Raw genomic sequence first — 71,663 nt, 5'->3', positions numbered from 1 at the left:
AGTTACCAAAGGCATACTTCACAAAGCTAGAGAAAATAACTCTATGCTTTGTTTGTAACCAGAAAGGAGCCTGAATAGCCAAAGCAATCTTAAGCGAAAAGAACAAATCCAGAGGCATCACATTACCAGACTTCAAACTATACTACAAGGCTATCGTAACCAAAACAGTATGGTATTAGTATAAAAATAGAGACATAGACCAATCAAACAGAAGAGAGAACTCACATACAAAACCATCTAACTACAACCAACTGATCTTTTACAAAGCAGACAACAATGTACATTGGGAAAAAGAAGGCCTATTCAATAAATGGTGCTAGGAAAACTGGATAGCCACATGTAGAAGAATGAAACAGGACCCCTACCTCTCACCACTCACAAAAATTAATTCAAGATGGATAAAAGACTTAGATCTAAGGCATGAAACCCTAAGAATTCTAGAGGAAAATGTAGGAAAATCTCTTCTAGATATTGGCCCAGGCAATGAATTTATGACTAAGACCCCAATGTCAATCATGGCAACAACAAAAATTAAGAAATGAGATTTGATTAAACTAAAAACCTTCTGCACAGCTAAGAAAACAATCAACAGAGCAAATAAACAACTTACAGAATGGGAGAAAATATTCACAAGCTACACATCCAATAAAGGGCTAATAACCAGAATTTACAAAGAACTCAAGCAAATCAGCAAGAAAAAACAACCCTATTAAAAAGTGGACAAAATAGTCAGGTGGGGGGCGGGGGGGAGGTAAACCCATAGCTAATGGAAACGGGGTACACTGTATGGGGGAAGGACACACTTGTAGCCCTGGCTTGAGCGAGGCAAATGCATTTCATGTAACCAAAATGTTTGTACCCCCGTAATATCCTGAATTGAAAAAATAATAATAAGAGAAGGATGCAACAATATGTCTAGGAGAAGAATAATTTAATTATTATAAGAAGAACTATAAAGAACTATAGCTATTATATAAATAATAAATGTTAATATTTTTAAAAAGTGGGCAAAAGACATGAACAGAAGCTTCTCAAAAGAAGAAAGACAAATGGCCAATAAACATATGGAAAAATGTTCAATGTCACTAATCATCAGGGAAATGCAAATTAAAACCACAATGAAATATCACCTTACCCCATTTTGAATGGCTTTTATTAAAAAGCCCAAAAACAACAGATGCTAGTGTGGATGCAGAAAGAAAGGAATGCTGATATACTGTTGGTGGGACTGCAAATTAGAACAACCTCTATGGAAAACAGTATGGAGATTCCTCAAACAAGTAAAAGTAGACCTACCATTCGATCCAGCAATCCCACTACTGGGTATTTACCCAAAGGAAAATAAGTTATTTTATCAAAAAGACAGCTGCACTCGAATGTTTATTGCAACATAATTCACACTTACAAAGAGGTGGAATCAACCCAAGTGCCCATCAATTCATGAGTGGATTAATCAAATGTGGTATATGTACACTATGGAGTACTACTCAGCCATAAAAAAGATGAAAAAATAATACCTTTGCAACAATCTGGATGGAACTGGAGATCATTCTCCTAAGTAAAGTATTGCAAGAATGGAAAAACAAACACCACATCTAATCACTATTAAATTGGAACTGATGAGGACACACGTGCACCAAGGGAAGTAAAACTCAGTGGAAAGCAACTGGTGGGGGAGGAGGAGGGGAAAGGAATAAACTAACCTAATGAGTATTATGATGACTATTTGGGTGATGGGCACACCTATAGCCAGGACTCAAGTATTACAGAAACAATCCAAAAACCTAAAACATTTTTTAACCTCTTAATATTTGTATTTTGAAATTTAAAAAAGAATGCAATTAGAGTTTCAGTGAAGTGAGTCATGGTAGAGTGTAAGGAAATTATGCATTTGGCTTTTATTATAAGTATCATGGGAAGTGATTGGAATTTTTTGAGCAAGGAGGTTATAGGATCTGGTTTCCATTTTTAAAAGATTTCCTTTATTTTCAGTGTAGACAGTAGAATGTAGAGTTCTGTTACAGAGAGCAGAAACCACTTTAATGCATTTAAACAGGAAGTGTTTACAAAGATATTAATACAGCTGGAAGAACAAACCCTAGGTTGAATTTCCAGAACTGTTTCCCTGAATAACACCACAGAACTAGTACAATCAGGAGGGTGGAGAGTGAGGAAGCCATTGCCCCAATACTTGGCTCTAGGACCACACTGCTTCTGCTGAGATCATTACAAATTTTAGCTCCAAGACCACACTGCCTTATCCTCCATTTATAATCAAAGTGGATATCCCATGCCATGCTTTTTGATGCCCATAAAATGAGGAACTGTACCCTGAGATCTTTATTATTGCTGCTACAGAAGATGCAAAAGCTTCTAAGACCATGCTCGCTAGCAAAACCCCAAAATCACAGACGCATGGACTTCTGCTCACTTCCCCTTCCAAATCTCATGCAGGTTTGTTCACTTGGCAGAGACTAAGTCATCTATGGAATCTAAGCCATTAGGACAGGAGGTAAAGAAATGTAGTCTAGCTTTTCAATATCTATCATTCAGTAAGACATGCAACAAATGGGGATGGAATGGAGTCAAGTGAGCTAATCTATGATATTTGCTACAGGAGAAAAAACTGGAAGTGGGGAGGCCAGTTAGCAGGCTACCATAGTAAACTACCAGAGAGATGATGGTGGCTTGGACCACAATGAAAAAGGCAAAGGTGTTGAAAAGTGGTTGGACTTACATTTTACTCTGAAAATAGGACTTGCTTACAGATTGGGGCATGGTTGAAGAAATTATATAAAAATGTGAAGATTAATAATCTTTCCAGGCCTGTCCCAGCCACCCAATTTTCTTTGCAAACCATCAAGCCTGGTTTAGAAGTCCCTCTTATGTATATCACAGCATCATACTGTACTGAATTGCTTATCATCTGTATTTCTACTATTAATATATTATCACATCCCCAGAGGCAGAACATGTGTCTGGCTGTGCATGGCAAAATGCCTGGCAAATGGTGCTCTCTCAATAAACGTTATTTATAAGAATGAATGGAGAAATACTGCATTGCCTTGAGTCCACCTGCTCAGAAGCCTGGCCAATTTCTCTGTACTAAGGAGCCCTTATGACTCCTTGCTAATTGCCAGTGTTGCTGGACGGAGCTCCATCTTCCAGCATGCATTGTGAAACCCTTTGTGTGGTAAGAAACTAGAATCCAACATGCAGTGGGAAGCATGGGATTAAGCCTCACTCAAGGCAACACACATTATGTTCAGCTAAATGTCTCTTTTGCTCTCCGAGGGGTTGATTGCTCTAAGTGCACTTATCCCTCATTATAGAAAATCAGAAACATGAAGAAATCCTGTGTTTTGTCCTGTACTCTTGTGAATCAGCCTGTGTCCACATGAATATCTGAAACAAAGCTGCTGACAGGAAGGTACAAATGCTGTAGCTGCAGCTATAGAAACTACCTGAGTGTATGATTGAAAAGTAAAGAGAAGACACTAGTTAGTTCAATATGGACTGAGAGCTTTTGAACAAAATATATTTATATCATTTAAATTAAGTGATGACAATAAAACATCAAATCCAATCAGAAATTACAAGATTATAAGATGGTCCCATGTGACTCAGGTTTTTGACTGCCCTACCGGGTTAGCCAGCAACTGTGCTCCAGGTCTCCCAAGGAAAAACTATGATGATCAGAGAGTTGATTTGTAAACTGCCACTTCTAAATTAAGAGGGTAAAGTGGTAGTTTAAAAATGAATTCCCTGTGCTTAATTGAGCTTAGTAGTTTTACACATTCCTTGGAGTTTTAAACTCTTCCTAGAGCCTGGTCTGTGTAGGAAAAGGCCTTTTCTCATATCATGGACTCCAGGAGATTTGGGCTGAAGCAGACACATTTGGGACACGTTCCAGGTGCTGACTCCCTCTGGACTGTGTTCTCTAACCCATCTATACACTCGCCTCTGCCCCTGCCCCTGACCAGAGTCATAGTCACCTCAGGAACTGTGGATAAAGCCCACATTTTTCCTTCTCACTTGTCCTGCGGACAGGCTAGCAAAAGGTTGCCTAACTCCAGAACAATAAAAAGAAGATCTTCCATTTCTTGAGGATTGACAATATGCTCGGTAATAGTTTTAGGTGTTTCCATGTATTAACTCATTTTACTGTATAAGGAAGCCCTATTGTTGTCTCACTCTAGAAATGAGGAAACTGAGGCAGACAGAAGTTAGGTAACTTGCTTAAGGTCATACAACTAGTGAGTGGCAGAGCTAGGATTCAAACCCACGCAGTCTGGCTTCAGATTTCTGGGTCTAACCTGTGATCTCTACTATAGCTTCTCCTCTTCTGGCTGAAAAATGGGAAGAATAATGGTACCTACCTTATAGGGCTGCTGTGAGGATTAAATTATTATTATGAGTCATCTGGAGTAGGGAATCATTTTCTGACCAGTGAACTACTGTAGAGAACACATTTTGCAAATTAGGTTCCAGGCGTGATTCTCAAGTTGAAACAAATATTTCCATTTATTTTAATAAATCCAAAGTGAAGTTCTGCATAAACAAAGTGCTACAATAATGCATTTTGGTGAAAAAGATGCTCTCTTAATGTACTTACATTTAATGGAACACAAGAAGGGTTACTCTGACTTAATTTCCATAACTGACTCCTAAATAGGATCTATAGGTTCACAGCAAAAATTTCCTGGACCTAATAGCTTTTGGAATAGGTTTATGCATATGAAATATGTGTGCACCCTCTTCCAAATGCCCTTTGCCCCACTTTAGTCATGTCAGTATTAGCAAACATAGTCTTAGTCACTGTTTGTCCATTAAGGAAGATTGACCCTTCATATTCTACCCCAACCCAATAGGCCATGTGGGAGAAAAGAAGTCTAGAGGCACCAATTCACTGTAATAAGCAATGTTCTCATAAACAATATTAGGAACATGGGAGCTGTCAGAAGAGCTGTGGTGGGTTCCTGTCATGTTGTTTCATGGAAATTGATGCTGCCTAAATAAATGTTATATCCACCTCTGGTTTCTATGCTAGTCTACTCTGTAATCGCAAGGGATTAAATAGATGCAAGATGTCCACACGCTGAAGAGCAAACTAGAGAATGGCTCATTTCTTAAAATCCCCATAATACCTAAGTACATACCAGAGAGTTAAGTTATTCAAACTCACAAGCTAAGAAATGAATTGAATAAATAGTTTAAGCAAGCTTCTCCCTTGGGTTTGACATTTCTAAAAAAAAAAAAAAAAAGGGAAAGGGACAGCAGGGGAGCAAATGCCTCCTTGTTGATTAATTAAGAGCACCTAGACAACATTCAGTGGAATTGATCAATTGTAGCCTGTTTTTTTCTTTTCACTCTGACTTATAAATTGTCAATTAGTACCTAAAATGCCTTCTTGTAATTCATACCTTTAGGATGTCAGGTGTTAGAATTACTTTTCAGTGTAACTGATATACAACCTGACTGGGTTTCTTTGTTTATTTGTTAAATAGGGTAGGGATTTGGGTTAAGTCACAGTGGGCAAACAGAATTTGTTTTTAAAATGAGAAAGAATATGGAGAGAATAAAACTACTGATGAGAGTAATGATGCTACACTTTAAAAGTGTAGACACTTTTTAAAAAAGGAAATACAACATAAACACACAGAACTCTAATAAGAGGTACTATGTGATACATGCACAAAGAGAGCCACACAGTGCACATGCAGTTAGAGCCCTCACAGATGGATTTGGGGAGAAAGGTATATTGATCCTGGCTTTAAAAGATGGATAGGATTTTGGCAGAAGAAAAAATAACCCATGAGTATCTGTACAATGGGATTGCTCAAGGAATGGCCAGTGGCTCCATTAGGTTGGAGCCAAGTGTCCATGACAGGAAGGGCAAGGAGGAGAGAGCTAGAAGGGTAGGTTGGAGTCAGGTAATAAATGGCTTGGATGCAGAAAGGATTAAAGAGAGAGTGTACCCATAATATTCTAAAATTTAAAAAAAAAATAAAAAAATTAAAAAGAGGACAGTGAAAACCAGAGGGGAAAAACCAATTAGAAGGCTATTATTATAGAAAAGTCTAGGTCAGGGATGAAGGCTCAAACTGGGGTCAGTGGCAGTGGTGTGAAGAGGGCACAGTGGGGAGAAACATCATGGAGACAGACCTGGAGGACAAACTGGAAGAGATATTGTAAGTCACACATAAAAGCCTAGATGATCAAGAAACACTCTTTCTCGCTGTACCAACTTCTAAAGTCTTTTCCCCAAAAGGGAGTCAATTATGATAAACCACAAAAGAGTAAATGAGAGATTAGTATGGGAAGTCACAGTTGACTGAGTCAAGGATGAAAATGAATATGCAGTCACTTCAGGGGCTTATTTGATTATGAGGAGGACATTTGATTATGAGGCAGGGTACCAAGTGTGGCAGCAGCAGACAGCACAGCTGGCAACGTGCTCTCAAATCTGAGATAGTACTATACACTCCTCCCAACATAGTCCCTAAGATGGCATGTACCCTTAGCCTTAGGCCATTTGCTCCAAAAAGACCCCATTTGGGCATGAGGGCTCCACTCTGAGCAGAGAAAAACTTGTGTCTGCATTTTACGGGTTGTGATTTTTAAAACTATAAAACTGAAGATTGGAAAGTCCTTCAGCGTTCAGCTGGTAAAACCATTAAAATCCTCTCTATAAAGTTCCCACCAAGTAGTCATGTAATCTGTCCTTGAACATCCCCAATCATGGGGACCTCATTCCATCTTTGGCTTGTCCTGAGTATTATTTTTCTTTTATCAACCCTTCCCTAACAATTACTATTTCAGTAACTACTCTGGGTACTTTATAACTTGATCTCACTTAATATTCACAACACTGAATTTGACAGATGAGGAAACTAAGGATTGAAGAAAGTGACTTGTCCAAGGTCACACAGCTGGTAAGTGGCAGAGCTGGGATTTGAACTCCTAAATCTATCTCACTCTGATGCTCCCTTCATTAGAACTTAGTCTAAGCCAGAATCTGTCTATAAAACCCACCCACTGACAGAGTTCCTAGTTTTTAAGACCCAACCTAGCTGTTATGAATTATCCCTGAAATAAGAGAGGAGAACACTTCCTGAAGTTGGAGCTCATAGAAGATAAAGACTTGGAAATGGCTATCAGATTTGTTGATCTCAACAACTAAGAATGTGCTGAGCAGAGGAAAGAGATATCATATGTTCAAATTCCTATTCAACATCATCATTTACATATCTAATAATCAAAGCAAATGTAAAATGTTCAAAACCAAATTCTTCTTACATTATACCATACACAAAAATCAACTCAAAATGTATCAAACACCTAAATGCAAGAAGTAAAACTTGCATTTTAGTGCATCAAAGGGTGCTATCAAGAAAGTGAAAAGGTAACATACAGAATGGAAGAAAATATTTACAAATCATATATCTGATAAGGAAAGATACAGAAATGGTCAATAAGCATGTGAAAAGATGCTCAACATCAATAATAATTAGGAAAATTGAAATCAAAACCACAATGAAATACCACTTCACATCCATTAGGATGGCTATTATCAAAAAAAACAGAAAATAAGTGTTGGTGAGCATATGGAGAAGCTGGAACCCTTGTACATTGCTGGTGTGAATGTACAATGGTACAGCTGCTGTGGAAAACAGTATGGCTGTTCCTTAAAAAATTAAACAGAATTATCACATGATCCAACAAATCTACTGGGTATATACCCAAAAGAATTGAAAGCAGGGACTCAAAGAGATATTTGTACATCAATGTTTATAGCAGCATTATTGAAACTTTCCAAACGGTGAAAGCAACTCAAACGTCCATCAAATATATATATATATATGAAATGTTCTTCAGCCTTAAAAAGGAATGAAATTCTGATACATGCTACAACGTTGATGAACTTTGAAGATATGCTAAGCGAAATAAACCAGACACAAAAGGACAAATATTGTTGGGTTCCACTTATATGATGTACCCTAGCGTAGTCAAATTCATAGAGAATGAAAGGAGAATGATAGTTACTAGGGGCTGGCGGAGGGATGAATAAGTATAGCTTAACACCACTTAACTGCACATTTAAAAATGGTTAAAATGGTAACTTTTATGTTACACATATTTTACCACAATAAAAATATAAAAAATTCCAAAACACCAAATCCTTGGCTTCCCACTCACCTTAACTTCTTCCTTCCAGAGTCTTCTCCAACTTGGTAAATGCCAAGTCCATTATCCCAGCTGATCAGGCCTAAAATCCTGGAGTGTTTTTTTTTTTTTTTTGACTCTTCTTTCTTTCACATCCTGCATCCAATCTGTCAAAAGATAATCCTTTTGGCATTATTTGAAAATATTTCCAGAATCTGACCACTTTTCACCAATTCTACTGCTACCACCCTGGTCTGAGCCTATCATCTGTCATCTGAGTTAGTGCAGTAGCTTCCTAACTTGTCTTCCTGCTTCTAGTTTTGCTCTTCACAGTGGTCAGAATGATCACTCTAAAACACAAATATGATCATGATGTCACTCCTTTTTCCAAAACCTGCCACTGGTTTACATCTAACTCCATGTGAAAGTCAAAGTTCTTTTTTTTTTTTTTTTTGAGACAGAGTCTCACTTTGTTGCCCGGGCTAGAGTGAGTGCCGTGGCATCAGCCTAGCTCACAGCAACCTCAGACTCCTGGGCTTAAGCGATCCTACTGCCTCAGCCTCCCGAGTAGCTGGGACTACAGGCATGTGCCACCATGCCCGGCTAATTTTTTTGTATATATATTTTTAGTTGGCCAGATAATTTCTTTCTATTTTTAGTAGAGACAGGGTCTCACTCTTGCTCAGGCTGGGAAAGTCAAAGTTCTTATAATGGTTTACACCCTACACGACCTATGCCCCCATCCCTGGTTTTACTCTGACATCATCTATTCCTTGCCTCCTTGCTTAGTCTGTTCTAGCCTCACAGACCTCTTTGCACTTTTTTGAATACATCAAGCATGCTCCCACCAGGGATTTTCCCCTTGCTGCCCCCTGTCCTAGAATCCTCTTTCCCCACATGTCTTCATGACTTGCATCCTCACCTCTTCCACGTTTCTGCTCAAATGGCACCTTCACAATGAGGTCTTTCCTGACCACCTTATTTAAAATAACATCCTCACCCTCCAACCATCCCCTACTCACCCAGTGTTCCCTATCCCCCTTCCCTACTTTATTTTTCTCCATTGCATTTATCATCATCTAACAGACTAGGTATTTTACTTATTTTGCTTGCATGTTTTCTATCTTCCCTTCCTAGAACGTAAGTTCCACAATGGCAAGGATTTTTGACTGGTTTTTGTTTTTTCCATTGTTATGTCTCATTTCTCCTAAAACCCTTGCACAAATAGTTATTCAATAAATATTTGATGAATGAATGATGACTTTCTGGATAGAGGAGTGGAGAGGTAGAAGGAAATGGCATAGATGACTTCTAGGTTATGATTAGGTCACAACCGGATGTTGATTCACAGAAATTAAGAACAGTCAAAAAGGAGGAAATATTCAGGGGACTAGGATAAGACAAACACTTTAGATTCAAGCTACCTATAAAACATGCAGGAAGAGTTGTTTATAGACTTTTATAATAATTGTACAGACACTGACAGGAATGCAGGAGAATAGTGTATTTGTTAAGATAGGCTAGGCTTTTCTGAAATAATAAAGAAATCTCCAAATCTCAGCAACTTAGCCTAACAAAGCTTTATTTCCAGCTTATATGAGGTCAGATGCACATCCATAGCTCCACCTGAGGACTCAGGGGTCTAGGTTCCCTCCATCTTGGATGTTACAATCTCAGCATGTGGCTTTTAGGGTTACCACGGCAAAGAAAGAGAGTACTTGAGGATCACACACTGGGTATCAAATGTCTCATCTCGGAAATAGTATAGGCCACTTATGTTTGCATTTCTTTGTTTATAACTAGTCACATGATCGCAATAAATTGAAAGGAGCCTGGGGAATACAGGGAACATCTGGAATACCACTGACATTGTCTTAGAGATCACGAAGTAAAGGGATGTTTTGGAGCAATTTTGAGAAGTACAGGGACTAGAGTTGCTGACGGGATTAAATGCCTTATTATGAATTATTTCTATTACCACAAATGTAGAGTATATTGATATGATAAGTCCATATAAGAGAAAAGCCCTTGGTCAGGTAGAACTTAACTTGAGGGAGGAGCAGAGAGAACATGGCTAAGGACACAAAGGTACAATAATTAGGAGCCTAGGGGGGTAGGGTGGAAGCTTGGAGGAACAGTGAAAGACTAGTGCAGGACCTCTGACACTCAGAAAAGAGTCACAGTAAAAAGGAGCCCTTTTCACCAAAGGCACCACATATGGCCATTTGGGCTGCAATGTGCAAAACTCCAGGGGTTACTATTCACCATTTGTACAGAACCCCTGTTTCTCACCCCCTGGGAACAGGAGCAGGGACAAGGGTGCCCAGAGGCCAGCCATCAGTAGCCCCACTGAAGGGCAGAGTAGCTGGTGGCACTTAAGACCCAAATCCATTAGTGTACTAAAACCTCCTTCCTGACAACAGTCTCTGCTCCCTGTAGTTATCCCCCTCTGTTTCACTCAGCTTCTGAAGAAGGTTCTTTTTGTAAATATCAGCCCCGCTTGCCTGGATTCAGGGAAACAATTAGATAAATAAAAAGGTTCATTCCACAACTAGACCAAGAGAGCTGAGGCCCCCTGGTGGCTAGAAGTGATAGTGACAGCAGCCCTTCCAGGTGGAGATTATGAGAAACCTACCTGATCAGGCTGAGGGAATGAGGGAAGACACAGAGCCAGGAAGTTGGGACAGATAAGGATTTCCTTCTGTTAGGGCTGTTCTGTTAACAAATAGGAATTATTTTCACTTCCACATTCCAGATGAGAAAACTGATATTCAGAGGTTGTAACACTAGATCTTCAGATTTGTAGTCAAATGCCCTTTTTAGTATCCTATGCTCCAGCAGCAAGGCCCTTGGATAAAAACTTTAGAGTTAGTGAAGCATTTTCCCTGCTCCTGCCCTTCCGTAGTAAGGGAGGAAGAAATTGCTAGAAGATGCCTTGGATGTTAAAAGGCAGGTTTCTGCAAGTTTTGGGGAGAAAGCTGTAGCATATACCAATTGTGACTGCCTGGCAAAAGTGAAGAGAAATCCTGCAAAATCAGAATAAAAAATCCAGGAAGCCCCTCCTTTGTGACACTTGGTCAAAATTGTTGGTGATATATTGCATATGAAAGCAGGTTAATATCTTCACTGTTGGGCAGCTTTCTGATTACCTTGGCCTTAGGCAATAGAAAAGGAGTTCCTGCTCTCCCAATATCTTTTCTTGGAGAAACAGTTTTCTGTGGGGTAATGGGGATCTTTATGGCTACATGAGATATTTGTACCTCAACTATTTAATAGGATAAATGCTAGGCTAGACATATTAATATTTTGAGCAAAAACACTGAAATCCTTCTTAAAAGGCTTCACAGATAGCTGCTTTTGGGTTAGATTCGGGGGACCACAGAGTCATTGAAAAACAACCTGTATGGAGCAGAATTTCCTATATCATATTCCTGACAAGTGACCATTCAGTCTCTGTATGAAAAGCTCTAGTAATAAGCAAAAACCTCACTCCCTCAAAAGAGAGACCATTACATTTTTAGCTCTATTACAAATATGAACCTCTACAGGAATGGTATGCTAGCCAGCCATAGAGAGTTCGGTGGGTGAGTCAAGCCTGAAGGTTGTAATGAGACACCCTGAGAACCACCAAATTATTCATTTTATATACTTTTCCTTAGAAACAGTGTGAAATCTGGGTGGTAATCAGGTAAGAGAAGGAAGAATTTCTACAAAGATTCACTTTTACTCTGCTTTCTCTTAGAAAGTCACATAAAAGCACATTTCTCCACCCTTACGGCTCAGCTGCAACAACCATTTTATTCCTAAGGAAAATATTCCTCTCTTTCACGGCCTATGAGACGAGGGATATATACCAATTAAACAATGGCCTTCCATGTATGACAAAGACAACTGGGAATGGCTCCAAGGAGCCAGGGTGCTCCAACAAATGGACTTGTTAACAAATACATTTTAGTAACTAGGAACAAAATGGATAACATCTTTATCGTCTTTTATGGAAATTTTGAGTAAAGGACAGTTTAAAGGCCTGAGTCTAAAGGCTCATCCCCTTGTCCCAATTCATTCTGCTCCTGCCTAAGTTCATTACCTCTAATTTGGATCACTATCATTGCCTTCTTTATTTCCAGTTTTCTGTACTTTCACTATGATGTGTGTAACAGAGGATTTCTTTCTATCCATCCTGCTTAGGATCTATTGGGCTTCTAGAATCTGTGGATTAGTGGTTTCCATTTGTGCTAGAAAATTTTTGACCATCATCTTCCCCATTTCCCCAGAAAGAGTCTTCTTAAATGTATGTTAGATCTCATTTCTATTCATTGTGTCTCTTAACCTATCTTTTCTTTTTTTCGTATAATTTGTTTTTCCTGGCAGAATTCTGGATGATTTCTTCTGACCTATCTTTCATTTCAATAATTCTCTCTTAAGTCTATTTTTCTCCATTGCAGTTATTATCATCTAACAGTTGTGTTTGGTCATCTATTAAATGTATCCACTAAACTTTCAGTTTTCATATTTTTCAGTTCTAGAAGTTCCATTTGATTATTTTTCAAAGTGCTATCTCATTTTTATGGCTTTATTTCCCTGAAGAGAGGCACATATACACATAAAATATATATAAATGTATATATATTTTTTATGTGTATACCTATATATTTTTATTTTTTTATTTCAGCTTATTATGGGGGTACAAAAGTTTAGGTTATGTATATTGCCCATGCCCCCCAGATTTTTTCTCTTTTTGAGACAGGGTCTTGCTCTGTTGCCCCAGCTAAAATGCTGTGGTGTCATCATGGCTTACTGTAACCTCAAACTCTTGGGCTCAAGTGATCCTCCTGCCTCAGCCTCCTGAGCAGCTGGGACTACAGGCATGTGCCACCATGCCTAGATAATTTTTCTGTTTTTTTTGTAGAGATGGGGTCTCACTATGTAGCTCAGGCTGGTCTCAAGCTTGTGGCCTTAAGTGATCTTCCCAGCTGGGCCTCCCCAAATGCTGGGATTATAGGCATGAGCCATTGTGCCTGGCCCCCTGAAGATATTATGAAGCTTATCTTTTATTTTTTGAACTATAGGAAACCATAATGATTACAGTCTGTGTCTCATAATTCTGGTACTTGAAGTCTTCGCAAATTTGTTTTCATTGTCTATTTTTCCTCCTGGTTGTCACTTAAAATGTATTTTTTTCTTATGTGCCTATCTTTGACTATGTACTAATATGTTATTGAAAAACTATTCTAAGACTGATTTCAGGCCCAGAGAGACAGAACCTTCCTGCAGAGAGTATTTTCATTTGCTTTTGACAAGTGCCTGGGGATTCTACCTGTCAAAGAATTTTAATTCAAGTTCAGGGCCTGAGGTTCTTTGAACCACCCAGGTGGTGGTAGCTAGGCTGCAAGTCCATGCAAGTGCTGGTTACTTTTGGTTTACCATTATTCCAAAGGGGTAGCCACTCAGAGTCTTAGCTAAAAGTGGATGAAGTACTTATTAAGTCTCCTACTTGTTTGGGCCCTAGGCTTCAATTTTTATCCCCTTTGCCCATGAAGCCACCAAAACCATAGCTCAGATTCACAATTCTTTTTTTCTGGATTCAGCAAATGCTCTCAGGCACACGTGGATTTGGATGCTGGGCTTTCCTATCTCTGTTCTTGTCTTGTAGATTTTTGCCTCATCACTTCTTAGCTCTTAATAAATACAATTTCTTTTCATATTTCATCTAGTTTTTTTTGTTGTCATCATTGGAATGGTTAGTCCAAATTACCTAGCTTGCCACTACCAGAAGCAGAGGTGTTTAACACCCTCTAACTGCTGGCTTTGTCCCTAGTCTCTCTTCCTTCCAATCCCTCCTTCACAAAGTAACTGAAAGTTTCTTCCTAAGGCAGCACTCTGATTGTGTCATTCCCCTGCACGAATCCTTCAAAAGCTTATTGTTGACTCTAAATAGAAATAGAATAGTTCTGACAATCAGGCCCCAAAAACTTACTTTCTTGTTTCATTTATTCACTTAACAAGTATTTATTGTGCACTGAGTGTGTGGCCCTCACTAGGCCAGATGCTGCCAATTCTCTTGCTTCCTAATCTCTTTTTCACTTTCCAAATCACCTTATGCTTCAGGCAAACTGGAATATAGTCATGAATGATGGACTACATACACGACAGTGGTCCTATAAGATTATAATAGAGCTTAAAATTCCTATAGCCTAGAATTTACTATACAATACTCTTTATGGTTATTTTAAAGTGTACTTCTTCTACTTATAAAAAATAGTTAGCTGTAAAACAGCCTCAGGCAGGTCCTTCAGGAGGTATTCTAGAAGAAGGCATAATTATCCTAGGAGATGACAGCTCCATGTGTGTTACTGCCCCCAAAGACAATGATATGGATGATCCTGAACCTATGTAGGCCTAGACTATTGTGTGTGCTTGTGTCTTAGTTTTTAACAAAAAAGTTTAAAAAGAAAAAAATTAAATAGGAAAAAGCTTACAGAATAAGGATATAAAGAAACAAAATATTTTTGTACAGCTTTACAATGTGTTTGTTTTAAGCTAAGTGTTATTACAAGAGTCAAAAAGTGAAAAAAAATAAGTTTATAAAGTGAAAAAAGTTACAGTAAGCTAAAATTAATTTATTATTGAAGAAAGAAATTTTGTAAATTTAGTGTAGCCTAAGTATACAGTGTTTATAAAGTCTACAGTGCACAGTAATGTCCTAGGCCTTCACATTCACTCCCCACTCACTCACTGACTTACCCAGAGCAACTTCCAACCCTGCAAGCTCCAGTCACAGTAAGTGCTCTATACAGGTTTACCAGTTTTATCTTTTATACTGTATTTTTACTGTACCTTTTCTATGTTTATATATGTTTAAATACACAAATACTACTTACTGTTGTGTTACAATTGCCTACAGTATTCAGTACAGTCACATGCTGTACAGGTTTGTAGCCTAGGAGCAATAGTCTAAACCATGTAGCCTAGGTGTGTAGGCTATACCATCTAGGTTTGTGTAAGTACACTCTATGATGTTTGCACAATGAAGAAATTTGCACAACATATTTCTCAGAACGTATCCCTGTCAAGTGATGCATGATTGTACTCACTGTTGTGTGGCAGAGCTAGGTCAGAACACAGAAGAACTAATTCCTACATCAGTGCTCTTTTCCGTATACCACGATCCCATATTCAGGTTAAAGTCCATTCAATCTGGATATTTATAGATATTCTAATAAATTAAGTAGAAAAAAACTCAATAAGCACAAATTATAGTGCCATTTGCATATTTCTTGTTGCCTTTGGACCATTTGCCATGTGAGTCTGGGATGTAAGCTCTGGAAGTGAATTCCTCATGCCATCAAGTTTTTGGCAATCTCTATAGTCATAAAGGCACCTAGGAACAAAACTTTAGGCTTCAGGCTTGCTTTCCCTGACAAATGAGGGGCTGATTGTGAAATTTGATTCCAGAGTGCTGTGAACGACCTGCTTCCAACCAAACAAATCTGCTCCCACCTGCTGGCTATTGCCTGAAATACCAGTCAAAGGCAACTTTCAATGAAAAACAATTAGAGAAGTAGGCAAACCTGGAAATAGAGTTCTAGTTTTGGTCTCTGCCACTACGAAACCTTGGGCAAATTCCTCCTTCTTCTTTAGACCTCAGTTTACTCACATATACAATTCAGGTGCTTGGACAAAATGACCTGAAATGGCCCTTACATGGTTGACAAGCAAGGATTATCTCTACAAGGATGCCTGAGTTACCAGGGACATGGGATGAACAGCAGTAGGGGTGGGTTCATCTGACGCATCCCTGTATGTGATGGTTAGTGATATACGGTTCCTCTCACCTTTTTTTCCTTCTCTTGCACCCATGTGGGAAGGAAGCATTTGCTGCAATGGAAGACAAAAGAGAGGGAGAAAGGAAAAGGGAAAAGAAGGTGTGAGGGTGTTCTACTAGTTAAAATAAGGCAGGGAACTATGAGAAATTTTTTTTTAAATGTGTGATTCTAAAATGGTAAAAAATAAATAAATAAAGACAAGGAGGGTACTATGGTTTGGATATTTGACCCCTCCAAATCTCATTTTGAAATGTGTTCCCCAATGTTGGAGGTGGGACTTAATGGAAGGTGTTTGGGTCTTGGGGGGAGATCCCTTATGAACGGCCTGGTAGCATCCAGTCCCCTTCACCTCTGTGATGTGTGGAAGCAGCCTGAAGCCGTTGCCAGAAGCAGATGCTGGTGCCACCCTTTCTGTACAGCCTATAGAGCCATGAGCTAAACAAACCTCTTTTCTTTATAAAATACCGAGGTATTCCTTTACAACAACACAAACAGGCTAGGATGGGGTGGGGGAGGGGGTGTCAGTAAAGAGTTAGAATTCTTAGCTGTGTCAAACACTCACCCATTCCCAGGAGTTCCAGGTAACCGAAGCTTTGCAATATGCCAGTCACAAGCAGTCCCAACTCATTTCACCAAATGCTGAAAGGGGAAGAACAGCATGTTTCTGTTTGAATGTTCTAGTTAACGAAGAAGAATTTGAAATCCATTTTGATTTCAACACTTCTAAATGGTATTACTTAGGAGGTCCAGTGCCAGTGAACAAAACTGAGCTCTGTTTGTTGACTGCCCATCTGTCTCATGGGCTCTGATTCAGAAGCCTTTTTCTGAACTCACTTTATCACGGACCTGAGATAGGAAGGATGAAGGGGATTGAGTGGAGGCATAGCCTCATCCTCTGAGATCCTTCTTTTCCACAGGATAATAGAAAGCATAGGAGCTTTCTAGTGAAAATGCCAGTCTTTTCCACGTGATAGGGCCAGCATACTGGAGCATCATAATGGCCTGGTTTCCAGGGGCTAGCTCCCTTGAAGATCAGATATAATAACATTTGACTTCTTTTCCCCTTCTGTGGCATCAGCCAACCCTCACTTCAATTCTGCATCTCCTGGCTATGGGACAGAGTCACATCTTGGGGTGATCTCAGTTGGTGAAGCTACCCTTCCAGTTCTCTGAGCTATGTCCTGGGAACTCAAACTTGGGGCAAAGAGCACTCTTGGAAATTTAAATTTCCAGGCAATTCTTGGGCTCCTGGATCCCAATTTCTGTCCTGACAGAGGACAGAGTACTCCTGCTGGGGCCAAAGCCCTGTCGTGAACCCATGGGTGATTCTCCCCCACCCCATTCAGAGGGAAGGCACTCAGGTTTACTAGAGGCTCAAGGATCTGGGAATAACTAGCAGTCGAGTACCTTCTGATCCCCAAAGGTGTCCAGGTCTTTCAGAATGCAGACTCAGCTATGGCAATCAAGTCACTACATTCCCTCTTCCACAAGAAGAAAACTGTGGGGCATACGCTGTTCCAAGAGAAAAAGCACATTTTGCATTTTTGCAAAGGCACAGGGCAGAGTACCCCTAGCCGCAGTTGGAGCTGGCCCTGGGAGGATGGCAGAAGTCGGAAGGAGGAGGAGGCTAGCGGCAGCCAGATTGAGGGTGAACGCAGGATTCCGGGCCCTTTTGTATGGCTTCTAGAACGTGTCGGAAGGGCTAGTTCGGCTGCCGTCGGGATGGGCGGAGTCAGCCATGCGCAGTGCTCAGTGCCCGCCCAGTTGCCGCCGGAAGTAGCTGCCGACTGAGCGCACCTCGAAGCGGCCTGATGTGTCTTGCTGCGTAGCTGCTTCTGTTGCCACTCCTGGGCTCTGGGCTCCTGACTGACCCCTGCCCTTCCTGCTCCCGGTTGCCCACTGTGCTCTCGTGGAGGTTAGAGGTAACTCTTTGAGGAATAGCTGGCATCCCCTAGTTCCCTTTCGCCTGGTGCTACCCTGCTCACCCTTCCTCCATCCTCTTCACAGTCTGCAGCCATTCCCCATGCCCTCCGTCCTTCAGAGCTCCGAGTCCGTAACTCCAGTCCTACTTCAAAATTCCACGTTGGCTCCTAATCTGTCTTCCAGCGATTCAACATTGTCCTGGACTTCTTTTATTGGTAAGCAGGGCTGCCAGGCTGCCACAAGTGGGGAGGGCAGACAGCCACTTGGGAGGAGTTGGCTGAGGGAGATCTGGACCTAGGCTTCTGAGACCTCACTCACTTGCCCTCCCATTGGGAATGGGAATGTGGTGTTCAGCTGAGATGGAGCCCTGTGCTTTAGCCAACATGTTACTGTAGTGCTAGTCGCTTGGATGCCTTCATCCCAGAATCCAAACATCCATCCCCAGAGACTAAGGTCCCAGGTGGATCTCCCTAGTCACCCACTCTGGCCTCTCAGTGTGTGTGGAGGGGGTGTGATACAAGGCCTAAAATTAATATGTGCTGCCTTGACATCTGGTGAGATGGGAGGGCCTCAAATGACCTAACCACAAGTTTCTTCCATACTGCTCCTGAATGAGGTCTCCTAGCCAAACAACCCTCCTTATCAAATGGACCAGGTGCATTTCTTTGTTATCTCTCAGTAGTGGCTTCAGTTCTCTGTCAACCCACAAAATTATTCAAAGAAACCAGTGAGTACCTCACCCTCTTGGTACTACAAAGCCTGCTTCCCCTAGCCCGTGGTTTTTCACTCAATTCCTGAGTGTAAATCCTGTGTGGTGTCTTCCTCCTCGAGCTGTCAGTATTTGATACTAATGAATTGTTGTCGCTCTCATCTGTTTAGTGTTGGGTGTCCTGTGTTTGGGCATGCCCATAACCCTAAGGCAGAAATCTCTTCCTCACCAATGGAAGTGATAAAAACTAGAGTCATCATACAGGATGACCCAGCCAGGACCAAGGACACTTGCTCAGCTTTAGTTAACTGCTACTTGGCTAAGTAACTCGTTCTATGATACAGCAAAGGCTGTCTGGGATGAGATCATCAATTGTTGGGTGTACTCTTTGTCCTGTACAGCGCTGTGTTCTTTGGTAGGTGTTGAATTGTAATTAATTAACTATATCCCACTGTGACATACCATCAAGTTTGGGCTGTATTTGGTAGGTGGTCTCTGAGGCTCCAACTATAAAGGCAGTGACAACATATGCCTTAACTGGTCAGCACTTGAGTCCCACTTACTGGGGGTCAGGTTGGTGACTGTTGGGCTGTGACCATTGCATCTAGCCTGGTGACTGTTACTGGTTGCTTGGGGCAGACATATATACATTCTTTGTGATTGTGCATATCTGGGACAGGCCCAGGAATATCCCTTTGTCAGGTTTTTAGAAAGGGAGGAGAACACTACCCCCAAGGATAATTAAGCATTAGCCCCTCGTTGCCTGATAGTTGTTATTTAGGCAAAGGTAGTAAGTAACCTTGTTCATTTCCTGTGCTGCTGCCGCTTCCCTTGCTGCTGTTGTGCACACTCTCCTGACATCCAAGGTGATCGAAGTGCACCTGCATGGTGGCCTGTGGCCCAGGCACTGATGAGAAAAGAAACAAGAGAAGCATTTGGTACTAAACTATTAATACTCACCCAATACAAACCCCCTATCCAATGTGCTTTGGCTTTGCTTATCACTGCTACTTGCTAAGCAGGCCCAGTGGCTAATCTTGTGATCACAGGGCTTGATGGCCCTCACCTGGGCCATAGACAAAATGACCTTACTGGATATGAACCTGACCCCAGTGAGATTGACTGTCACTCCACAGAGGAGGAAATAGCCACCCAAAGGTGGGTCACTGGGTCCCCAAACATTTTCTCATAATCACCCAGAAGGTCTGGACCACATGTGATTCAGTGGTAACAAAGACCAAAAACTGTGAATTTGCCGGCTAGAAACCCAAAATGTTCCAAGGAAATTTGTACAGAGAGAAAAGACTGAAAAAAAAAAATCCCATGTGGCAGAAATGTCAGGGCCACAGGAGAACATGGTTTCTGTCCATCGACCTCTGAGTTTTGGACCCAGAAAAGTTCCACCACACCACCTGTGCTTCTGCTGCAACAATTCTGATCATCATAGTCATAGGGAAAAACACCCATGGTACCCTTGTGGAACAATGATAAAGTTAATTGTAACCCAACTTAAGCTCAGAGTCCTTAAACCCTATAAAGGCATGGGGAAGGTTCCTAACCCTGACAATACTGATTTGAGGCTCTATGGAGGAAGAAACTTATAAATATGAACAGGGTCAAGATACCCCAATGCCCCAAAGTATATCCACTAAATGAAATGAAAGAAAGCAACAAACCTGAATACAGGGAGCAGAAACAGACAAAAATTAAATTGAAACCAAGGTTCACAATATAACCAAATTGGAAATCAAAAATTTACTAAAATAATTTGTAAAACAAAGTAATAAAAGGGTGCTGATTATAATTTTCACCTCTACAACATAGGTTCTGAATTAACTTTAATGTCTGGTGAAATGCACCAATTGGCAAGCCTTCATGGCCTTAATCAATGCTCTTCTGTCCCCATTTGGACACCCTTGATTCTGCTCTCTTGCCTGATTGCTCTCTCAAGGACTTCCAGCACTATGTTGAATAGCAGTAGATACAGTCAAAATGAGTTTTCAATGTTTGCATTTTAGCTAGAACTGGCTGTAGGATCTCCTGGTAGGCTTTTAATTGTAAATACCATAAACAATGAGTTATCTTAATATCAATAGAAAAAGTTAGCAGGTTTTAGCGTAGCCAGAAAAGAGAGAGAAATAGCTTGAGGCATTTTAACTCTAGTGGTAGGTCAACCATTTGAGCTGTGAATTTTCCTTGATGTAATTTGTGCACAAGAATTAGCTATAACCAGCTGGAGCCCTAGAAAACCTGGCATGCCTTTGTATCTTTTCATTTACAAAAATACTTGCTGGCTGGGCATTGTGGCTCTCGCCTGTAATCCTAACACTCTGGGAGGCCGAGGCCGGCGGGTCGTTTGAGCTCAGGAGTTTGAAACCAGCCTGAGCAAGAGCGAGACCCCATCTCTACTAAAAAATAGAAAGAAATTAGCTGGACAACTAAAAATATATAGAAAAAAAATTAGCCAGGCATGGTGGTGCATGCCTGTAGTCCCAGCTACTTGGGAGGCTGAGGCAGAAGGATTGCTTGAGCTCAGGAGTTTGAGGTTGCGGTGAGCTAGGCTGATGCCATGGCACTCTAGCCAGGATGACAGAGTGGGACTCTGCCTCAAAAAAAAAAAAATACTTGCAAGTAAAGGTGCCACCAACCAACTGGGGTGCCCAATGGGGGTCATTCTCCTTGTCTTTCCTCATTTTTAAAGGATTTCCCATTTTTCTTTAAAAGAAGCAACCGAACTGTAATACAGGGTTTGGTGTTATGGATTAGAGTGTGCTGATTGTGGGTGGGGCTCATCAGTGTCTTACCACTGAGTCGGTCCCACCCTATTACTTGTCTCAGTTTATCTCTTGGAGGTCAGCTCTTATATGTGTTTCCTGGATGAGCCTTCTTTTAATTAATTTGTTGGGGGGTTCCCTATAGGGCCACTCGTGCCTCAGGGAATCGCCCCAAGCAACTCTCACTCAGGACCCCAGTCACCCAGGGCTGCCAAGGCTGGGAGAAGATTAAGATGCCCCATCTCTTCAGAGCTGAGGATCTCAGTCTCTCATTTATCTACAAACAAGACAGTTCAGTTTCCTCTTTCAAAAATGCACAGACAAGCCAATTGAGATTAATTTTAAGATAAAAAGATAATCGGAAGACCCTTTAGAATGCACCTGCAAATCTGAGTTAGGATCCCAAACAACAATTCCTAGGAAAAGAACCAGCTCAGAATAACCAAGATCATCAACCAAAAACGGGAGGTCTGGAGCTCAGGAGGACTTACCAGTTCCGCCAAAGGAGAAGCTCGGAGTCAGAGGGCCCAAAAAGGGCCATGCTGGTACCTGGTGCCGAGTTCGGGCTACTCCTTCAGCAGTCCTGAGTCTTCTCTGAGCCCCACATCTGGGTGCCAATCTTGTTAACAAATAAAAAGCCAAACTCTGCAAAATAATTTTAAAGAGATTTATTCTGAGCCAAATTTGAGGACCATGACCCGGAGTCCACTTGCTCAAGACTTCTTTTAAAATCACTTTAAAATTATTTTACAGAGTTTGGCTTTTTTCCCATTAACAGCCTAGATGCTCAGTATGCCTTGCATCGTGGAACCAGCACCCCATGAGCTCAGGATGGTTACTTAAGCCTCCTTGATACAGGATGGAGCCAAATCTGGCCCCCTGGCATACCCCACAAGCAGGAGGTCATAGCCTCCCCTATCCTGACTTCCTTTCCAGATGTCATGTTGCCAAAGGAGATAATCCCTCTCCCAGACCCCTTTGGCTACCTGAGGAGCTCCTTGGGATCATCTGAGTGATTAGCAATGAGAGTTTGTATACCACAGATGATATTGTCCCCATGATACATATTACTGCTTTCCATTCCTTAACCAGGACAAGAACAAAGTTTTGCCAAACTTCAAGCAGTCATCTTAGCACTGGACCCCCTGACCAACAAATGGCTCCATCTGTAAGTACATTTTCACAGACTCTTGGGCTAGTGCCTTAGAGTTATCCCCTTTGGGGTAAAGAACTCTGAGATACCCAAAATATAAATCAGGGGGTTATAGACTGAATTATGTTCTCCCAAATCCATAGGTTGAAGCCCTAACCACAAATGTGACTGTATTTGGAGATAGGATCTTTTAGGAGGTAATTAAAGTTACAGTAGGTCATAGGATAGGGCCCTAATCTGATAGGACTAGTGTCCTTATAAGAAGAGAAAGAGACACCAAAGAACTTATTCTCTTGCCAGTTGAGGAAACAGCGAGAAGATGGCCATCTGCAAGCCGAGGAGAGAGGGCTCATCATTATCTAACACTGCTGGCACCTTGATCTCAGACTTCTAGTCTCTAGAACTATGAAAAAATAAATTAATGTTGTTTAAGTCTGTGGTCTCGAATCCCTGGGCTGTGGACTGATAGCAGTCCATGGCCTGTTAGGGACTGGGCTGCAGAGCTCTGCTGCCCCCCAACCCCTGTCTGTGGAAAAATTGAAAATTTTCTTCCATGAATCTTAGGAAATGGGGGTGGAGGGTTGGGGGTGCACAGCAGGAGGTGAGTGGTGGGCCAGTGAGGGAAGCTTCATCTGTATTTACAGCCACTCCCCATTGCTTGCATCACCACTTGATTTTTACCTGCCCTACCCCCACCATCCCCACCCCATCCATGGAAAAATTGTCTTCCATGAAACTGGTCCCTGGTGCCAGAAAGGTTGGGGACCACTGGTTTAAGTCACCCAGTCTGTAGTATTTTGTTATGGCAGCACTAGCAGACTAATGCACAAGATAACAGATGTGTCTACATATACAGTTGATTCTTATTATTTGTGGTAATTATGTTCTATAAAGTCACTGTGAGCACTGAATTAATGACTATTAAACATCATACCAGGCTCACTTTCTGCAAGCCTCTGGTCACAACATTTTTATCAACCAGTCAATATATAACCTTGTTTTAAGTATGTTTCCGTTTAAAGACACTTAATATATATTGTTTGTCCATGGCACTGAACTTATGGACAACAGCACTATCATTCATGCCTAAAACATGTATTTTCTCCACAAGGCACGTCACAGCATTCTTGTATGTAGGAACACTAGACTGCACTTTAGCACTATGCTTGGGGGGCATTTTAAACAGTGAAATTATTAACAAAAAGGAAAAAAATTTCAACAACGCGGTACTAAATATACTGCAAAAAGGACACTTGTTTGTAGTGTGAGAGCTGAGATAAGAAGGCAGAGTATTGCCTTGTCTGACCTCAGCTGGGAACACGTGCAGATGAGTCTTTTTTTTTTCTGCTCTATGCATGTTTATGAATGTCTGAAAAAGCACTGCAAGTATTAAGTTTTAGCTAGTAGGTGAATTCTCAAATATGGAATCTGCAAATAATGAGGATGGACTGTACTAAAGCCATAGTACAAGGCCTCAACAGGCTACTCCTAATCCCCATTGGAGTTCCAGACATTACTGTTATGACCAAAGCACTCATTTCACTTCTCAAAATACACAATGCTAGGCTCTTGAAGAAGGCAGTAAATGGAACTTCTGCCTCCCTTATAGGTCCCAGGCAGCTGGTTTGACAGACATAATGGACTCCTCGAGGAACTCCTATTTAAGTTACAAAGTGACACCCCTCTAGGTGTCACTGTTACCAAAGGCATTGATTAGTCTAAATTCATGCCTTCTAGAACATGTACTCCCTACACCAATGCCTTTCAGGTCCCTTAGTTGCCTTTATTGGCCACAAAGGGGGAAACCCCTAAAGTTCATGTTTTGGATTACCACCTCACCCTGTGGCCCTCTCCCAACCTCCCTAGGAAGTGAAGTAGACACTTCTCTTTCTCACCAACAAGGTGAATACGAGGTGACTAAAACAAGGGTACAGGCTGATGGGCAACACACAAAACACAGACATGAGAGACACCTGTTTGAGTTAGGATTTTAGCCCATTTCCAGGACATGGGTGTTTGTATGTTTGTGTGTGCTTGTGTGTAGACACTTTACTTCCTAGGGAGGCACTTCTATTCCCTAGAAGTCTCAGTCATCACCAGGATTTACAATGATTTGAAGGCAGCAAGGGGTCAATTATGGTGCAGGGCGTACATAATATTTGAATGTGTTTATCTGTCAGCAATTTACATGTAGATCACACAGAAATATGCATTTGCAGTGGCCACAGACCCTGAGTACTGCCACACAGGTAAAGGATAGTTGGAAACAGGTGGGGATGCACTGCTTTAATTCAGGAATAGTTCATGCGCACACATTTGAAATATTGCAAAATGAAATTTTGATGAAGATAATGGATAATAACATTTTACATGGCAAACCAGAAATGAATATGTATCCAGGAGGGGAAAAGCTAGTTGGGGAAGGTTCTAGCAGAGAGCCCTGTGGTTTCCACAATCCCACATAAGACTTTTAGTGAAAAATCACTCTCTCTCTCTCTCTCTCTCTCTCTCATTTGCAGGGACTGGAGTTCCTTTGTCAGTGTGTGAAAGATCCTCAAAGTCCCAGTGATGCCTAGGGCGTGTTCTCATTCATAAGCTGCTTTTGGTGAGAGGACCCGGCTGATGATCTCAGGTGTCTTAGTTGAGCACATCAGAGACCTCTGGAAAGTCCAGGTCTCTAAAGGGTTACAGCTAGGTACTTACCTGTGTTCCCCCAAGACACTTCCAGGCTGAAAGCACATGAGTGGGAAGCAAAAAGCCAGCTCCCAGAATGGATATCTTTGTGAAGATAGTCCTGAGCCTCAGTCTGAAATGGCTTTACTGGGCGAGGGTCATAACTCATTGCTACGTGAGCAACACTGTCTGTCTGCATCATATGCCATGTGCCCAGCCCTGAAAGCAGGTGTACAAGAGCAAAGTTGACATGAATGTGACAACAAAATGCCCAGTCCCAGGCCAGCTAGGGGAAATGTGACGTTGATATGGAGAACATAGACTGGTTGGCTCAGCTGAGGAGGGCACTGAAGGTGGAATATTACTTTTCCTGGGTCAGTCAGGTGTCCCTGGAAGGAGGACCCCCGCTAACCTGGATAGCTGTGTCCATGCTGAGTGTAAGGTGGAGTCCTTTAGGGGGTTGAAATAATGCGTTTTTTGAGGGCTCCCAGATGCCTACTTCTTCCCTCTTCTCTTTTCAGAATGCATTCCCCCTACCACCGCATCCTGCTTGGTATCATAGAGTCTTTGTGCCCACCCTCTGGATAAAAGCTGGGGAGGGAAGATGGAGTCTTCCTCACTGCTGTGTTTCTGGGACTCCCCTTGGGAAAAGAGGAGGGGTGGGAAGAGTGTATACACCTATGGCTGGACCTGCATGTGTGCAGGAGACGGGAAAGCCTAGGAAAGTTGGTGGCTGGCTGTTTTTTCTCTGCTGTTCTCGGAGAAACAAATTAGCATTTACTGATAACCAGTGACTTCTCTGTTTCAGCAAAAGCTTTGCAGGCGAGGCTGTGGTTCAAAAAATTTTTGACAGCATGCTGACATGATATTATGTCCATGTAACACCAAATTTTGGAGGTAAGGCACTTCTAGACGCTTGAGACCTTTGTGTTATGTCAAAAAGAGCTGAGACACAGCAAACCAGCCCACCAGTAGCACTTCCCAGGCTCTGCACCTCCCAGTGCACACACATTCGTAATATTGCAAAATGAAATGTTGATGAACATAATTGATACTAAGTTTTTACATGGCAAACCAGAAATGAATATGTATCCAGGAGGGGGAAAGGTAGTTGAGCAAGGTTCTAGGAGAAAGCCCTGCGGTTTCCACAGTCCCACATGAGACTTTTAGTGAAGACTCACTCACTCTCTCTCTCTCTCTCTCTCTCTCAGATTTGCATATTTCTGTGTGATCTATATGTAAATTGCTGACTGATAAACACATTCAGAGATTATTTAGGCCCTGCACCATAATTGACCCCTTGATACCTTCACAGCATTGTAAATCCTGGTGATGACTGAGACTTCTAGGGAATAGAAGTGCCTCCCTAGGAAGTAAAGTGTCTACACACAAGCACACACAAACATACAAACACCCATGTCCTGGAAGTGGGCTAAAATCCTAACTCAAACAGGTGTCTCTCATGTCTGTGTTTTGTGTGTTGCCCATCACCCTGTACCCTTGTTTTGGTCACCTCATATTTACCATGTTGATGAGAGAAAGAAGTGTCTACTTCGCTTCCTAGGGAGGTTGGGAGAGAGCCAACTTCTGCCTCTCCAGATTCCACCTTCCTGAGCCTGCAGAGACCTACAATGGAGCGCTCTGGGGCCTCCAGTCTCCAGGCCTTTGCTCTGCCCCTGGAATTTCTCTCATTTCTCTGCTTTCATGTACAGGAGGCCTTCTGCTCTCTCTCTCTACACTCTTTTGTGATGGCACGAAGCCCAGAGTGTACCCCCTTGTATGGTTGGAGAAGCATTACCCACAGAAATAGGTGTGCAGGCTACAGAGGGCTGTGCCTCTCAAGGTGGGGTTTCTGTTCGATCTGTCATGCTCTATGGCGAGGGCACCTGAGCACACATTCTTTGCACCCTGGGCACTCACCCTATACGGTTTGTTCAAAACTGAGCACATGGTCTTCTCTGATAGTCTACCTCATGAATCTCTGTCCAGTCTACTTTGTCTACCCAGACCCCAGACACTTCCCCCTTTGTCCCTAAGCTTTTACCTCCTACCACGTTTTCTGGAAACTGCTAACTCTGTCCTTATCTCTCCATTGATCTCCCCAGATCAGGCCTTGGCCATCTTGCTCCTGAATTACTCCTCCTTGAAAACCGAGGCCATTGCCCTGGGCCCTGGATTTATAGGTGGGTCACTTGACTGTTGCTTTCCCTTTGTTCCATTACTACCTCCAGAGTGTGAGGGTATAAGGTGCCGCCCCCAGGTTTCAAGGTGAATGTTTATCTGGGGACTAGGAAGCTGGGGTGGAAAGGGCAGAAGGCAGACTCTTCCAATAATCTTACCCTACACAGATAGCAGTGTCTCTTCTAGGTAGGGCCCCTAGGGAAGAGGCCAAGACTCTTGAGGGAAAGAGGTCTAGGTATATGGGAATTCAAGTGTTAGGGCACAGCCAGCTTTCCTTGGCATGACAGTAGAGTTTGGATCAATTGGACTAAACAATGGTGAGTGTCAAAGAAGTAGCTACTTCATTTCCTCCTTTCCTCATTCTTGTGTTTCTCCGCAAAGGCTAACCAACAACCATTTAAGTACACCAAGCACATTCTCCCCACTATTTTATGGCCGGTTGCCATCTCAGCAGGCATCCAGGGCCAGGGGCTAAGAGCAGGGGCAAGGACCAACCTCAGGGATTTTCAAGTGTGGACAGTCCACATTATCTTCAAGGCACCTCACCACCGTCTTTGACATAGACTCTGATTTGTTTGTACGTGATGCCTCAGGTGAGGGGGATTTGCATTAAGTTGTTTTTGGCATGCAGACTTGGAGCATATGAGAAAAGGTGGGTCCTTGGGTTGATTTGGCCAAATAGTAGATGAAGGTGTGAGAGCGAGAACAACTCAGGACCTTCTTTAGACATAAGGGGGCACTACAGGCTCTGAGTCTGGCGCGTGTGTGTGTGTGTGTGTGTGTGTGTGTGTGTGTGTGTGTGTGTGTGTGTGTTTGTGTGGGGGGGGAGGTCAGTAGGCAAAACAGGTACCCTCTGAATGGAGTGGATAGCAGGGGTGGAGGGAGCAGAGACCAAAGCAGAACACAGTGGGGTGAGGAGTTTGTCCTTGGAGGTAGACTCTGTACCTGATCAGCAACTACAGCATGCTCTAGAGAGGAAGCCCAGCCAGGAGAACTGGGGAACAGTAAACACCGTGGAGGCAAGGCTAACGTTGCTAGGGGTGTTTAGCTGGGAGGAAAGAGGACCTGGGTAGCTATTTATAACTTTATTCTGAAAGAGAATGAGACTCTAGGAATCAAGGAGTGAACAGACTGGAATACATGTTGAATTGCATTTAATCGATGGATGCAAGATACAGCGGAAGAATGCGAACAGGCATTGGACACAGATGAATAGAGAAGCCAGGACAAAGAGGAAGGGGGATGAGAGTAAAGAACCGTGAAGCTAGGAAGGAAAATACTGCCCAGATAAATAGTAGTCAGTACATCAATAATACTGAAAACCCATTTGAACCATTGCCTACTCCACAGGCAAGTTGAGCCCAAGCCCATCCCCAGGTCTGTCAGGTCAGCAGTGGCAAGCAGGATCCAGGCAGTCACATCTATTCCATGAAAACTCATAACCCCACCCCCATCCAAATTCCTTTTATCAAGCAGGGCCTCAGGGAAACTGGGCCAAGGGCTTCAGGGTTTAGGGACCCTTAGAACTCCCTGTGAGTCTTCCCACTAGACTCAGAGTCAAATTTCCCTCTGTGTTTGAGGTAGAATAGAATTTTAGGGCTTAACCTATTCCTTCCTCTTCCCCCACCCCACAGTTTACACATAGAGGCCTTAGTGTCTGTGCCCTGGTCAGGTTCAAATAGGAGCTTTGTTACTTCCTTGAGAAGGGGGGAGTGGGGTGGTGAGAAGAGGAGGAGGAGGAGGAGAAGAAGCATGGGGAAGCTAGCAGAGCTGTTTCTCTGGGCAAGAGAACTGGTTGCCACCATGATGTGAAAAGCAGCTCCCTGAGGGATTCACCTAGGCCAGTACCTGGCATGCCACAGACACCCTGATACTGTAGAGTGAAATGTTTCATTCATTCCTTCATTCATCTGTTCTTTGAGCTCTGAAATTCTGATGGATGCTATGGAGAAAAGTGGCTACCCTCACCACTTTACTTGCCTTCCTGAGCTCATCAGGGAGAACAGCAACACAGTGAGAGCTGAAGCTATCACTCCAAAGATGGCCTTTAGGCACCTAATCTAGATGTGTCTCTTTCAATTATCCTCTTAGAGATGTGGGCATACCTTAGCTAAGTTCTCATCCTAGCACGTAGCTAGCATTTAAGGCGGCCCCTCTGGGTAGATAAAGTTGATGTAGTTAGTATTCTTTCCTCTGGGCTGCCTCTCTGTGCCAGGACACAGGGATTGGTGAGGGCTATGTGGCCTGCATTTCAGTTCTCACTTGCTTCTTCAGGTAGGAGCCCTTGGACAGGGCTCTGTGCTGGCCCTTTAGGGTCCCCAAGATTCCACTGAAGGGGACGGAGTTGATTGAGTGGCACTGAATGGTCTAGGACAAGAAGTCTGATCCAGGGATTGAGAGGAACAAGGCTGGCTGCTTAGCCCCACTGGAGTTTATTAACTGCTTAACACAGCTTCTATACTCTAAAGGCATGTGGGGGGCCTGAAAGGCTATAATAAAAATTGTGTTTCTAGAAACCCCTGTCACTATATAGCATTTTGCTAGGGCTTGTTCACAATAGCCCTGAATGCTGGAGTGTAGGCTGTGCCCTAACACAGAGACCCATTTACTTCTCAGTTGTCATTCACACACTTATTTCCAATAGCACTTTGCTTTCTGAAGCATTGGGCTTATAGTACACATTTTTCTTTTTGCAGCTCTTCTGGGCAGCCAGCTGGTAGTGAAGCCAGCAGGCTAAATCATGAGGGCATGCATATTTCCATAGCAGGAGCATGATGCAATACACAGAGAATAATAGCCTTGCTATATAGCTGATTATACACAGCTTTGAACCAATAGGGAATAAGAAAAGTTTATTTGTACATAGCACCTTATAGTTTACTATACATTTTAAAATCCATGGTCATATTTGAGTCCTGCTAGTGGATAATGACAACACAGAGGCCTGAAGAAAAACCTCACCAGGAAGAATCATACTCAGACACATGCTCACACGTTCAGTCACACTTGTACATTAAAACAACACAAGCCTGTTCACATACTAACTCACAGATGAATATAATCACAGATTCACTTACATGCATGAACATACACATACCCTAACATGCTCACACACAGACACACATATTCACTTGCAAATGAACACATTCAAGCATTAATTCAAACATATGAACATGCACACACATTTAGATACTCACATATGCTTGTTCACTTGCACATGTACATGCTCACATATTCATTTACTGAACATATTTACATTTTAACATGCTCACACAAAAATCATCATGAATGAACTCACAAAAAGGAAAATATTCCCATAAATGTACAACTCACATTCATTTACACAAACATGCTCAGGCACTCATGAACACAATAAGACATTAACATGCTCATATGAACATGCTCACACATCAACTCATAAACCTATACACACTCACAGACATATACACACATCACTTAAAATTTCATATTATCACACACACAAACTTGCTCATCCATTAACATACACATGAACGTACTTACACACATTCACTCAGACATGAACATTCTCACATATTCATCTACAAAAATAAGCTTAAAATTCATTCATACACATTGATTCACACACATGCTCAAAACGTGAAAATGCATATGATTTCATTTGAACATGCTTATGCTCCCAGAAATGAACATGCTCAGAAATTGACTCACATGGACATACTCAAAGATTCACATACATATGAACATGCATTCTCACTCAAGCATGCACTCCTACTTTCACACATAAACTCACATTCACACATAAACACATTTACATAGAGACACTCTTATGTATTTACTCTCCCATGTACATGCTTTCCCACTCACATTCAAACACGTTCATGTGCCCAACATTCACTTATACTCAGACATGAACACACTCACACATGGACATGCTCCCACATTCATTCAAAAACAAGAACATACACTCACACAATCACTCATGCACGACCAAGTTCATACTTGTGAACAAGTTCACATAGTGAAAAGTCTATATGGTCATAAACACATGTAAACACATTAAAACTTTGACACATATCAGTGCACACTCACTCAGAAACATGATCACACATTCACACACAGATAGGATCATATTCATTCACACTCACTCACATGAACAAATTCACATACACCTACATTCTCACACATTCACTCACACTTGCACATGAATACACACAGGCATACACCATTACTCCCACATAAACACACGTTTAGTTATACACAAACATGGTCACACATTCTTTCACTCCCTCATGCTCCCATATTCATTCACACTCACATTTTAACACGCACACAGACATGCTTATTCATTTACTCAGACATAAACATCTTTGCACATTCACTCAAACACAAATACACCCACCTATATGCATACATTCACTCACATATGAACACACACAGTTATGCTTATACATGCATTCAAACACATTAACATGCTCACTGCACACACACATATATACTCACACGTCACTTGCACACAAACATCACATCCATACACAATGAACCTACTCACGGACTTATATGTACACTCATTAATGCACTCACACAAGAACATAATCAACATCCATACAGATACACAATCACATGCACACACATACTCAGAAATATACTCACACATCATCAAGCTTACACAAATGAATATGCTTAACACTCACACATGAACATGCTAACATCTATGCACATGCTCACAAATTCACTCATACACATGAATACACATAAAAATTCACTTAAGCACACACGTAAACTCACTTTAACACTGTCACAAGTGAACAGGCTCGATTCACCGTCACAGGCATGTTTACATACATGCACAGTGACAATTCACTCACAAACATGCTCACAGGTTTATCCACAGATATATAAACACACATATACTCACACAAACACACACCTTCACTCAAACACACAGATATACTCAAATTAACATGCTCATTCATCCACTCACACTGAAATATGCCTCGTATACATAATGTCACATATTAACTCATATGCATGAGCACACCCAACCTTAAGATGCTCATATACTCACACATTCAGTCACACAGACACCCTCACATATCATCATTTGTACATGCTCACAAATTCACTCACATGGTTAACATGCTCACATATACAAACACAATGACTACACTCACACATATACTCACATGAATACACTTAAAAATTCACTGACACACAAGAAATTGTTAAATACACACACTCAGAAATTCATTAACATTAAAACACTTTCACTCACACGAACATGCTCAAAAATTTACCCACACACAACACAGGCTCACACTCACATGCCTTCACATTTACTCATGAAACATGCTTACACATCCATGCACACACGTGACTATACTCACAAATATAGAAGCACTCATATGATTATACTCATGTTCATATATTCACTCTCACAAAAATGCTTACATATTCACTCATACATGAATATGCTGATAAAACACTTATATGCTCACAAGCACACACTCACATTCACTTATATATGCACATTAACATGCTTATAAACAGCAACATGCTCACATATTCACTTGAACACAAATGTTAACACATTGACACACATAGATAACAGTCACAAACTCACAGGCACATTCTCATATACTAACATAAATGCAGTCGCACATTAACAAGTTCACACAAATGAACATACTTACACACTGACTTACATATACACAAACATGCTAACATCCACACACATGATCATAAATTTACTCATAAACATGAACACACAAATATACTCATATTAACATAGTTTCATACATGATCTGGCTCACTTATTCACTTACAAGGAGAGACAGACATTTACACACACACCTACTAAATCCCATGAACTTGCTTACAAATTTACTCATCGACACACATATACTCACACAAACACATTCAGTGAAACACAGATATACCCAAATTTACACTCACATATATGACAATGTTCATTCACATACCCAAATATGCTCACATATTTACTCACGCACATCAACACATACAATCACTCAAATGTGAGCATACTAGAATTTAACATATTCACACATATAATCATGCTTACAAATATACTTACATAGACCCCCCCACATAAGTCATTTGCATATATTTATAATCCAGTAATACTCACACATTAACATGTTCAAATATTACAAATGTATTTACTGTTTAATGATACATACATGCTCACATACGAAAATGCTCACAAATTCCCTGAAACACAAAAACATGCTTACATACATGAACATGCTCACACATTCACTGACTTACATTAACATATACTTTCATAGACTCACATGAACATGCTCACAGATTTACTCACACACAGACACACATTCACTCAGTCATTCACTCATGCAAACATTTATGCATGCATTCACTCAAACTTTCTCATATATTCACTCATATGAACATGCTCACAAACTCATACACATTTCCTAACCCACACACATTAACACACTTACAAACAACATATATTTTCTCACAAATATGTTCACACTCACCATGAACCTCACATATTCATTCACACATAGATATGCTCATATACACTCATATCCCCATGCTTGTACATTCACTTACACTAATATTTTCACACTTTAACATGCTCAAACACATTTATACATTCATTCACACACATATCCATGCACACGATTACAAATTGATTCTCACACTCATACTCACACACATGCTTGCAAAGTCTCTCCAATATCCTCACATATTAAAAATATCACTACAAATAAAGCATGCTTACAAATTCACGCACACACACAAACATGCTAATATCAATAGACATGGTCACACTGAGTCATACACATGACCATTCACAAACATTTACTTACTCACACAACTATACTCATATTAACACACATTTACTCTCCAACATGGGCAGTGTTACATAAATGAGCCAAAGGTAGTCTCTGTGTATTGGCCCTGTGTTTTTTACGTCTTCACAGCAGGCTGGGATCCAATTAGCTCAAAAACCAGCTGGCACCAAACTCAACTTTTACACATTCAGTTGTTTTAAATATAGCCCAAATAAGCAGATTTTTGGCCATTGAGACTGCCTGTTTTGCATACTCCACAAAACTGCTCCCAGCATCTGCTATCCATAGATAAGATAAACCGTATAGCTATAAAAGAACCCAAGTCGCTGCTGTTCTTTGGCACTCTCTGACCCAGAGACTCCCCATAATGCTGCTAAATAATGTCACCAAGACACACAGGTCCCCTCTCTGATCCCACTCTTCCCTGGGAATTCTCTTGCCTTCTTCCCTTTCTGGGTGGTGTCTCTCAAAGGTCTCCTGTTGTGAGGGACGTCCCTTTCATGGAAACCTGTGAAAGTGTCATCTAAATAAAGCTCATTGTATGCTATTGCCACCTTGGGGCCACATCTTTTTCCTTGATCAGCCCCCAAATTCCTTGAACCCACTAAAAGTGATGATGAGGAAAAGGGAGGATTTTGGTGCTGGTCAGGAAATCTATATAGGGTCCATCCAGTCAGCAGGACAATCAATTAACAGAATTATCCTAGACAACCTTAAGTGGTTTGGACTCAAAATTTGGAAAGGCTCTGGTTTGGCATGGCATTACTTCGTGCTATATTATAGTCTACGTTTGTCATAGCCTCCACCTGTGCCTCATTAGCCTAACCAAGCAGCAGCACCAGCATTTGGGAGAGCTCATGTCATTGAAACTGACTTTTGGGGTGAAAGGCACTGAGCACCCTGAGGAAGGAAGTAAACCTGCCTACCTGGGATCCCCACTGGGCAGGTACGGGAGATTGTAAGACCTGTGGGCCTCAAGAGAGATGTCAGGCCGAGGCTGGTCTCTTAAGCACAGTTGGGGGAAACACCTTCATAGACAGCTAGCATGGCTCTGCTGCTGTCTTATTTTGATCTGCTATTGCAGAAGGCGTCATTCTAGTTCCTCCCTTGAAGGATACTGGGACACTAATCCTTCAGCTGAGCTGGCTAAAGCATTACTTAAAGTGACTGAATGCAAGGAAATTTATATTCCTGCCCCTCCCAGGACTCTGAAGGAAGTGAGTGTCCTACTGAATAGATGCTCCAAACCACAAGATGCATGCTGGGGTTTGCTCATGGCAGGTTCTCACTAGGATGCTGCTGGAAAAAAAGGTAGAGCCCAAACTCCTGGGGGAGACAAGACAGAGAGGAGGGCTCTGGGAAAAGGACTGGTGCCCTCTAGAAGAAAAGGCAGCAGAATACCACCATGATACCGATGAGGATAATTTACCCTCTGCTTTCTAGGTAACCACTCACAGAGCTGTAAAGACAGAAAAGACAAAAGGTGAAAGCCAGGGAGGTGAGGCTGGTTCTTAATTGGATGAGGAAACACATTTCTCTTGCCCTAAGACCCAGTCTCTTCTTAAGGACCTAGCCCAAGAACCAAACTAAAAAAAGGGCTGCCTGGCTATATCGCATGTATCTGCTGGGGAGCGATCTCTACCTAATAGAGGCTGAAATTAAACAATTGACTGCTATAATATGGGATGGAAAAATGGTGTCCCTGCTAAAGGATACCACACAACTAGTGGGGAAGGTGGGAATAACCCCCAGAGGAGCCTTTGGACCCCAATGCAGACATACCTTGTTGATGTGGATCTTTATGGCTTGGAATGCTTTCCACCCTATGTTAGGCCTCCTAACAGCCCTGGGAAGACTGTCAATGGAAAACATTAGCTTCCTGTTAGCTGAGGATGTTGGAATGGGTTTATCAGGCAACAGATGGCATGCAGCATGGTGACTTGGCAAGCCCAGAGGAGGCTGAATTGAATCCTGAGTCCACCCAGTTGTTTCTCAGGAGGGGCTTTTGACAAGTCTAAGTCCTCTTTACTAGCAATGATGGCTAATACTAAAACAATTCAAGAGGACACAGCTTCCCTGGGTTTAACAGAAACTTGTGAAAGACAAAGAGAATCAAGTGTTGCCTGTTAAATCTACAAACAATACCCCACCTGGCCTAAATCAAAATTATTATCAACAGTGAGGCTGCCTCCTTCCTAAGCCAAACTACCTACATCCAGGATCCCTGTTTAAGTGTGAACCCCAAGATAAATAAGAGAGGTTATACTGGACCTGAGAGAAAAAGAGGGGTCTCAAATTATATGATTTCTGGTAAATACATGGAGTAATTATAATACTTAGTAGAGTTAGAGTACAATCTGGGAAGGCTTCTCCTTCAGAGATAGCCCTACCTTCCATGCCTGTCCCTGATCTCTGCCAGTGGCAGGGACCCACACCTACATAGGATCCAATAGGCTTGAAGTGAGCAGTTTCTGGCAGACAATAACCCTTATACCCCATTAACTATTGTTTGGGTTCCAAAAAATAAACACTGGCTGGCTCTGATGGACACAAGTGCTGAAATATCCCTAGTCCCAGGGGGGTTACTCACACTTTAAAGGGAGGTGATTGTCAAGGAGGTAAACAGTTTGGGAGGAGGACTAAGGAGTAGTTATCTGCTTAACTATTAAAATTGTTCCACTTTTGCTAAAAGATGCTTTTGTCCTAGTTCTCCCTGAGACTGTCCCTTTTCCCATTATTGGAATGGATCTCCTCAGTTGGCAGATAACAGGGAACATGACTAAGGCTTTATGTTACTTGTAGGCTCTAGCCAATGGGAACCAGTTCATCTTTCTCTGCCAGTGCAGGAGGCAAATATGCCACAGTACTGGCTAAGGCAAAGCACTTAAGGATTATGGCCTATCATAGCTGACTTAGTTAAAAAATGGGTACTGATTCCTACCTTTCAATTCCCAGGTATGACCGGTGCTTAAAGCCACTATTAATGAGTTCTGCCATCCCAAAATTTACTTCCTGGAGCCTCTGGACCAAATGGACAGGTAAATGCCTTACCCATGAGTTTTTGGTATAAGCGACTCCCAGACTCAGTCCAGAGATATTTGCTCCTAGAGAGGCAACCCCTGGAGACATACTGGGCATTTATTGACACTGACGCCCTTACTGGGGCAGAGCCAGTTACTTCATGGACTGAGATTCCTATTATGTCCTGGGTCATGGAAAAAGCTCCCCATAAAATTGGACTAACAACAGGGGCCTCTTTATTAAAATGGAAATAGTATCTACTAGATTGAGTTAAACTCAGCCCTACTGGAGTGTCACAACTCCATGAGGAAATAGCCATATACCCTGGCAATGAGGTTAACTTGACAAAATCTCCAGAAACACTTCCAGCTCTTAGTCAGTGGGGACCAGCGGGAGGATGGTCAGCACTCTCAAAAAAGAAAAGTAATGGTCTCTCTTTACTTATGGAATGAGCACAGGGTATGAAGGAGCAAAATATGAATGGCCTCAGACTATCACCCTTACTCAAACACTCCAATTTGGGGGGATGGACCAAAGTGCCCAATGAGCTGAGCTACATGCAATATTTATTCCTGGCAATAGAGTATGTCCTCGACAAACATTTTCCTAAGGTTCATATTTTTATCACTCCTGGCTGGTGGCCAATTACTTAGTTAAGACTTTGGCAAAATCAGTATTAAAAAACACAAAGTAAAGAGATGTGGGGGAAAAAATCACCACATTGGTTCCTGCTCTACCCATCTTGGTGCACTATACCTCAGTTTGTACCAAACAAGGCATGGAGGAGGCATGATACAATGCCAAAGCCAACAAAGTAACTAAACCATCGAAGTAGGTAAGCCTCTTGAAGGAGTGAGAATCCCCAGAACTTTGAGATGAGCCTGTCTATTTGTAGGCATTTGAGGGGTCAGAGCATTTGGGCTTAGTGGGGTTACAAAAATGGATTGTTACTATAGGAATCAACCCAGCATAGACATATTTACACAAAGCTATTAGGGACTGTACCACATCGACAGAAATCTTGACACCGGGCCTACCGCATGGAAGGGGAGACTTACAGAGGAGATGGACCTCATAACAACTGACAAATTGATTTCATTGGGCCTCTCCCTACAGCAACAGGAACCATTAAATATGCCTTAATAATGGTGAATACCTACACAAGCCTTCTGTTTGTTAACTTACACAGGCAAGGCACCAACCTCTGCTATTAGTAGTGTTATTGAGGGGTTAAAAAATAGCTTTTACAGCCTTTGGGAGTGCTACAAGTTATATTATCAGATCAAGGTTCCCACAAAGCAAACACAACAATGGGCATTACCAAATAACAATGTTTGAGTTTTCCACCTACACTATCATCTTACAGCAGGTATCATAGAAAAATATAACAGGCTTTTAAAACAAGGGCTACTGAGAGTGCTTAGAGGACAGTGTTCTCAGGAGCGATCAAAAACACTTCCCATACTCTTGATTATTGTGCACATATGGCATAACAATACCACTGTTACTGTTTAAACTCGTAACAAATGATGGGATTACTAACGGAGATGTGACCTCTGCCGCTGTACACACCTACACCAGACATAACACAGTTACCAGTTTTCATGGACATGGGAGCCCAGACATTGCCACCTACAGAAAAGGAACATTAGTCTGACGCTTTCACGTTTCCTTTTTCCCCTCATTGAAAACCCAAAGCTTAGACACTTCCCTCTTGATAAGGTCTTGATAAGGACCTGATGTGGATCAATGACTCTGAAACTAACCCCAGGCTGTGTCCATTCATAATCCAGGGTAAGCTAAGCTCTTTATCACTACTATCTGGGGAGAAAGCTGCCCTTATCTGCCACCCATGTACTTTGCTCTGTTAAAGGCACTGTGGAATAAACTTGGACCTGCCCCTGACATCCAGAACATGGAACAAAACCATTCCCAGACTAGGTAACACCATTTGGATAATACCCAGTAGACAATCAGATCTCCTTACTGCTAGCCACAGATTACCTCCAACTTTAACCCCTACCTTGTTGCTGTGCCCCTTTCTTACCTGAGAAGTTTCTAGTGTCATCATGTCTACTAGATGTCTACTGTGTGTCCATTGGTGGATCACCCTAGCCCTGGTAATCTACAGACTACTGTTGACAATGTATGTCTAGAAACAACATGCTACACACACACTGTTAAATAATAAGTGGTAGAAATGAGAGTCACACTCAATTGAGGTTTATTAAACCAAGATTTTGAGGACGCACCCTGGAAAAACACTAACTGTGGACAAGCTGTGGCTGTTTTTTCGAAGGGGAAATTAGAACCTTCTGCATTTTAAAGCCATACAGAGAGAAGGAAAAAGGTGGAGTGGGGGGTGGGAAGGGTGAGGCTGATGAGGAAACATGGTTACATTCTACATTTTACATAAAATAAGGGGATTATTAGAAGGGGAAAAGGGAGTGCAGGAGGCATCAGTTATGTAGATGTCCCTGGATAGGTGGAAGAATGTCTGATTCTGTCTTGTCTCCTGTTCTGTTACCTGTAAAGATAAACTCATAATTCATTATTAGTGTGGAATCAGGTACACTTTAGTTTTAGATGCTAGATATAGGTACAATTTGCATGTCCTGGCTTATGGGAGGTTAGCAAGAAATTTCCTTAATAAATGATCTTTGGGGTCAGTTCTTCACAGGTGCCTGAGGTTTTTACCTTCTCTTTTGCATAAAGAGTTTAGGGGTGGGGGAGTGTGGGGATAGCCCTGAGACTTTGACTTGCTTTTTACAACACCATAGGATGATGCACAACATGGGTCAGATTAGGGACAATGGGAACCATGCTGTTGACTATTCAGTTTGTTCAGGTTGGTCAAACCTGTTAATGTGACCACAGACACCTATATGGAGGCTAGCACTACACATTCTATCTCTATTTCTCCTATTGACACCCATTCTGGCTAAGCAAGACTTTTAGATACTGCGTTTGACTCACTAATGCCTTCTAGACCCTGAGGGCCCATTTTTACTTCAAATCAGATGAGACCCATTACTATTAACTAATATCATTAAACAAATAGAACAATAGGCCACTATCTACCAAGTCTCATTTAAGGAATGCCTAGAGATAGTATGTACCCAATATTACTAGCAGGATATTTGTGATTAGTTCAATCAGATCAAATATGCTGTAATTCAAAGCTAATACCAATGAATTCTTAGGATTGGAAAGATAAAATTATAGCTTGTATTAATTTTTGGGGTAATGACAAATGTGAACCATGCCTACAATGTATGTATTTACAACTGTTGGCCCTCTTTACTATTATAATGATCTCTCTCTCCCTCTAGTACAAGCCCCATTTATTGAGGTGGAGAAACATTGTGTCCAAGTGGCCAAGGGCAATTTACCACAGACTTCTTCCCTATTTGCTAATCAATATAAACCAGCAAGGAAATATTATTTGGGCCAAAGCATGAGTAAGAAATCCTAGACTACAACCAGGTTGGGAATTCTTCCCTCACCTAACCTTCTCACAATACCAATTTCAAGGTTTACATAATACTCAGTGGGAACAAGCTCTTTAACAATTATAATGTTGGCTGCCAACAGTAAACAATGATGGCTCTTGGATATTACAATGAAGACAATTAGTACAAAAACATATTTGATCCCACTGAGAAATCTAATCACTCTACATGACAGTTTCTCTATTCAAATTAATGTTAATAACTACTTGTTTATAGCTATTACAAAATTTTGCAGGCCTACAAAGACCACTATTAGTGAAGACTTGAGAAATATTTAAGGGCAATTGCTCAATTTTACTCTTCTGAGTGATCCTTAAAAAACATGCACATCCCACCTTATAGGAGATAGAAACAGTAGTGAGAAGCATGATAGCAAAGCTAACCTTGGAGGACATTTGTTGGTGTTAGTCACATTACCACTTCCCAAGAGGCCAGCCTGAGGCTATTAATCCTGCCCTAGAAAAGTTTCCCCTAGAATGGAAGCTATGGAACAGGTAGTCTCCCACTGAAACCCAGCAACATTGTGATAAACAGGGACAGAAATGGACCAATTGATGTCTATTTTTGAAATAACTTGGCCCACCTGTGAGGATCCCATATGTGAGTACGTTCACATACTCACACATCATTGAGTCACATGAACATGCTCACAAATTTATTCACATGTAGCACACTCATTTGCTTACATGGACACACTCACCTTCACCTATGCATGCACATTAACCTGCTCACAAACAGAAACATACTATTTACTCACACACAAATAAATGTACATATTATCATGCTACTCATGCTTGCTTGATCACTCATTAAATCACTCATGGACATACACATTTACTCACACACAGACACAACTTAAGCCCTCAAACACATAAATATGCTCACACATTCATCCACATATTGGCACCCTCAAATAAGAATATGTTTACATATTTATTCACTCCTAACATCACACAAATTTACTCACATACATAGACACATTTATATACACTGGCATAGTGATGCTCTCATTCACACAGTCACACATTAACACACTCACACATATGAACTTGATCAAACATATACTTATACTCACATATGCAAACATACGTTCACTCACTGGAGAACCTGCTCCCACACATGAATGTGCTCATACATTGACTCACAAAAGTGATCCTCACATAATACACACTCGCACATTCACTTGCACAGAGATAAGTTCACTTACATAAGCAAACATACTCATACATTAACTCCCTCAGACATAATAATGCTCGCTCGCATGTTCACTCATGGTGTAAACATGCTTACACACATGCACTCTCAGTGACACGTAAGATATACTCACATTTGCTTGAGCAAAATGGCTCACATATTTTACTCATTCACGTGAACATAATTATAATTTCACTCATACACAAAACACTTATGGTCACATGTACATACATATTCCTACACCCACATAAACACACAAACAAGGGCATGGTCACACATTAACTTGCAAATGAACATGCTCAAAAACACACATGCACTCACAGAAATATATTCTTCCATTAGGAAGCTCACACAAATGAACACACTTGCACATATACTCATACACACAAAAGTGCTCAAACATCCATTCACTCATACAAACCAGCTCATAGATTCCCTCACTTATGCCAACATTCTCATAGATTTACTCAGACTCAAAGACATATGCTCGCATGAATACATAATTCCCTCATGTATGCAAATTGATACACTAACAAATAAGGACACACATATTTACTTGCGAATAAACATTCACACTCATCACAAAGCTCACACACACATAGATGCACATATATACTCAGATGTGTACATGTTCATGTGTTCGCTCACATAACTTTACTCACACATTAATAACCTCACACAAACAAGAATGCTTTTACGTTAACTCACACACATGAACATTGTAACATCCTTGCACAAATTCAGTCATATACATGAACGTTTAGTTAAACATACAAATATACTCACATTAACATACTCATACATGAATAGGCTCACACATGAGTCTCATACAGACAGGGTCACATACATATCCACACACATCACTCACATAATCGCTCAGAAGTTTACTTACACTGATGGATAACGCACACATGCTCACTTATTCACTCAAATATACTCGAATCAACATGGTCACACACATGAAATGCTCACACATTCTCTCACCCAAATATGCTCATGTGCACAAAGTTATTCAAACATTTGCACATATCAGCACTCTGAAACATTTACTCACATGTAAGTCTGTACTTAAATTTATCACACATAAACTCACATATTACTTTACAAACATAAAAATGTTTTAAAATCCACTCAAACACACAGATACCCTCACATATCATCATTTGCGCATATTCACACATCCAGTCACAGACATATATCAACATACTAAATATAAAACTTAGTTCACTATTTACCCACATATTAATATATATATATGTACTCAAACATATGTGTACTCAAAAACAAATATACTCAAGTATTTACTTAAAATTTATTCATACATGCACACATTTACATATTCAGTTACATTAACACAATTCACTTGTTCAAAACAACATAGTGGCAGATTGACTCATAGTCACACTCACATACATGCCCACAATCTCACACATTCTTTCACTCACACAGACGTGCTTATTCACACACCCTCATGAACATGCTGGCAAAATTACACACCAGACTCATTTATACTTACATGTATGTACATATTAATTTACATACATAAAATAACAGAATCACAAAAGGAATATGTTTACATGCTGACTGCACATGAATATACTCAAAAATGCTCACACATTCACTCACATAAACACACTTTAGCAAGCTTATGAATGAATTCACATTAGCTCACAGCATGCTCATGTATTTACTGGCATACATAGACACACTCACATCCACTCGCATACTCTTTCTCACACATTTACACAAACTTGCTTGCACATTCACTTTCTCACATGAACAGGGCCCAGAACTCACTCTCACACAGGACACATTCATATATTCTCACATTCATTCACTCATACTTTCTCTCACACATGTATGTGAACACTCACAAACAGGGAGATGTTCATACATTCACTCACACACATGAGGATCCTCATCCTTAATATCACATGCATATGCTAACACATTCAGTCACATATACAGACATGTTTATAAAATCATTCATTATATATAGATATCCTTACATATAATCATTTATATATACAAGTTTATGTCCTAGCATATTCCCATAATTACATATTCTATATGCATTCTCACTGTTCAGCTGAACACACCTATATGTTCTCACACATGAACATGCTCACAAATTTCACTAAAACACAGTCATGCTCATACATAGATAGACATCCTTACACATTCACTACCATCAACATGTTCAGTATTCACAAGTAGACACATTCACTATCCTACCACCAACATACATATTCACTCAATGTGTGAGCGTATTTTATAAGTGTGAGTATATTCATGTGAAGTGAGCATGTGAACATGTTCTTTTTGTGATCACATTATTTTTGGTGTGTAAGTTAATGTATGAGTATGTACATGTAAGTGTAAATGAGTCTCTGGTGTGCAAGTGATTTTGTGAGCATGTTCATGTGAGTGAGCATGCTCACAAATTCATCCATATATAAGACATACTTGTATATCTCACATGAACGTATTTACACATTCCCTCATTCACACATTAACACAGTCAAAAACAAGATCATGCTCACATATTACTGACTCACATGTGCATTTTCACAAATTGATACCTATAGAGACAATTATATACATTATGTGCTCATATCCATTCACTTAAACAGGCAGATTAATCCGTTCATGAAAAGGAATACACTGACCATATTCACTCTCACACAAACATGCTCACATTCACCATGAGCTCATTCACTCACACATAGTGATGCATTCACGTACTCACATTTAACTCACACAATACATTCACACATTAGCAAGTGCCCACAAGTGAATATGATTCATATTCACTTATTAACACAAGTGTCCTAGCACCTATATATTAATACATGCTCACAAATTCACAATACACTTGAACACACCCAAACATTTACTTCAACACTCAAATATTACTAACACACGTTAAGACATACACAAGTACACAAATTTACTTTCAAAATGCACATATATATACATGCTCACACATTCATTCACTCATATTAACATGTTTACAGTTCACTCAAACCTAATGACAAATTACACATGTAGACAAACTCACATTTACGCACATCCATACACATTCACTCATTCACACAAATATGCTCATACCTTTACACTCACATGAACATGATCATAAATGTATTCAAACACATAAACACATCAGATACATCAATAAATTCACTCCATACAAGCATGCTCAAACATTCACTCAATCACATAAGCATGTGCACAAATTCACTCACATAGGGACTCAAATATATACACTCAGATGCTTCCATTCACACCTTCCCTTTCACATGCACATTAACACTCTATCAGGAACATACATACATTGATACACATAAACATGTTCATAGACACCATAACATGTAAAAATTCACTCATGGAAAAAACACACATACACTTATCCTCACACACTCATATTTCACTCATACAAATATGCTTGCACGTTAACTAGCTCACAACAGTAACCCTGTACACATTCAGTCACCCACATGACCATGCTAATATATATGCACATGGTCACAAATTCAAGCATACACTTGAACACACAAAACCATTAACTTCAACGCTCAGATATCATCACAGTAACATTTTACATGTATAAGTTCATATATTTGCTCTGTAAAATATTCCTGCTCACATATATGCACACATTCACACACTGACTCACACAAACATACTCACACCTCATTCATTCACATGAGCATTATCACACATTCACTCACACATATACTTAATCAGAAATTCACTCACACATCAAACACATTTATACACACACAATCACACATTCCCTTACACGTGCAAATTATCACTGACAGAGGAATATGCTCATATATTCACTGGCACATGAACATTGTCCCACTTACCAAGAAGCTCACAAATTCACTTGAACACATAAAACACTTATATTCACTGACACACATGTATTCACACACTCCTTTACATAAATGAGTCTACATTTATACTAATACGTATGTTAACAAGATCACACTGAGGACCACTTACACATTCACTACCCATGAACTTGCAAACATTCACATGCTTACAAAATCACTCATAAGATGAGCACACACAAACATTCCCTCAAACACAAATCTTCACACACTCTCACCCATGAACAGGTTCACACATACACTGCCATACACATTTATGCTTATATACATACCTATGCTGATATATTCACTCACCAGAAAAACACTCTCCAAAAAAGCTCACTTGTGAATCACACAAACATGAATTTCAAAAATGTCACTCACATACCTACACACACTTAAATACACTCACTTAGACACTCACACATTCATTCTTTCACATAGATATGCTTAAAGAGTCAATCACATAAGCATGCTCACAAATTTAGTCACACAGGGACTTAAATATATACACTGTGATGCTCCCACACACCCCTTCCTTTATACATACACATTAACCTACTCAAAATAAGGAACATTCTGACATACATATTTGCACACAGACATGCTCACATCCACTGTGAAGCTCATTCGCTCACACATAAACTCATATGAACTTTAACTCATATTGTTAAATGGTATGCACATATGCACACATTCTTTCCCTCACACAAGAATTGTCACAAGCTCACATAAATGAACCCAATACACACTTGGTGCCTCACACAATCATATAAACATTCATGCATATGATCACAAATTTCAGGCATAAAATTGAACATATAAACATTTACTTCAAGACTCAAATATTGTCACACTAACAGGCTCACATGTAGAGGTTCACATATTCACTGTCATGAATGGACATGCTCACATATTTGTACATACACATTTACTCACATTACCACAGTTATAATTCACTCATTCAAAATACACATTGACCAAATTACTCTCACACATAGAAATACATACATTCTCACAACACATTTACACATTCACTCAGTGATACAAACATGCTCATACCTCATTTACATGACTATTGTCATGCATGAACATGCCTGAATATGATCACACATTCACTCACATAACAGACACACTCATTGAATTTATATGCACACAACCACAACTCACTAACCATACAAATTATCATGGTCAGAAACAGGAATGTGCTCGATATGCACTTGAACACAAACATGCTCACACTGTCTAAGATGATCAGATTTAGTCAACACATAAAAACACATTCACTCACACACATGCTTACATGTTACCTTACTGAAATATATTCACATGTTAACAAGATCACATAAATACACTCACTACATATGAACATGATAACATGTATGCAATACTTACAAAAGCCCTCATATAGATGACCACACACAGTTATTCAATTTTAACACACACATTTACACAATGAAACACTATCATCCACAGGCTCGCCCATACATTGTCACACACAGACATACTCACATATATACATATATTCACACATTTACCTACAAAACACACATATCCACTCTCACTCAAACATGCTCACAAATTCACTCATATACATAGACACAGATTTATGGACATGTACACACTGACACATTTATTCTTTTACATGAACATGCCCAAATACTCACTCAATCACATGGGCATACTCACAAATCCACTGACATAGGGACACAAATATATACACTCAGATGTTCCCACTAACCCATTTGCTCTTACCCACACATTAACAAAGTCTCAAACAGGAGCACTCATATATATACTCACACAGAGATGCTTATATTCACCAAAAGTTTATTCATTTATACGTAGATACAAATATATTCACACACACATGCTCACCAATCACTCAGACAATATATTCACACGTTAACAAGTTCAAACAAATACACACAATACACATTTACTCACATGACTATGCTATCATCTGTGCACGTACTCACAAATTCACACATACAAAAGAGCACACACATTAACTTCAACATTCAAGCATTGTCACCCAAATACATTGTCCTATGTATGGGTCACTTATTTGCTCTCATGAATGCACATGCTCACATATATGCACATGCTCATTTACTCACATTAACATGCTTATAATTCACTCACTACATATTGACAAATTTACTAATTCACATAGACATACATATATTCACACTCACACCCACACATTCACTCATTCACACAGATATGCTCATTCCTCATTCATTCACATGAGCATCATCACTCATTCACTAAAACACAAGTTAATGACAACAAATTAGCTCACACAGCAGACATACCCATTACGATTACACATGCACACTTACACATTCACTTACCCATGCAAATTGTCATTGTTACAAATAGTAATATATATATTTACTTGCATGGGAATTTGCGCTCACTCACCAAAAATCTCACACATTGACTTCCACATAGAAAACATTTACATTCACTCACATCCACATGCTCATACTTTATGTTATTCAGATCTACTCACACATTAACAAGATCACATGAAAATCATGCACTCACTACACATAAACATCCTAACATACACACAGATGCTCACAAACATAAAGGTTAGTGAATAAAAATATCCACTATAAACACATAAGTTTACATGCTATATAACATTCTCACCCATCAATTGACTCACACATAAATTATCAATACATTCTCACATACATATACATCCTAACGCATTCACTAACAAAACACTCTCAAACATTGACTCACAAGAACATGCTCATTGATTCACTCACATACCAAGACATAATCAGATATACACATACACACACTTACACAGTCATTCCTTCACACAAACATGCTCAATTATTCAGTCACATGATCATACTGACATATTCATGCACAAAAGGACATTAATATATACACTCAGATGCTCCAATATGCCCAATCACTTATCACGCACATTAACATGGTTACAATTAGGAACATCTCACACATATATTTACACATAAACTTGGTAATACTCACCAGGAAGCTCCAACTCCCACATAGATACACTCACAAGCATTCATATTCACATGCTCACATTTCAGTCATATAATATACACATAAATTAACAAGCTCACGAAAATAGATAAGATAAACCCTTCACATTTACACTAATATGTATCATCTATGTGTGCTCACAAATTAATACATACACATGAACATACATAAATATTTATCCAACAATCATATATTATTACACAAACACACTCTGAGATATGTGCAAGTTCACATATTCACACTCACAGTGTACATACTCATATATGTACCCACACTTACATTAACACATAGAATTCACTCAAATGAACACACTGACTAAATACTCAGTAATAATATTTAGTCAGTATAAGAGTATTGATTATAGTATAGCAGACATACATGCATTCATACCCACATGTTCACATATTCATTCAGTCACATAAATATGCTTACAACTTTACTTGCTTCCGTGAGCATGATTATACATTGACTTAATCACCTGAATATGCTCACAATTTCATTGACATACATAGATACTCAGATATACTCACACAAATACACTGATATATTCACTCCTTCACAAATACAAGCTCAATCATATGGCCATAATTATAATTTTTTCCCACAGGGGCACAAATATATACACTCTGTTGCTCCTATTTACCCAGTCTCTTTTCATGTGTATTAACATGCTCATAATCAGTAACATGCTCACATATACACTTGCACACCAATATGTTTATGCTCACTGTGAAGCTCAAACATTCATTAGTAAATATAATCACATGCATTCACAGTCACAGTCACATGCACTCACAATAATATGCTCACATTTCACCCATGCAGTATACTTATACATTAATATGCTCACAAAATGAATATAATACTAATAGACTCACACTAACATGCTGTCATTCATGTGTATGCTCAAAAATTAATGTATACACATGAACACAGACATTTACTTCAGCATTCAAATATTTTTTCACTAATGCAGTCCAAAACACGTACAGGTTCACATATTCACTGTCATAAATGTACATACTCACATATATGCACACAAACACATGTTGATTGACTCATTAACACACTTATAATTTAATGAACATATGGTCAAATTACACACATTGACATACTCACATACATTCAAACTCACATACACAAACATGCCCACAATTCACTCATTCACATGAGCATTATCACATTCACTCACATATGACATGATAAAAAACTCATTCATATACCCGACAAACACTTGTATACAAACATGTGTGCATCCACCATGTATCTCAAACATTCACTCACAGAATAAAATACATTCATGAACTTACACTCACATGTTCACATTATCTCACACAAATATACTCACATGTAAAGTAGCTCATAGCAATAAACCACATTCCCTCATTTATATGAACATGGTAATGTCCATGTTGTCAATGAAAAATTGTACCAGATGGAGTTAAACAGGCAAGGACGGCTTTATTCAAGAACATCATAATAGAGGACAGAGACTATTATAATAGGAGAGAGAGATTAGACTAAATCTGATTAGACTGACCAATGGGTAGGATCAAGGACTTAGTGAATGGAAAATTACCAAGACGACCTTGGTTAGGTATCAGGAGTGGGAAGATAAAGAAAAACAAACAAACTTGATTAGATAGTGAGGAGGGGTGGGATTCTCGCTAAACTGTCTTAGCAGTATTTTTACTAAAACTGGGCTTGGCAGGCCAAGGATGAGGCCAAACATGAGGCCTAGTTGAGAAGGGGGCTCAGAACGGCCTAAAGTTTGGTCATGGAAGGAGTTCTTGTCAGTCCCTCCTCTTGTTCAAGGAAAGAAGAGACATTATTCTTTCCTCTGAACAATAATTCCATTTTTCATTTGGTCACCTTTTGTTCATTAAAGACTAGCTGAACCATCTGTTGAGACTTGGTAGTAGAGGATGTTTGCTGGATGGTGCAAGTAATCAGGCATTTAATGAGGGGGATTTCTATGAAAAGAAAAAGAAAGATTAATGTTGGAATGAACTACAAATCCAGTTTCTGAGTCTAGAAGATAGCCAGTTGAGAAAATTTCTAAATGTTGAGCTTGAAGCATGTTTAGATGGTGGAGTGAGGATAGTAGTGTCAATCTGATGGATTTTCTGTTTTGCAAATGTTTTTATTGATGGCATGGACATCTAGTAGATATAATATTAGCTTATATGAGTAGTAAACTAAAGTAGAATAAAATGTATGGTTATATTATAGTTAATGCTGACAACTCAGATGACATAGATATTTTTATTAAACCAACAATATTATGTTTTGTAGTCTTTCTTTTTTATAATTTATTCTTTAAGGTAAAAATATATAATTTACCATGTTTACTATTTTTAATGGTATATTTCACGAGTAATAGACATATTTATGTTCCTTTTTCCTCTTCATTCCCCTACTTCCCTTCCCGGTCTCTGGTAACCATCAATTTACTCTGTCTTCATGAGATCCACTTTTTTAGCTCTCACATAATGAGTGAGAACATGTAACATTTGTCTTTCTGTGCTTGGCTTATTTCACTTAACAAAGTGTCCTCCAGTTCCATCCATGTTGCTGCAAATTACAGAATTTCATTCCTTTTTATGGCCGAATAATATTCCATTGCATGTATATGTTACATTTTCTTTATTCATCCATTGATGGGCACTTAGGTTGATTCCATGTTTTGGCTATTGTGAATAGTTCTGCAATAAAGATGGGAGTGCAGATATCTTGTTTTTTGATATAATTATTGACTCATTTGGATAAATACTCAGTATTGTAGTGGCTATAATTATTCACATTCCCACAACAGTGTACAAGGGTTTCCCTTTCTCCATATCTTTGCCAGAATCTGTTATTGCCTGTATTTTTGATACAAGCCATTTTAACTGGGTTGAGGTGATACCATATTGTGGTTTGATTTGCATTTCTCTAATGATTAGTGATGTTGTATACCTGTTGGCCATTTGTTTGTCTTCTTTTAAGGAAAGTCTGTTCAGGTCCTTTGCCCATTTTTAAATTATATTAGCTGTTTTTTATTGGCTGTTGATTTGTTTGAGCCCCTTATATACTCTGGATATTAATCCTGTGTCAGATAGATAGTTTGCAAATACTTTCTCTCATTTTGAGGGTTGTCTCTTCACTTTGTGGATTGTTTCGTTTGCTGTGCAAAAGCTTTTAGCTTGAGACAATCCCAATTGTCTGTTTTTGCTTTGGTTGCCTGTGCTTCTGAAGTCTTACACAAAATTCTGTGCCCAGACCAATGTCCTGGAGGATTTCCCCAATGTTTTCTTCTAGTAGTTTCAGGTCTTAAATTCAAGTCTCTACAGTGAAAAAGAGTCCAAGCAAGATCTTTATTTTTTTTGGTTTTATTTTTTATTTAGTTTTATTTTAGCTTTTTTAAATTCTTATTTCAGCGTATTGTGGGGGTACAAAAGTTTAGGTTACGTATATTGCCCTTGCCCCCCCACCCCACCCCCGAGTCAGAGCTTCAAACGTGTCCATCCCCTAGACAGTGCGCATCACACTCATTATGTATGTATACATTCATCCCCTCTACCACCCACATCTGCCCAACAGCTGATCAATGTTACTCCTAAATGTGCTCTTAGGTGATGATCAGTGAAACCAATTTGATGGTGAGTACATGTGGTGCTTATTTTTCCATTCTTGGGATACTTCACTTAGTAGAATGGGTTCCAACTCTTTCCAGGAAAATACAAGAGGTGCTATATCACCATTGTTTCTTATAGCTGAGTAGTACTCCATGGTATACATATACCACATTTTATTAATCCACTCATGGGCACTTGGGTTGTTTCCACATCTTCGCAGTTGTGAATTGTGCTGCTATAAACATTTGGGTGCAGATATCTTTGTTATAGAATGTCTTTTGTTCTTTTGGATAGATGCCCAATAATGGGATTGCTGGATCAAATGGTAGGTCTACTCAAACAAGATCTTTACAAAAGAGATCTCTACAAAGAAAGAGTACTCTAAATATCAGAGAACCAAAGATTAACCAAATAAGAATCAATGTGAATTTTCCATGTTCTAAACCAATGGTATCTTTCAAATAAAGAAGATTGGCACTCTAACACATATTCAAGAATATACTTAGAATCCTAAGAAGCAAAATCTGTGTTTACCATACTCCAACCCACTGATCCAGAGCACTGGATCAAAAGTCAGACTCACCAGTGAATCCTGGATCAATTGGTCAGAAGTGAAGACAAAGGCTTCAAAGATGTGCCCCCAGGAGAGGTACAAATACCTTACTTGGATGAGACATTTGGTGGTCCAGTGATGAATCTGATTTTATCTAAGTCATGCCACCAGAACTGTGCCACAACTTGGATAGAATACAAGAAAAATTACACTGGATGGAGTTAAACAGGTAAGGAAGACTTTATTCAAGGCTACTGTAATAGAGGATAGAGACTATTGCAATAGGGGGAGGATATTATAACTCAACTCTGAATGCAACAGGGACATCTGAGGATTTATAGCCAAGGCACAGGGTGAGGGAGTCAGTAGATGGGGAATTACTAAGAAGGAACTTGGTTAGCTATCAAGGATCAGGGGAAGAGGAACTTGATTATATATCAAGGATGGGGGCATTTTGACTAAACTGGCTTAGCATGATTTTTGCTAAAATATGGCTCAGCAAACCAACGATGAGGCTAAGCATGAGGCCCACTGGAGAAGAGGGCTCAGAGGAACTTAAAGTTTGGTCAAAGAGAGTCCTTGTAAATGCACACAGTCAGAAATTCAAGCATATACTTGAACACACATACAAATTTATATCAATACTTAAATATTGACATACTAACATACTCTCACATATCCAAATTCGCATATTTACTCATGAATGTATGTGTTCACACATTCAAACATGTACTCATTAACCTGCTTACCATTTGCTTACTCAAATCTCCATATTGACAAATTTACTCACACACATACATGTAGTAACATACATTCACACTTGAATACTGACACATCGACACAAAATTACTCTCACCTCATTCATTCACATATGGTTAATGACACATTTACAAATACACATGACCATGATTACAAATTCACTTACAGACCACATACACTCGTTGTGTTTATATGCACACACTCACACATTCACTTACTCATGCAAATCACCATTGTCAGAAACTGTAACTAACATGCTCACAACAAGGAGGGTACAAATTCACTATTATATATGAATACTTATAGTTCACACACATTCAAATGTAATCATACATTAAGATCATATGAAAAACACTAATCTGCTCAATAAATACCAATATGCAAAAAACATTCAAATGCTTACAAATTCATTCATAAAGATGAACACACTTAAATTTTCACTTTAAGCATGCAAATATACACCCAAGAAAATACTCTCACCTGTAGAGGACATTTCGGGCCATATGTGGCCCGGACCTGGGAAACGTCCCTGGGAATGTCTCTTTGTTCTGTAAACATGCCTGTGGGCTTGCACGGAGCCAGGGCGCCCTGACCCTGCAAACAGGAGGGGCTAGAGAGTTCAGGATGCAAACACCTGCTCTCCGGAGACAAAACAACAAGGAGTAGGATGTGCTGAGAGTGGGGACAGTGTGGGAACAAGAAAATTGTGGTGGGACAGTTGCCAAACAGGCTGTGTTAAAGACACTGCAGTAAGAAGGGGCTGCAGCCTTGTACCGTCTTTCTGTGTGCATGTGTCCCTTTGTCTGTGTGTTCTGTGTTCATTCCTCGGTCCTGCATAATGGGCCATGTCAAGTGGCGCAGCAAGCAGAGTCTGCGTCATTTGGGATTGAGGAACTGGAGGGGTACGCTCTTTAGCAAGTGGTAAGTAACAACCAACAGAGGACCTCCGGCATTGGAGGAACCGGAGGGGGAGCGCTCTTTGGCAGGACCAACAGAGGACCTCGGGCATTATAGAAAATTCCCCTTCAGCTTTGCTAAACGAGAGTATCAAAAGTTAATCCAGGGACTTTTATGTTCAGTGGGAGTGGAAGTTAAAGATACTACTTTAAAGCAATTGTTTGGCTTGGTGCAGCAACATTGTTATTAGTTTCAGTTTCAGTCCCAAGTTCAATTAAATTTACGCAGCTGGCAACAGGTTGTTAAGAAACTGCAAATTCTTCCGGATGAGTCTTCTGGTTCTGTTCACCAGTGAGTTCTTTTCTGGTCTGTTTCTGGCTCCGGAGTTGTCTGGCACCTCAGGAGATTGGCTGGATGCAGAGTCACTCCTCAGGCGGGTTCCAAGAGGTCAGATGTCACCTGGAACTTGCTGTCAGGATCCGATTCTGTTTCCCTTTTCCTGAGTCCTGTTCCGATTCCTGGTACTTTCATTTCTCTCGGCTTCGATTTCCATTTTGGTTTCACCTGTCATCTGGGTCCTAGGGTTATATTTTCGAACTTTAAAGAACGGTGCGCGCTTATCATTGGGATCCGTGATTGAGAATGATACTGTCTGTCTTTGTCTTTGTGGAGTTCTTTTGAGTGATATTGGCCAACTGTGTTTCTGTTTGTTCTGGTCTGTCTCCTTGTACTGTCTTTGTCCTCGTGCCTCACAAAAGGTAGCTCTTTTGTCACCAGTATGGACCAGTCCCAGTTATGTGTCAAACATGGTCCACTTAGATGTTAAATTTTGTCTAATTCAGATTATTTAAAGGTTATCCAGGTTATTTAAAGGTTGATTCAAAATACAAATTTAAAAAGAAAATAAAAACAAGATAGAAAGTAACCAGTAAAGTAAGAGAAAGAGATGTAAAAAGGCTATAAATATATAAACATATTTTTGACAAAAAAGGTCAAACAGAGAGGAGAATATTATATAAAAAAGAATCTTGTATGATAAACTTTTGTTTTAAAATAGAAGTTAAGGCAAAACAGAAAGTTTTAAATATGTTATAGCTGGTCTATACAAGTTAAAGTCCATAAAAGGGGATTTATGAAGAAATTTTATATGTGATCCAATTGACTACAATTAAAAAGAAAAATTTTGGTTTTCTTAAAATATTAAAGCCACTAAAAGTCTAAGAAAGACATATTGGGCTTGTTTGGTATATTAAAACTATACAGGAAACATTGTCAAATAAAAAATGGTATTAACTTTCTTGGAATTATATTTATATAAACATGTTATTAATATATGTTCCAAATTATAAAATATTGATATATCTTCATATATATTATCAATAATCATTATGGTTATTATGTTACGTTGTTATATGCCATAATAACCAACTTTGTCAATTGTCTGTCTACCCATGGCTATTCCAAGAGTTTTATCATCCATAGATAATTGACAGACAACGAGCCTCCTTATCATTTTATATTGTTGACATTGCCATTAATCTATGGGGCAGGGACCTCCTTCATCAGTTTGGAGCATTCTTATCTATCCATATGGATGATATTCTTTTAGCAGCTCCTACCGTGGCTGAACGAGATGCCACTTTTTCTGATCTCCAACAACAACTAACTTCTTATAATTTAGTTCTACCACCAGAAAAGATTCAAGCTGACCTGCCTACCGACTATCTCGGCTATTGCCTATCAGAAATACAGATTCGACCCCCAAAATTGCAAATTCGCAGGGACAATTTAAAGACTTTAAATGATTTTCAGAAACTTTTGGGAGAACAGCCTTCAATATTCTCAGTGACTCTCAATACGCTGTTTATGGTACATCTCAACTCCCCACCATGTCTCTACCTCTTAACCCTCAATCTTCCTTCTCTTTTACCAGGTTGTAATCCCTGGGGGATTCAGCGCAACCAGATTTGACAACTGGATGTTACCTATTTTCAATCTTTTGGCCGTCTTCACTATGTTTACCATACTATTAATACTTGTTCTCATTTTCAATGGGCCACAGCTCAGAGTTCTGAAAAAGCTGATGCAGTTATCACCCATCTACATTCATGTTTTACTGTTACGAGCCTCCCGCACAAGTCGAGATAAAGTTCGTGGAGGAGAATTTATGAAAGAATTTTGTATGTAATTAAGTTGGCTATAGTGAAAAGTGAATCTCTAGTTAAAACAACAAAGTTCTCTATTCTCAGTTTATAAAACATATATGAAGCCTTTTAAATTTCTGTTCTTCTATACATGTTTAAACAAATGGACAAAATACATCAAAAGTTCAAAACTTAAAGGGTTAATCTACCACTATAGAGTTAAAAAATAGAGTTCATTAAACTTTCTATCTTTTGCCTGCTAAAGCTGCAATTACTAAGTTACTGGCATTGAAATATAGCTCACTGAAGTATGTTTTGTGATAAATTCATAGCCAACCGGGAACAGGCAGTTACTCATTCAAACAGAAGAAAAAAAAAAGGAGATAAAAAGAGCCCTTACAGTTTTGTGATTCCTGTCCTAACCCTACTCCCTAACAGTGAAACATTGGCTAAAATTATAGATGGGTTACAGTCTCTAAACCCTGTTACTTGGGTTCGAAAAAAAAAATTATTGAAAAATGTCTTAATCACATTCATTTATGTTCTCTGTTTTTATCTAATCCTCTAATGCATCCTTCCAGAGCTCCTCAGGTGGAAAACTACAAAAGACCACCTAACTCTACAATCAAAACAAAAAGGGGGAGATCAGTCATGTAGGAGGCCTGGGAATGTTCTTTTAACAGAGCATTCTCAAAATTTAGAGACTGGGGAGTAAGTGGCCATCTGTTTCCTGCCCTTGAGTTCCCTCTTGAGTTGTACGAATAAAAACAATATGTGCACCAAGGACGGGGCTCTTTGCTCTTAGAAGCATCGAGTCCCCCACGCCCACTTATCATGATAATTGGCTACTGTGTCTTCATTTCTGCAGAGCCGCTTGGTTTGGGGTTGAAATTGAAACAAGATTAGGAGGAGAAATTATGAATTTGCAACATACGGTGCAATGGCTAGGTGACCAAATTCAAGTATTGACTACGCAGTCATTTGTTCACTGCGATTAAAGTTCCTCCCGATTTTATGTTACCCCTATTCCTTTCAATACAAACAGGCATTAGAACTCACTCCGTAATCTCTTATCTGACAGTGTCAATATGACCTCCAGTCTCCAAAATTTGGAACGAAAAATAACTGATGCGTTCCATAACAATCTCCCTGAGATGAATGAGGCGGAGATCTTTCAAGGCCTGGCTAATGGTCTCACCCAGTTAAATCCTTTTGAACACCTTAAAACATGGTTTACATCAGTTACTAGCAATCTGTGCATTGTGTTATTGGTTGTTATTTGTTTTTTCATAGTCTACAGGCGACGGTCCCAAAGAAGAGTGAATAAGAAGCAACAACATGATGATACAATGGCGGTGCTGCAACATGTCTGAACACAGCGTCTTGTGCCCTAAAACAAAAAAGGGGGAGATGCAGAGGACATTTCGGGCCATATGTGGCCCGGACCTGGGAAACGTCCCTGGGAACGTCTCCTTCTTGTTCTGTAAACATGCCTGTGGGCTTGCACGCGAGCCAGGGCACCCTGACCCTGCAAACAGGAGGGGCTAGAGAGTTCAGGATGCAAACACCTGCTCTCCGGAGACAAAACAACAAGGAGTAGGACGTGCTGAGAGTGGGGACAGTGTGGGAACAAGAAAATTGTGGTGGGACAGTTGCCAAACAGGCTGTGTTAAAGACACTGCAGTAAGAAGGGGCTGCAGCCTTGTACCATCTTTGTGTGTGTATGTGTCCCTTTGTCTCTGTGTTCTGTGTTCATTCCTCGGTCCTGCATAACGGGCCATGTCACTCACCCATGAACAGGCATGTGAATTATTGTGAATTATGCTGCTATAAACATTCGGGTGCAGATGTCTTTTGTTCTTTTGGGTAGATGCCCCAATAATGGGGTTGCTGGATCAAATGGTAGGGCTACTTGTATCTGTTTAAGGTATCTCCATATTGCTTTCCACAGAGGTTGCACTAGTTCGCAGTCCCACCAGCAGTGTATGAGTGTTCCTGTCTCTCCGCATCCATGTCAACATTTATTGTTTTGGGACTTTTTGATAAAGGCCATTTTCACTGGAGTTAAGTGATATCTCATTGTGGTTTTGATTTGCATTTCCCTGATGATTAGAGATGTTTAGTGTTTTTCATATGTTTGTCAGCCATTCTCTGTCTTCTTTTGAGAAATTTCTATTCATTTGCTTTGCCCACTTTTTGATAGGGTTATTTGATTTTTTTCTTGCTGATTTTCCTGAGTTCTAAATAGATTCTAGTTATCAGTCCTTTATCGGATGTGTAGCATGCGAAAATTTTTTCCCATTCTGTAGGTTGTCTGTTTGCTCTCGTGGCAGTTTCTTTGGCTGTGCAGAAGCTTTTTAATTTAATCAGGTCCCCTTTATTTATTTTTGTTGTTGCTGTGATTGCCTTTGGGGTCTTCTTCATAAGTTCTTTGCCTAGGCCAATGTCCATGAGAGTTTTTCCCACATTTTCTTCTAGAATTCTGATTGTTTAAGTCTGTTATCCACCATGATTTGATTTTTGTGAGAGGTGAGAGGTGTGGGTCCTGTTTCAGTCTTCTACATGTGGCTATCCAGTTTTCCCAGCACCATTTATTGAATAAGGATTCTTTTCCCCAGAGTATGTTTTTGTCTGCTTTTTCAAAGATTAGGTGGCTATATGAGGATGGTTTTATATCTGGATTCTCAGTTCTGTTCCACTGCAGACCAGTATATTTCATGATTGGAAATGGTAAAGTTCTCAATGAATTATTAGCAATTCAAATCCAACAATGTCTTAAAAATTATATACCACAACCAAGTGAGATTTATTTCAGGTATGCAAGGCTGTCTCAGCATTGAAAAATGAATTAGTGTTATGCTTCACATCAACAGGTAAAGAAGAAAAATCATATGATCGTATCAATAGATATAGGCAAAGGATCTGAGAAAATCCAACACCCATTCATGGTTTTAAAAAATTCATCAAAGTACAGATAGAGGGGAAATCCGTCAATTTGATAAAGGATATTTACTGGAAAAGCCTACAGCTAACATGATACTTAATGGTACGAGACTAACTGTCTTCCCTCTAAGATTAGGGAAAAGGCAAGGATATACCCTTTCACCACTCCTATTCAGCATTATAACAGAAGTCTTAGGTAATGCAACAAGAGAAGAAAAAGAAATAAAAGACATACAGATTGGGACAAAAGAAATAAACTGTCTTTGTTTGCAGATGATATGATTATCTATGTAGAAGATCCCAAAGAATTAACTGTAACAAAACCTTCCTGAAACTTAAGTGAGTATAAGAAGGTTGCAGGATACAAGGTTAATATATGTGTCAACTGATTTATTGTATGCAAGCAATGAAAAATTAGAATTTGAAATTAAAAACACAGCACCATTTACATTATCACCAAAAAAGAGAAATATGTAAGTATAATCTAATAAGATATATAATATCTATATGAGGAAAACTATAAAACTGTGATAAAAATGGAAAGCTATTCCATGTGTATGGATAGGAAGACCTAATATTATTATGAAATAACTTCTTCACAACTTAATCTATAGATTCAATACAGTATCAGTACAAATCCCATCATGTTACTTTGTGAATAAAAATAAACTGATTCTAAAGCTTATATGAAAAGATAAAAAGACCTAGAATAGGCAACACAATATTGAAGAACTAAGTCAGAGAACTCACACTACCGGACTTCAAGTCTTACTATAAAGTTATAGTAATCAAAGCAATGTGATATTGTGAAAGAATAGATCAGTCGAACAGAAATAAACCCACACAAATAGAGTAGATCTTTGACAAACGATCAAAGGCAATTCAATGGAGAAAAAATAGGTGGTTGTTTTTTTTAACAAATGGTGCTAGAAGACCTGGACATCTGCATGCACACACATACACTCAAATGAATCTAGACACAATCGCTACACATTTAACAATAATTCACTCAAAATGGGGTTATAGACCAAGATATAAAAGTTCTTGCATCCTAGAAGGTTTTCTTTTGCTCCTTTCCTCCAATCAATAACCTCTCCTTCAGAGGTTACTACTTTTATGACCTCTATCTATCACAAGGGATTAGTTTTGCATGTTTTTGAACTTCATATAAATAGAATCATATGACATGTCCCATTTTGTCTGGTTTCTTTCACTAAATGTTATCCATGAGATTCATCCATATTCAGTTTATAAATAATTCCTTCTTTTTAGTGCTATGTAGTATTCCATCATTTGAAGCTAACACATATTTTTATGAATTCTATTGAAAGACACTTGGTTATTTACATCTTGAAGCTATTATGAATAAATCTTTAATGATGTTTTTTCCAAGTCTTTTATTGGATATATACACTTATTTTCCTTGGATATATACTCATGAAGGGGAATACTTAGTCACAGGGATCATGTATGTTTATCTTTATTAGAAACTTTCCATAATGGTTAACCGTTTTACACTACGATTGACAATGTATGATTGTTCTTTCATATACCATATAACTCATACTTCCTTTTGTCACATTTTATTTCAGGCTTTTCTGATGGATATGTAGTAATATCTCCTTGTACTGTGAAATTGATATTTCCTGCTGAGACATGTTGTTCACTTTTACGTGTGTTTATTGGTTATTTGGCAATATTTTGTGAAGGCCTTGTTAACAATTTTAAAATTGGGTTATTTACCTTTTTTCCTGTTGATTTGTAGGTTTCATGCTTTATAAATTCTGCATGCACATCACAAATGGGAATTAAAACCTTTTCCCCAGAGGTTTGCCTGTTCACTTTCTTAATAGTGTCTTTTTATGAGAAGAGGATTTTTTTTCAGATTTTGATGGAGTCTAATATATCACTTTCTTATGTGTAGTGCCTTTTGTGTCCTAAGGGATATATGTCCCCTCATGTTTATGAAAATAGTCTCCTGTGTTTTCTTATGTAAATGTTATTGTTTTATATTTCATTTTGATGTATTTTCCAACTCAAATTTGTTTTTTGTATTGTGTGGGGTCAGAGTTAATTGCATTTGCCACTTTGTAAAAAATAAGATGTGCTTTTGTATTTTTAGGCTATCAATTCTGTTCCTTTGATCATTTTGTCCTTGAGCCAATATGACATTGTCTTATTTACTATAATTTTGTAAGTCTTGATATCTACGAAGTTCTGCAACGTTTACATCTTCTTCAAGATAATTAACTCTTCAAGGTAATTTGCATTTCCATGTAAATTTTAGAAATGGTTCATTAATTTCTACAGAAAACTATGAAACAATTTTGATTTATATTGCATTCAATGGATAATCAGTTCAGTACACTGTTGAAAAGAACTGATGAGAGAAGACATCCCTGCTTGCCTGAACTTAGAGATGTAAGTGTTCAATATTTAAACCTTAATTATCAGATTGAGAAATATTCTTTATACTCTTTACTAAAAGTTTTATCATAAATGGGTGTTAAATTTTATCTAATTCACTTTCTCAATCTAATGAGATGCTAATTTTTGTAATCTTGTTGAGGTATAATTGACATATGATAAACTGCACATAATTGAAATGTACACTTAGATCAGTTGTGAAATATATATTCACACCTGAAACAATCACCAATATCAAAATCACAAACATTTCCACTACTTCCCAGTTTCCTCATGCCCTTTTTCAATCCACCCCTCTTTCCAACCCTATCTCCAAGTAACCACTGGTTTGCTTGATAGTTTGCATTTTGTAGAATTGTCTGTAAATGGGATCATACTGCATGTACAAATAAAGATGCTATCAATACTTATGAATATGCTTCTTGAATAAATGACAAAGCAAGTAATAACTGGGGCACATAGAAAGTGTACATTTAATTATTTAAGAAACTGCCCAGGTATTTTCCACAGTCATTTTTCATTTCATGTTCTCACCATCAGTGCATGAGAACACCTATTGCAGCCTTGCCACTATTTAGTATTATGTCTTTTTAATTTTGGACATTCTAATTGGTTTGTGATGATATCTCATGTTTTTCTTTGCATTTACTTAATGACTAATGATGTTGAACATCTGTTCGTGTGTTTTATTTGCCATCTGTTTATCTTCTTGGATGAAGTATCTGTTTAAATCTTTTGTATGTTTTTATTGAGTTCTATATTTTAGATTTTAGAATTGTGTATATATTTTGATACTTGGACCTTATCGGATATGTAACTTGCAAATATTTTCTTTCAGTCTATTGGTTATTTTCTCATCCTCTTAACAATGTGTTTTGAAGAACAAAAGTGTATAACTTTGATGAAGTCCAATAGATCCCACTTTTGATGTTGTACCTGAGAAACCTATGACTAATACAAATTCACAAAATTTTTCTCCCAAGTTTAATTCTAAGGGGTTTTATAGTTTTAGTTATGACCTTTAAGTCTAAGATCCTTGTAAAGTTACATTTTATATATGGTGTGAGTTAATTGTTAATGTTCATTTTTTTGACACATATGTCCAGGTGATCCAGGAGCATATGTTGAAAAGACCTTTTTTTCTCATTGAATTTCATTAGCAATGTGGTAGAAAATCAATTGATCATGCATGTATGGGTTAATTTCTGGACTTTCTGTTCTGTTTTGTTGATCTCAATATTTATCTTTTTGCAAAAATCAAACTGTCTTGATGACTGTTACTTTATATTGTCTTAAAATAAGGTGAGTCCTCTAAATTTGTTCTTTTCATAAATTGTTTTTGTTTTTCAATGTACTTGCATTTATATGTGAATTTCAGAATCAGGTTTTCATTTCTATTTTTCTGAAAAAGCCTGCTGATATTTGAATTGGATTGCAGTTAATCTCCAGTTTATTTGTGCAGAATTGCCCTTTTAACTATATTGGTTTTCCAGTCTATGGACATAGTATTTCACTCCATTTATTTTCTCATTAATTTCTCTCAGCAGTATCTCAGTTTTTAGTGTAGAATTCTTGGGCAAATTTTGATAGCTATATCCCTAGATATTTTTTGAAGCTAGTATAAATGGACTTTTAAATACTTTATTCATTGATTCTTTTGTGTATTTACCTTATATCCTATGACCTTTCTAAACTCATTTTTTATGCTAATAATTATTTTGCAATTCCCAGGGATTTTCTCTAAATAAATCATAACATTCATTCAAATTGGGATAGAATTTCTTTTTCATTGTACAGGAAGGGATATTCTAGCCTCATAAAATGACATGGGTAGTAATCCCGTCTCCTTAATTTTATGAAAAATTTCTGAAGAATGTGTGTATATATATATATATATATATGCATATAAATTTTAATGTGTGATTGAATTTACCTATATAAACATTTGGAACTGGAGTTGTTTTTCTGAGATTTGTGAAGTGTTATTCAATTTTTTTAACAAATACAAGACTATTCAGATGTTTTATTTCAGCTTTTATCAATTTTAGATGCATTTTAGTTTTGGAATTTTTCCATCAATCTAAATTGTCAAATTTATTGGCATTAAATGGCTCATTGTGTTTTCTTACTGTCATTTTTATAAAAGCTTATTGAGATATGATTACTGTATCATAAAATTTACCCATTTAAAGTGTACAATGCAGTGGTTTCTAATACATTTACAGAGTTGTGTTACCATCACCATTATCTAATTCCAGAACATTTCACTTGTTACAATAAGAAACTCCTTTATCCATTAGCAGTCACTCTCCATTCCTCCCCCACCCTAGGCTACTGAAAGCCGCTATCTACTTTCTTTATATATTTGCCTATTCTGGACATTTAATATAAATAGAATCATACAATATATGGTGCTTGGTGACCAGCTTCTTTCACTCAGTATAATGTTTCTGAGATTCATCTTTGCTGAAGTATGCATTAATAATTCCTTCTTTTAAATGTGAATATGATTCCATTTTATGGAATAACACATATTGTTCATATTAATACATTAATTATATGATGAGCATTTGGGTTGTTTTTGCTTTTTGGCTTTTATGAATAATGCTATTATGAACAATCATGTGCAATATTTTGTGGCCATATGTTCTTATTTTTCTTGGCTATATATCTAGGAAAGGAATTGCTGAGTCACATGTTAAATCTATATGTACCATTTTCAGGAACTGAAAAATGTTTTCTAAGGTACCTGTACCATATTATATTCCCAGCAGCAACATATGAGGGTTTGGATTATTCTACATCTTCACCAATACTTGTTATTGTCCATCTTTATTTTTTTAGCCATCTAAGTGTGTCTTAGTATCTCATTGTAGTTATGATTTATATTACTCAAATGAGTAATGCTTCTGAGCATCTTTTCGTATGTTTGTTGCCATTTGTATGTCTTCTCCAGAGAAATGTCTATTCAGATTATTAATATTTGCTCATCTAATTGGGTTATTCTCTTTTTTATTGACTTGTAAGAGTTATTTATAAATTATTGATTAAAAAAACTTAGGCATGTGATTTGCAAAATATTTCTTTCTGTGGGGTGCTTTCAAATAATTTAGTATTTTATCATTAAGTGTGATGCTGAGTGTGAGTTTTCAAAGATGCCCTTCATTAGGTTGAAGATTTCTTCTCTTCCTAGTTTGTTGAGAGTTTTTATCATGAAAGGGTGTTGAATTATGTCAGAGCCTTTTTCTACATATCTTAAGATGATCATTATTTTTTTTCTTTATTAATATAGTATGTTATATTATGATTTTCAATGTTAAAGCAACATTGTATTCTTGCGATAAAACCCATTTGGTCATGGTGTGAAATATGTATGCATATTGTTGGGTTGGTATAGGCAGTATGCCTGAGGAGTCTTGGCCTCCTTAAGGCAGAATCCAAAGCAGGTTTTGTCAGGGATAAAGGCTATACAATTTGGAATACTCTTTTCCATAGTCATGCAAAATCATGTGTGAAGTGAATATTTACTTGGAATAAGAAGAAAATTTGTAATGAGTGTTAAAAAGATAACTACAAAAAACAAAAATTACAAAATATCACACACACACACACACAAGGGCACTTTTGTATGAGTCCATTTATATCAAATGTCCAGATTAAGCAAATCTATAGTGACAGAAAAAAGATTAGTGGTTGCCAAGAGTTTGTGGATAGGGGAATGAGATGTGACTGCTTTTGGGGAATGGGGTTTATTCTTGAGGTGATGAAAATGTTCTGAAGCTAGATATAGGTGATGGCTGTACAATATTGTCAATGTAACTCAGTTCCTACCGCATAGGATTGCTGTGCATATCTAAAGAGCTAATACTTATAAAGGGTCTGCTTGGCACAGTGCCTATCACAGATTGAGTGCAAATTAATGTCAGGTGTACATCACAGAATGAACATGTTCCATGCTCATTCTTTGTCAATATAAATGCTGTAGGAAGAAGCAGATACTGGATAAAAGCTTTCTAAATCTCTAGGCTCAGAATACTATACTCTGTGCTGTGATGTTGGGACTCTGCTGTCCCCCTTTTGCCTTTATCAGCCTGCTCCCTGTTAGGCTCTGCCAGTCAGGCTCACCAGTGTGACACAAGAAGTGTGGACGAAGGAGAAGCAGAATGTGCCTTCCTCTCTTTTCCTGTTCTTTCAGTGTCACCCCAATAAAGGCCCTACACAAAAATAGTGCCATGTGATTTCAGTAGGAGCAAGTCATCCATGATATAGGTTTTGTCCAAACTCCAAGGACTCTCTATGTCTGGTTGCCTTAGAAAGACCAGCACTGGTGAACTCACTCTCTCTCTCTCTCTCTCTCTCTCTCTCTCTCTCTCTCTCTCTCTCTCTCTCCTCTGAGCTCTGGGTCTCAGCTTCCAGGGTGGCCTCCTCTGAGATCCTGATGCTCTGGCATGAATAGAGATCAGGTCACCATCATCATAAGTAGGTGTCTTGGGTTTTAGGAGTCCCTGCTGTGACTTTCTTTAGAAACCACCACTAGCTAGGGAGTCCCCATTCCTTAGAAGCCTGTGTCCCAGCTCTGAAAGTCTCTTCATTCAAGCTTATCTGTTTTTAGAGCCACCAGATGTTCCCTAGGTGTTTTCCTGACCTAGGAATGCTTGCTCTTTCCTACCATTGCTCTCTCTTTGTTATCTCCTTGCTCTCTATTTGCCTCTTTTGTCCTCCAAATAATACTATCAAATTTTCTCTGATTAAAGAAATACGAGGGCCCTTCCTGTTAAACATATTTGTTTTTCTCTTTTACCTTTTAGGTTTTTCCTTTCACTTTGACTTCTGGGTGTTTTACTACAATGAGCCTAGGTATGTCGGCACATATATGTGTTATTCATATATGTGTGTGTGCACATGTGTGTTATTCATGTGTGTATCTACCTTCTGTTTGAGTTTCTATGGATAGCTTAAATATGCCATTTGAAATTTTTTCATTGTTTTCTAAAACTCCCTGCTGTTGCTGCAAATATTCTACATCCTCAGTCTTTGTACTTGGACTACAATTGAATATTTCTCATGGTTAGATATATAAATTTTAATAATAAATATTTCATTTGATCAATATGAAATATCCCTCTAAGAACTTTCCTGGGAGATTCTGTTTACATCTTTTGTGTGGTACCATTTTGTTACACTGCTTTGTTTTTTTCACTTACGCATGATATTTCATTTACTATCTTCTTCGACTCTCTGAAAAGTGACATTTAGGTGCATATGTACATATAAATGCATCCTTCTTGTAATATTACAATTTGATTACAAATCTTACATCCTTGTTTCTTTTGTATTTTCAGATGTAACTATGTCATAAGATTTCAGTTTATCATTTGAGACTATTTTTCTTTTTTATCTATGATAAAAATATGTACCACTTTTCTCTATGTGAATGTTTTACATATACTGTATCAGTTGTACTTCATTGGTTTCTAACCTGATTTTTTGTCTTGATTTTCTTCTATGCCAGTATATTTAGATCTGCATGAGACTTTGTAATAGATAAATAACATATCATTGTTGGTTTAGACTAGAGATTTTTTAGTCTGTCCCATAGATACCACCTCGCTTATATCCAATTTCATCATTGTTGTTATGACGAATTACAGTGCAATGACTTATTCTGTGAAAACAGGCAACTCCTTATCCTTGTACACAACACAGGGCAATCACTGGTTTCTGAAAGATACATGTTGTTCATTCACGTGAATATGAGTAATTATGGAGTTCTTGCATTAAGGAAAAGAGCTACCCCTGACTTTTTAACCCAAAACACCATTTGTGATTTTTATTTTTCACAGTTATAGGGGATATTGGTTGTCCTCCCTGTGGCAGGGTAATAGAGAGTTAAAAAAAAATCTTTGGAAGAAAATTGGTCTATTACACTGTAAACTGGAAGAACAGTCTGAAATTTGAAAATAAATAGGCTTTGGAAGGGAACATATTCACTCTAGTATTAAAATAATGCCCTGACAATAAGGCATTGATTTTATAGTGTTCTTTTTCTCAAGTGGTCATACTTGTCCTTTTATTAATTGGATACAGCCCTCAAAGATGTGCCTGGAGGAATAGATGTTGTTATTGGCTGGTTATTTGTTTCAGGAAAAATTGGGAGGCAGAGATTCAATACTGAAAAGTTTGGTAATATGAATATGTGTATATGTCTTTATGATATAATTTGGAAAACAAGAAACAAGTCTAATATATTTCTGTTGGAAAACTGAGGGCAATTTCATGATTTTTGGGTTTGTAATAATGATTACTTAAATAAACTATGTACAAAAAACACCACTCTATGGTGAAGTATGTTATACTAGTGATAAACATAAGAGAAAACATATTAAAGATATAAATTTTCAACTAAAATTTGTTCTATAAATTCACTGCCAATCTTAAACATACTTTTAAAAGGTCTCTGTAAAAAGTTAATGCTAAAATTCATCTGAAGATGGGTAAATGCAAGAATAGGCAGGAATGTTTTGTGCCTATAAAAGTGATTTAATAAACTGTGCCTTTATTAAAATGAATGGAATTTCTAACTCATCACTCCAGGGAAATGTATTTTTTGGTGAGGCTTTAAAATTATAAAGCCTGCAAACTTACCGGAAGGTCAAATAAATAGCTAGGAATTAGATATCAAGGGTGAAATCAGGAAAAAATGAATTGCTGCCTCTGGGTAATGATGTGGTGGGGCTCAAATGAAAACTAATTCCCTCATTTTTATAACACTTCTTGCTGAGTATTGTTTTTTTTTTTTCTCAGAAGTGATTAAAGTTCTTGCTTGGGGAAAGAGTTAACAGAATAGAGCTTCCAAAAATATTGTTTCAAAATCATAGGTGTTGACGGGAGAAATTAAAGCTAATTTTAACCTTCTTTTTTCATTTTCAACTAAAGAGGAAATGTAATAGAAAAAAAAATTATACTAGGACTTTAAAAGGTGAAACTACTCAATATGAGAATTTAAGTTTTAATAATCTAAATTGACAATGACGTTATAGATAGTAGAGTTGCCAGTTATAGTATTACTCTTTTATTTCAGTCTGATTATGTATTGTCATGTTTTAGGGAGTGTTTGATTTGATTATAAACTGAGCTGTTGAATATACTTTTAGACCAAGGGCCCTCTGTGAATTGGGGTTAGTTAGTTTGGTGCTTTTCAATATTTTATTGTTATCATATTGCTACCGGTATGCAAAAGAGGATCAATATGATATTTATATACTTTATTTATTGTTTATCTATCTATCTAACTACTTAATTATATATCTCTCTAGAGGAAGAGGGGAAAGTGGTATTACTAGTAGTCCAAAATATGAAAAGAAGAATATATGCAGGAATATATACAAACCCCTTAATAGAGAGTATTTGGGCAAGGGGCCAGACCATGTGGTGAAGGGACAGTTTAATTTAACACACTTCCCTTCTGATTATCTCTCTTAAGAACTCACTGCTTTTGTAATTAGGAAAATGACTATATTTGATAATTTTATTATGTGTTGAAAGTATTTCAACTAAAGTATTTCACACTTAGATGTAGGCAAATGTGAATACTAAAGAATATTCAAATAGATTGTACAATGTCTTAAAAAGCCTTTTGATATCTTATAGAAATGCATGTATAAATAATATTAAAAATCTGGAATATATGGACTCAAATGTTTACAATAAACATTCCTGAGTGATGGGATTAGTGATTCTTAATATATTTGCTTCTTAATTTTAAACATTTTAGATGTTTCACATTTTTCTAAAAAGGAAATAGGTAGAGCTGAAAAATAGCACTTGCACTGAAAGCAAAAAAATTTAAAGGTATATATACAGTCTTTGAGTATGGGATATATACGCCAATCTCAGGCATTTGTGCTTCTAACATCACTGATCTGTGTATGTGAGAGAGAGAGAGAGGGTATGTGTGTGTGTCTTGAATGAGAGGAGATATTGGTTGGGGTGTGGTGCCCTGATCACTCCTGCTTTTATGGGTGTGTCTGGTAGGTCCTCATCAGTGGAGACTGTAGTGGCTGAGTCACCAGTTATTACTTCTGTTACTGAAAGTTCAGCATTTGTCCCCAAGGCCGCATCAGAAGAATGAGAACACGTGGTTTAATGAGGAGGACGGAGACTACTGTCTAAAATGCCATTGTCCTAACAATAAGCAGAAATACAGATTTTTAAAGGGTGGATTTTCAGCTTCAGGCAATTGTTCAACTACAGTTGATAATTCTAATCATCCCATATCCATCCCATCTCCACTGAAGACAGTCCCATGACCTCTGCCCAAAACCTCTGTAGCACAGGCCATCTCCTGTAGCACAAAGAACAAAAGACATTCCCCTACCCCTCCTGACTTTCGGCCTGAGACAAGGATACAGGTGCTAGTTCTCCAAAAGGAGTGGGGGATGTTTTAAAAAGACATAAAACATTTTTGCCATTTTTTCAGGCAATTTCCTCTGTTACACTTTCCGCTTTTTTCTGTCCTCACATGACACCTGTGGCTTAAGAGCCAGGTATGCTTCGAGTTCTTTAAAACAGAGGCTCCCAAACATTTATGATCATGGACCCTTGTCCAAGAAAAATGTTTGTGCAGGTTATTGCCCCAATATATCTATTTCTTTATTATTACTGTATAATATAAATTGTGTCTACTAGTACATAGAAACAAACATGTACATAAGTGCATTTTAAGGAAACATTTTTTACATCATGAAACATAAAATTTGAAGTTAAAGTGCAAACTAAAACATATAAATGAAATATAACAAACATTTCTCCAATGTATACAGAAAACTAGAAAACTATATGCCAAACTATTAGTACTTCTAGGTGGGAGGGTAGGAAAAGAGAGAGATTGAGAGAATAATTTCGCTTTCTGTATTATATACTTCTACATTGTTTGAAATTTTCTTAAATTTTGGAAACATCAAGGAAAATTTGTTGTAAAGAGATTTACTAAAAACAATGTTGAAAAATATGTACATATTTAAATGAAGAAGTATTCAGATATGCTGTTTTATATAATAGGTGCACCTGTGTGTATATGGATACACAGGAAATATGTGGGAGGCAAAACTGCACCATCATATTAATAGTGAACATATATAATGTGTTGTCTTTGTATATATTTCTACATATTTTGTATCCTCTGTAAGTCCATTTAATGTTATTTTAGAATCATACAAATATATTAACATTAAAGATTCAATTTTGTTTCACTCTCACAGCCCCACAATTATACAAACACACATATACTTTCACACACACACCAGGCTACTGTGAAATCTATGTGTTCAAAAAGGATACTGTCTTGAAAAGCAGTAGTTTCCATTATTTTGACATAGGAATGGACTAGTATAAACTAACATAATGAGGGGATATTTTGAAATGCAGAAGGAGAAAAATAAACATGACATCTACATTATG

General features: G+C 38.8%; 1 long non-coding RNA gene across 1 annotated transcript; it reads left to right on the top strand.

The window, feature by feature from the left end:
- The first annotated feature begins 17,798 nt into the window (after positions 1-17,798).
- LOC123628613 lies at positions 17,799-22,544 on the top strand. The gene is made up of 3 exons (XR_006731705.1): positions 17,799-17,914; positions 18,000-18,130; positions 22,491-22,544. It is a non-coding gene; the product is annotated as an uncharacterized LOC123628613 (long non-coding RNA).
- The last annotated feature ends 49,119 nt before the right edge of the window (positions 22,545-71,663 follow it).

The sequence above is a fragment of the Lemur catta genome, chromosome X (genome assembly GCF_020740605.2).
Source record: "Lemur catta isolate mLemCat1 chromosome X, mLemCat1.pri, whole genome shotgun sequence".
NCBI classification, from domain to species: Eukaryota; Metazoa; Chordata; class Mammalia; order Primates; family Lemuridae; genus Lemur; species Lemur catta.
This window is presented reverse-complemented; position numbering and strand designations above follow the sequence as displayed.